General features: G+C 47.1%; 1 long non-coding RNA gene and 1 pseudogene across 3 annotated transcripts, besides 1 other annotated feature; one reads left to right on the top strand and one right to left on the bottom strand.

Annotated features, from left to right (window-relative positions):
* Gm12245 (predicted gene 12245) lies at nucleotides 23,109-23,858 on the top strand (annotated as a pseudogene).
* Nucleotides 41,025-44,771: an enhancer, noted in NCBI's record as "VISTA enhancer mm849". NCBI's record gives its function as "enhancer in: branchial arch[5/5] | heart[4/5]" and the evidence as "EXISTENCE:transgenic organism evidence [ECO:0001131][PMID:17130149]".
* On the bottom strand, nucleotides 49,063-60,621 carry Gm33078. 3 transcript variants are annotated; one of them, XR_388677.3, is made up of 4 exons: nucleotides 60,261-60,621; nucleotides 59,084-59,269; nucleotides 58,304-58,408; nucleotides 49,063-49,108 (listed from the first exon to the last, which is right to left on the bottom strand). It is a non-coding gene; the product is annotated as a predicted gene, 33078 (long non-coding RNA). The 3 variants fall into 3 exon arrangements; XR_388678.3 differs by having other exon boundaries at nucleotides 59,213-59,269; nucleotides 60,261-60,579; XR_388679.1 differs by lacking the exon at nucleotides 60,261-60,621 and adding an exon at nucleotides 60,114-60,252.
* Nucleotides 60,622-71,527: the final 10,906 nt, after the last annotated feature.

Genomic DNA, 71,527 nt, shown 5'->3' with positions numbered 1-71,527 from the left:
CCGAACACCACATACAGACACACAAACACCTACCTCCATACAAACACAAACACCCTGCCCACACACCACATACAAACATATCTCACCTCACAAACACACACAAAAACATAAAACATGTCCCCCACAATCACACACACACACACACACACACATGCACACCTATGCTTGCTACACAAACACGAGGACCTGAGGTCAGAACCCCAGAACGGGCATAAAAATCTACATGCCATGGCACATGTGTCTAACCCAGCCCAGGGGCACAGAGACTGTCTGATCCTGGGGACTTGCTGGCCAGTCAGCTCAGCTCAACCAGCAAGCTCCAGATCCAGTTTTAGACCTGCTTCTATCCGCAAGCCGGAGCAGTGGCTGGCTGAGGAGCTCCTGAGGCTAGCCTAGAGCCCTGCACTCGGACATGCACACCTCCCAAATATGCACGCACCTCTGACAGACAAATAAATACACAAATACAGTGAAGTCAAAACACAGTGGTAGGAGGCAAGGGGCCTTTTCCAGGACACTAAGGAGGAAGGCAAACGGTATATGGCAGAATATGGATATCGACCTGATCCCCCTGTCTTGGTCTTCTGATACAAACCACATCCCCTCACTGACTGTGAGGCCTTGCAACTCACTTCAGGGCTTCTCTATTGCTGGTCAAGCACACTACCAATGGATCTCTGTACCTGGTCCCTGGCGGTTTGTGTGGTGAGTGGGAGGGGTGTGAAGCTGTGGCCATATAACTGGGGCTCTGGGCTGGTGGTTTAAGTGAGCTCTGGGCTTCAGGGTCTCTCCCTAGCACAAAGATGAAGAAGGGAAGGAGGGAGCCCTGTACAAATCCAGTCACCTCTCAGAATCCTTTCCCTATGTATTAACCAAGGGAGGCTGAGCCCAGCGTGGTGGCGCACGCCTTTCATCCTAGCATTTGAGAGGCAGAGGCAGTCCTATCTCTGAATTCTAGGCCAGTCTGGTCTACTTTAGAGAATTTCAGAACAGTTAGGCCTACATAGCGATATCTCTCAAAACGCAAACAAAAGGAAAGGGGGTAGGGGGTGGAGAATGGGCAGGGGATTGTGTACTGGTCAAGTCATAAACCTGCTCCGTAGCTTACATCTTTAATTTTAGCACTTGGGAAGTAGAGTTTGGGCCAGCCAAGACTATATAGTAAGATCCTGGGGAAAGGAGAGGAGAGGAGGGAAGAGGAGGGTAGAGGAGGGGGGGAGGTGGGTCACAAGGTCAGCACTGGTGCATTCTAAGCTCTTCCTACTTTTGCTTTCAGAGGTCTGTTTGCCTTTAGCCAGGCGCTACTGGTGCACACCTTTAATGCCAGCGCTTGAGAGGCAGAGGCCTGCGTATCTCAAGTCTGAAGCCAGACTGGTCTGGGACAGCCAGGACAATACAGAGAAACTCTTGGGGTCGGGGGTTGGGGGGGGGGGTTGTTGGATTCCTTCACCAAGTTGGGCCCCGAGGCCTCCCCGCAGGCTAGGTAAATACTAGCTGGCTGAGCCACACCTGGGTCTCTGTACAGCTAAGCTTCCTTTTGCATTAGAAAGCAAAGCCCTAGCTAGCCAGATTCCAGCCTTGCAGGCCCTTTGGCGAGCAGTTAGCACCTCCCAGCACAGACTGTTAGCTCTAAGCACATTTTTTCCACTACAGAAGAATGCCTGGGAAGAAGGAAATTGCTGCTTCTGTATTTGCAGCAGAAAACTGCCATGTGTGATACAATCAAGGAAGCTGGAGTCCTCGCGTCAAGGAGACTCACTCATTGGTGAGTCAAGAGATCTGAGCACCAGCAAGGAAAGTTACTATGACTGGCTGGAAGACATCAGACACACCATTTGTCCCCAATTTTCTAAATAAACACAGCTTTATTCACTTTTCCAAGAATGCCATTGACCCTGAAAACAAAACAAAAACACCCAACAGTGAAAGACTATGATTTTCTCTTGAAAAGGTCTATCACGGCTAACTGCTAAAGACAGTTATCTTAGCTAAGGTGAATATGTCACAGGAAATGCCATTTAAACAGACGCTTTTTGTATGTGCTTGAGTAAGACATGAAAATATTTTTACTGGAATTTCTAGTTCTCTCATCTTAGAAAATAAATAAATAAAACGTGTCTTATATGTGTGGATGCTATGGCACCAATGTGGATAGAGTCTAAGGACAACCTGAAGGAGTTGATTCTCTCCTTCTACCACTCTTGGAGAATAAACTCAGGTTGCCAGGCTAGGCGATGGATATCTTTTTACCCATCTGAAAGGCTCAGGGTCTCCTTTTGTAGCCCTGACTATATTGGCACTCTCTATGTAGACTTGCTCAATCCCAAACTCACAGAGATCTGCCTGCTTCTGACTCCCAAGTGCCAGGACCAAAAGCATGTGTCACCGCACCTGGCAAGATTTATTTAGCTTTAATCAAAGCATAAGTGTGCAGGTGTGTACAGGTGCCCACAAAGTCCAAGGGCATCAGATCTCCTTGAGCCGAAGTTACAGGCAGTTGTGAGCTGCCTGATGTGGGCGTTAGAGGGTCTCCTGAAAAAGCAGTATGTGCTCTTAACCTCTGGGCCATCTCTCCAGCCCCCTTCATTCTAATTGTTATTATGAGTAGTTGGAATATATTTGTACCGTTTCATTCACACTTACTTAACTGCTAACATTTGCTAACTCTGACAAGTCTCAGATAGGGGAAGGGTGGGGGTGGGGTTCCCCAGCTGCTGAGAGAATAAATAACAACAACTTCTGAGTGTAATTTGGGTGTACCCTGGCACCCAAACCCTCAATATCTGGATTTTGTTAGATGAAACCTACTCAGGCTGCTCACTTGAAGGTACTAGCAGGGGAGCACAGCTACCTGTAGACTCTAGACCAAAGGCCATCCAGGGGAGCTTGGAGAATCTCATTTGCCTCATCTGCAGATGCAGGAGGGAGGATGGACCACAGGACTAGCCAAACAGATCAGCACAATCAACCCTGTGCTCAATGGGGTGGCACACATGAAAGCCAGATTGCCATCACATCCAAAGCCACTGTTTTGGACTAGCTGTTGTATCAGAACACCAGACTTAAAAATCAACATGGAGAGCTGGAGAGGTGTCTCAGCAGCTCAGGGTACTTGCTGCTCTTGTAGTGGACCAGAGTTTGGCTCCTAGCACCCAAGTTGAACAGCTCACAATCTCCGGTTTCTTCCTTCCAAGTTCTGGTATTACAGGTATGTAACACTATACTTGTTTTATGTAGCGGTGAAGATGCAACCCAAGGCTTTGTACATGGTAGGCAGACTTTGTGTGGTGGTTTGAATAGCATGCTCTCCAAAGGTCATATATTTAAATCTGTGATCATTAGGGAGCGGAGATACTTGAGAATATTAGTGGGTGTGGCCTTGTTGAAGAAAGTACATCTCTGGGGGTGGGCTTTGAGATTTTAAAAGCTCAAGCCAGGTCACGTGTCTTCCCTTCCTGCTGCCTGAAGACCTGGCAGTAGCTCCTTCTCTAGCACCATGTCTGCCTGCATGCTGCCATGCTTTCTGCCATGATGATAATGGACTAAATCTCTGAACTGTAAGTCAGCTCCAATGAAATGCTTTCATTTAGTATAGTTGCTTTGGTTGTGGTGTCTCTTAACAGCAATAGAACACTGACTAGGACATTTTGTTTTATAAGATGAAGAGTGAGCCAAGTCTGGAGGAAAAGAAGATAAAGCCATGTGTCACATCACTATGGGATCCCTCAGTACTTGTCTACTTGAAAGAATTCAAAGTCCAGCATTTAAGCATAAATTGGTTTAGTGAAGTTGAAAGAACCTAGTGGGGAAACCCCCAATCAACTCCTGATTTGGCATGCACCCAAGAATCACGAACAGACCGTCTTGATGTAAATGCATGAGGTAGTTTAATGGCGGAGCTCCAGGTCGAAACATATCTCAAGCAGAAGACAGTGGATTGGACCACGGGGTTTGGAAGCTAGGGGTTTTTACAAAAAAGGGGCTGGGGCTGGGGCTTGTGGAGGAATTGGCTCAGTTTCACATGATTGGTCCATTTAAACATCAGCAGACTGTACATGCAGATAACATTTAACTTAGGTCAGAAGGGCGGGAGATAGGGAGGCTCCGGCCAGTCCACACATTTCATTCTCTTTATCTTTATGGCCAAGCAGCCTCAGGAATGTCTTAACACGACAGGACTGCCCAGGCATGTCCTGGCCTGTTCTTCTATGTTCTCAGCCCCAGGTTTCAAAGCTCACAAACAACTCTTTGGGCTATTTGACATAAATTACATGAATCACAGGTCTCAAGTTTTATTTTCTTCAAATAGAGATTGGATTGAGCCTGGAGAGAGCTCTCGGTAGTTAAGCACTAGATAGTCTTCCAGAGGACCTGGGTCAGTTCCCAGTACCCACAAGTGGCACACACCATCTATAACTGTAGTTCCAGGCTTCCTGTTGCCCTCTTCTGGTCTCTGCATGCATGTGGTACACTTTCATACAAGCCAGTAGAATGTGTATATGCACATTATAAAAAACATTTTCTCAACTGGGCGTGGTGGCACACACCTTTAATCCCAGCACTTGGGAGGCAGAGGCAGGCAGATTTCTGAGTTTGAGGCCAGCCTGGTCTACAAAGTGAGTTCCAGGACAGCCAGGGCTACACAGAGAAACCCTGTCTTGAAAAAAAAAAAAAAAAAAAAAAGCAAAAAACCATTTTCTTTCTTTTCATTTCTCTTCTTTTCTTTCTTTTTGTTTTTTGTGTTTTTGAAACAGGGTTTTTCTGTGTAGCCCTGGCTGTCCTGGAACTCACTCTGTAGACCAGGCTGTCCTCAAACTCAGAGATCTTCCTACCTCTGCCTCCTGAGTGCTGGGATTAGAGAGAGAAAAAGATTGCAGTGGGCAGCCCCAAGATAGGCTACAGCCCAGTGGGTTCTACATTGTGGGTGATGATGATGATGAATTTTATGAGGTGAGAGGCCTATTTGTTGGGTGACTCTTTTCACTCTTTTTTCCTTTTTAAGATATTTATTTATTTAATGCATATAAGTACACCACCATTGCTCTCTTCAGATGCACCAAAGAGGGCTCCAGACCCCTTTACAGATGGTTGTGAGCCACCATGTGGTTGCTGGGACTTGAACTCAAGACCTCTGGAAGAGCAGTTGGTGCTCTTAACAACTGAGTCATCTCTCCAGCCCCTCTTTTCATTCTTCAATCATGGTAGACTTGACATTCCTTTTGGGCATTTCTTCCTGACATCAGCTAGAAAGCCCAAAATAGAGGTCAAATCTGCCATGTAAATGATATGCTAATGAGCCACTCTCTGGAGGTTGCAGACCCTTCATTAACTAAAATGTTCAGAAAACATCTTGGTGCTTTAGCTTTTCAAATACAGTGGGGGGAAAAAAACCCCAAAACCGCGCTTACTCACAGATGGTGTGACCAAGACACAGCTGCAGTTTTCCAGGAACCCCTTACGTCTAATTCCTCACCAATAGGTATCAAGAATGGTATCTCTGTTGTACTTTTGAGAGCTCACTTTAGCTGGGGCTGTGCCTCTGAAAACAAAGCCATATCTGTTAACATATCTGGCTTAACGTGTCGGTCACGCCAGGAGCAGCTGTGCACACCCTGAGAAGCTCCCAGCAAGAAGGAACACCATCAATGTGGTCAGCTCTGTGATCTCACAGCACACCGCCCTACCCAGCCCTGCTTTTATTCTCTGCCAGGGGAACATGAATGTGTTTCCCGTTCTTCTTTTTATTTTTATTTTTTTTTTAAGATTTATTTATTATTATATGTAAGTACACTGTAGCTGTCTTCAGACACACCAGAAGAGGGAGTCAGATCTTGTTACGGATGGTTGTGAGCCACCATGTGGTTGCTGGGATTTGAACTCTGGACCTTTGGAAGAGCAGTCAGGTGCTCTTACCCACTGAGCCATCTCACCAGCCCTCTTCTTTTTATTTTTATATTTATTTATTTATTTTTTTGTTTTGGTTTTTCGAGACAGGGTTTCTCTGTTTCTGCTGTCCTGGAACTCACTTTGTAGACCAGGCTGGCCTCGAACTCATAAATCCGCCTGCCTCTGCTTCCCGAGTGCTGGGATTAAAGGTGTGCACCATCACTGCCCGGCCTTCTTTATTTTTTCAAATTAATTAATTAATTAATTAATTAATTAATTAATTATTTTTGCAGCTACAAAGTGTTCTTATGTATAATAATAAATAAATCTTTGGGCTGGAGCAAGCAGGGACTGAGCAAGCAGGCTGACCAGAGCGAGCAGGGTTGATCAAAGCCCAACAACCACATGAAGGCTCACAACCATCCCATCGGTACAGCAACAGTGTTCTCATATACATAAATACATAAATCATAAAAAGAGAAAGAAAGAAAAAAAAGAAAGAAAGAGAGAGAGAGAGAAAAAGAAAAGAAGGGAAAAGTCACTGGTGGTGGTAGGAGGGGAAGTGTGCACCTTAACCCCAGCAATTGGGAGGCAGAGGCAGGCAGATCCCTGGTCTACAGAGCAAGTTCTAGGACAGCCAGGGCTACACAGAGAAACCCTGTCTCAAAAACCAACCAAGCAAGCAAATAAACAAACCAAGTCACAGTGCCCTTCTTTAGGACAGGCTCACACAGTAGAGCACCTGCTGCTAAGCTTGAGGACAACCTGGCACCATCCCCAGGATCCACACGGTGGGAGGCGAGAACCACATATCATGTGATACATAAATAAATGCATTTTTTTTTCAAAGTTGAAGATGAACCTAGGTCCCCATGCATACAGGGCAAATACTCTGCTATTGAGCTATATTTCTAGTCTCAGAATCAATACTTTATTTTTGTTTTTACTCATATGGGTGTTTTGCCTGTAGACTGTATACTTTTTTTCCCCTCCTCTGAGGCAGTGTTTCTCTGTGTAACCCTAGCTGTCCTGAAACTCACTCCGTAGACCAGGCTGTCCATGAACTCAGGGGGTCTGGGTATTTCTCGACTGCCTGTTTCCCTTGGAGGGCAGAGAGAGAATTGGATCCCCTGGGACTGGAGTTACAGACATTGTGTAACTGGAGTTACAAACACATTGTGTTTGCTGTGTGGGTGCTAGGAATTGAAGTCAGGCCTTCTAGAAGAGCAGAAGGTGCTCTTAACCACTGAGCAATCCTGCCTCCCACTCCAATCAGTATCTTGAACAAGTTCGTTCCTCTCTGACAACTTGTTGGCATCCACTGACTTGTTCTGCCAATGAGGTCATTCCCAAGGAGCCCCAGTGATTTGTTGTTGTTTGTCTTTCTTCTTTGAGCTAGGGTCTCATGTAGTCCAGGCTAGCCTCAAACTCACTATGCAGCCAATGACCACGAACTTCTAAGCCCCCTGCTTTTACCTCGCAAGAGCTAGGATGATAGGGACCACCACACCCCACTCTGGAGAGGAGCAGTCAGATGAACCCACTTAATGGGGAGACTCATATGGCAATGAGGTCTCCAGGGCCCTTTTCCAGACAGGCACCCTGGGTTCCTCCCTTCATTTTACAACCCTACACTTCTCTCCGGAAGAAATTGCCTGTGCAACTCTCTCCTTCCAGAGAGGGCCCAGCCAGCGAGCTCAGGAATTATTCATTGAATTCTCAGGTTTCTTATTAGTACAGTAATGGGTTCCTGGGACTGTGGAGTCAGCACGCCAGGGGAATTCACTCAGGCTTTGGAAGTGCAGCAGCAAAGCAGGTTTCTGTCAATTGCTTCTTTCTTTCTGAGCATTCTTCTCTCTCTCTCTCTCTCTCTCTTCAAAACAGGATTTCTCCTCTGTAGCCCTGGCTGTCCTGGTACTCTGTCTCTCTCTAGACCAGGCTGGTCTCAAACTCAGAGATTCGCCTACCTCTGCCTCCCAAATCCTGGGACTAAAGGTGTGTGCCACCACTGCTTCCCATAACTCTCTTGCTTAACCTGTATTGAAATATCTTTACCAACCCCAGCTCTCTGTAAAAAATTATTTCCCCCCATAAACAGGTGAGACCACTAAATGTCAGGTAAAATGTGTGTATGTGTGCACATTAGCTGATCCTTAGCACAGTGGCTAGATGAGTCAGGTTCATAGATGGTATATGTAAGCCAGCCTTGGTACATGCCTGTGGCTTGGCATTTGGGAGGTGGAGACAAGACCTTTGAAAGTTCTGAAACAGCCTGGCCTGTCTGTAGCTGGGGGTTCTAGGCTTGCTACATAGTAAGACCCCCATGTCTAATAAAACAACAAGAAGGTGGCGTGCGCCACCACCGCCCGGCAACAAATAATTGTAAAAGTAATAATAAATAAAATTAAAAATAAGGAACTCTCACTTAAAGATCCTACTAGATGCCGGACGTGGTGGCGCACGCCACCTTTAATCCCAGCACTTGGGAGGCAGAGGCAGGCGGATTTCTGAGTTCGAGGCCAGCCTGGTCTACAAAGTGAGTTCCAGGACAGCCAGGACTACACAGAGAAACCCTGTTTCGAAAAAACAAAACAAAAAAAGAAAAAAAAAAAAGATCCTACCAGGAGACACCTGTTCAGTCTTATTATTTCTCTGAAATAATTCACTTTGTTTCCAGTTGAATGGGTGAGAATAGGCAGAGGGTAGAGTTGGCTGGCTCTTCATGCCAGGACACACCCTCCACCTCCCCACCCCCCACCCCGGGCCAGCCACTCTGCACCAGAGTCCAGGAACCCAGGGCCTCACCACCCTAGTCTAAGGCCGCACTGCACAACTTCAGCATTTGGAGGCTGGAAACCACCCCACCCTACTACCTCAGCACCTGCTTCTTCCAAGATGAGAAGGGTTCCACATCCAATGCCAAGTAAAACAGCCATTGTCTGTGCAGCCCTGAGACCACAGTCTGGATCCGGAGATGATGATCATGAACCAGCCAGTGACGGCCACATCGATGGTCAGTTTACGCGCCCTTCTTTCGTCTTTCTCAGTCTTGTCTCCACTGCTACTGCAAGGAAAAGTGTGGGAAGCAGCTACCTCGTGCTGGCTCCCTACCCTCTTCTAGAAATACACCTGAAACTGTTCTGTCCTCTAGGTTAATTATGGAACCAAACTATTTCACAATTGGGGCTCACTGTAACTCCCCTCATCAATTTCTGCCACCCATTTTTGTCTTCAATTTATATAGGAAAGGAGGCAGCCCCGCGTGATGGCACAGTCCTGTAATCCCAGCACTTGGGAGGTGAACACGCCCCCCACTCCAGGGGGTGCGGAGCGAAACCGAAAACAGGCTACCTTTATTGGAATTGGGAATGTAATTTTCTCTACTAAATATATGTTAATACTGGCAACTGGTCACACTGTATGGAGCAAAGATGAGGTGCAGACCGTATGTGTCCATGAGCTTCCTAGGTGCAATGCCTGTCCTGGACAACCGCTCACGTTCCGTTTGCACTCTGGTAGATCCATCCTGCGTAGGAGATCTTCCAGAGAACATATTAAAGCAGCCTTAGCAGGGGCGAGTCGGGGCGATGGCCAGCCCCAGGACAATGCTGTGACTGAGCCCCCGCTGAATTTCCCGCTCTGCTAGCCGCTCTCTGGGGCTAGAGAGCGATGACTCAGCCCGAGCCGAGGATTGGGGATAGGGGTGGAGAACCGAAGGAACGAAAGCGAAACCAGAGGGCACGGGGAGTAGGGGAGGAAGGACAACAGGACTCCTAGATCAGGAAGCTAACCTAGGCAGGAAAACCTAGAGAGAGGGCACGAAGAGAGCTGCAGGGGTGCTGGGTACCACACCTCATCTACATTCATCTACATTCATCCGCATCCCCGCCGTGTGCACGCGCCGCCCGTGGCCACACCCCCCAGCCGCACTGCCTTTGTCAGGGTGGATTGGGCCTGCTTGGATAATCATCCGCTGCAGAGGCCTGGGGAATCTGGCCTGAGCCTGAGTCTAGAGAAGGGTAGACTCAGCCGGGTTCCCAGGGGCGGGCGGACAGGCCGAGACGGTTTACCCTGCGCACCACAGATGGGAACTGAAAGCCAAACAGATCTGCCTCCTGGCTGAATCTGGAAGGCACTGGCGAAGTTTTCACAGAAATTTTTTTGTAATGTAGATGAATGGGTTTGAGAACAGCCTGGTCTACACAGTTCCAGGTTAGCTAGAGACCCTGCCTCAAAATGAAATATAAAGTAGGAAAATTAAAAGCAAACAAACAAAATCCTTAAGGCCAGGTGTATGCCTTCAGTAGGGACAGTTTGGTCTACAGGGCAGAGGCAGGAAGATTGCTGGGAATTTGAGGCCAGGTTGGGCTACATTGTAATATGAGTTAAAAAAATAATAATAACAAAAAGATGAAAATGTATCTAGGAACCATAGCGTTTTGTGAATCTAGTTATTGATTTTTTTTTCCAGACAAGGTTTCTTTGTGTAGCCTTGGCTGACCTCGAACTCGCAGAGACCTTTTGTGAGTTCTGTCTCTCAAGTATTGGTATTAAATCATCACCATCATCACCATCATCATTATCATCGGTGTTTTGTTTGGATATATTTGTATGTGTCCCTTGCATGTGTGCATGTGTGGTGCCTGCAGAGATCAGAAAAAAGCACGGAATTCTGCTGAGCTGGAGTTAAAGATGGATGTGAACTACTTATATGGGTTCTGGGAACTGAACCCTGGTCCTCTGGAAGAGCAGCCAGCGCTCTTACCTGCTGAGTCATCTCTCCAGCCCCTTATTTATTTATTTATTTATTTATTTATTTATTTATTTAAGACAGGGTCTCATATTTTTATATCGGCTGGGGGCTTTCACCTTGTAGCTGAAGATGACCTTGAATTCTAACACTCTAGTCTCCTCTCCAGTGCTGGGATTACAGGTTTGTGTTTGTTTTTGAGTTTGTGTAGCCCTGGCTTTCCGGGAACTGGCTCTGTAGACCAGGCTGGCCTTGAACTGAGATCTGCTTGCTTCTGCCCCCCTGAGTGCTGGGAGTACAGGTGTGCACCAGCACCCATCAGGGATTACAGGCTTGATGCCAGTTTGCTGTTTTCTTGGCTCATTTTGGCAGTCTTCCGTGGAGGATGAGGACACAGGCCCTCCCAGCTTTGGAGGAGCAGGAAGGTACACATGTTTTGCCCAAAGCACTCAGCATGCATATGTCAGCCTCAGAGCCCTTACCTTACTAAGGGGAGGCAGGAGGCCGATGGATAACTGCGCCTACCCATGTGATACATCCAGTAACGAGCAGTCGGGTCCGTAGGCGCCTTGCCCTCTTCTCTGCTTTCGCAGTGGGCCCCATCATTGAACTGGGGATTGAACTCAGCCCCTCGTGCAATCTCCCTCCCTAGCCTTTGCGCTGAAGATCTACCTGCATTTGATGATGCTTGACTTCTCAGAGTGTTCCACCCAAGCTACTTCCCCAGTTCCTAACCCAGTTTCTCTGAGCCCCTCCTCATGCCAGGAAACTTCCTACACCGTTTTCACACTTTCACAATCACCCTCCGACTCACAGTGGATTCCTGAGGTCAGCATTTGAGCCTGCTGGCTGTCTCTGGCCCATAGCTGTGCACTGTGCTATAAATGGCTTTCTTGGCTCAGTGGGGGAAAAAAAAAATAAAAAGGGTTAGAGTGTTGGGCTAAAGTAATTCCATTTTTAAGCTGTAGGATTTGTGCTTATGTGATTATATATTTAAGATGGAGTCTCTCTCTCTCTCTCTCTCTGTCTGTCTGTCTCTCTCTCTCTCTCTCTAGCCCTGACTGTCCTGGAGTTTCTGAAGGAGACCAGGCTGGCCTCGAACTCAGAAATCCTCCTGCCTTTGCCTCCCAAGTGCAGGAATTCTAAAGAAGTTTGTCACCATGTCCAGCATGATATCATTTTTGTAAATAAAACATCCTGGATGGGTGTGGAGGTCCATGCCTTTAATTCCAACATTTAGGAGGCAGAGGCAGTCAGATCTCTTGGTTTGCATAGTGAGTTGGGGGCCAACATGGCTATCTGATGAGACACTGAGAAAGAAAGAGTGAATGCATGAATATAGTTGGTTGTGACACTGAAAGACCCCTGTGCTCCAGAGCCTAAGGCAAGAGAGTATTTGGTTAAAGGCCAACGTGGCCTGAGCACCAGGACTCTGCCTCAAAAACAAAACCAAAAAAACAAAAACAAAAAAACCCCATAAACCTGGGCAGTGGTGGCCCATGGCAGGACTACACAGCGAGACACTGTCTCCAAAAATAAACAAACAAACACAAAGCAAAATTTGGTGTGTGTGTGTTTATAGATAAGTTCTTGAAGCTTAATCTAAGGGCCCCTCAGCTGCCTCAGCCTTTTCAAGTCATGTGCACAAAGAGGCACACAGCCAGAAGACACATGGCCAAATCTCTGAGGGGTGTGTCAAGCAGTTGATGGACAGGAGTCATTTATTTGTCTAGATTTGGTGATTTTTATGGAGTTGGTAAGCTTGCTGGCTACCACAAAGTATTTCCACTCTATAAAAAAAGTCCTCACTCTACCAAATCCTTGCGACACTAGAGCTACCAGGCATTGTTTCTGCTCTATTTTGCTGACCCCGTGGGCTCCCATACTGAGAAGAGCAGGTAAGATGTGAAAGCCCAAAGCCACAGATACAGGGACCATGATGCACCTGGCTTGCGCTCTTTCCTGTGGCTCTCTTTGCCCAGCCTTTCGGAGTTGCTCCTAGGGACTGGATCCTGCCCACCCTGCTTTGCACAAGGCCTCAGGAAAAAGACTGGGAGAGATAGCTTCTACTTGGGAACTAAAGTATTGATGACTTTGTACAAGGGACCAGTGATTATTGTGTGTGTGTGCATGATGCATGTGTGTGGGTACATGTGCCAAGGTGCACAAGTGGAGGTCAGAGGTTAACTTTTTTTTTTTTTTCTTTTTGAGACAGGGTGTCTTAGTTACTGCTGTGAACAGACACCATGACCAAGGCAAGTCTTATAAAAAACATTTAATTGGGGCTGGCTTACAGGTTCAGAGGTCCAGTCCATTAACATCAAGGTGGAAGCATGGCAGCATCCAGGCAGGCGTGGCACAGGCAGAGCTGAGAGTTCTATGTCTTCATCCAAAGGCTGCTAGTGGAAGACTGATTCCAGGCAACTAAGGTGAGGGTCTTAAGCCCACACCCACAGTGACACACCTACTCCAACCAGGTCACACCTATTTCAACAAGGCCACACCTCCAAATGGTGCCACTCCCTGGTCCAAAAATATACAAACCATGACACAGGGTTTCTCTGTATAGCCCTGGCTGTCCTGGAACTCACACTGTAGACCAGGCTGGCCTCAAAGTTAGAAATTCACCTGCCTCTGCCTCCCAAGTGCTGGGTCAACGGTGTGTGCCACCACTGCCCAGCAGAGGTTAACTTTTATAGAGTTTGTTCTCTCCAAGTGTATGTGGGTCCTGGGGATCAAATTCAGATCACCAGACTGTGAGACAAGCATCTTTACCCTTTGAGCTGTCTCTCTGGCCCTTAGTCAGGGTTTTAATCCCGATGCCCATGCTGGTCTAGAACCGGTGACTCTCTTGCCAGCAGCCAGCAGATAGTGAACCACACCCATCAGCACTATCAGATCTTGATGCTGATCTGCTCCACCTCTTCCAGGAAGCCTCCCTGGAGTGCTGGGATGGGGGCCACCTTGGTCTCTTCCTATTTGAGTTCATTGAATTCATGCCCCAGTTCCAGTTTTTCGCCAGGGTGGGGGTGAGTTCAGGACCCTCTTTGGAATACGGTTCCCCCAAAACTGGAAAATGACCTCTGTGGTCACTGTCAGCTGTACAGTTCTGTGACTACCTTTTCAGACAGCTTTGAGTTCTTCTGGTGAAGGAGGAAGCCCTGTTCCTTTCACTCAGTCGCTAAGCTCTGTGCTTCCCCTGATCATAGCAGGCACTCACAGCTGTGGCCCTCTTAGGTGATTACAACAGCCTCCCTCTACTGTTTCCTGCTGCTTCCGGCACCTGCCTCCACAGCTCACCCTTCCCTAACCCTGAATGACCAGAAGAAAGAACGTGTGGTCACGCCCTGTGTAAGAGAACCGTGTAGTGGCTCTACCACATTCTTAAAATAAAGACAAAAAATCCCATCAGGTGTGGTTATGAACTCTTAAGAGTCATAGCATCTTGGAGGAGGCAGGAGAGTCGGTAGTTCAAAGTTTCCTTAGCAACGTAACAAGTTCAAGGCCAGCCTGGGTTACCTTGAGACTTTCCAGACCATCTATTTGTTCCTCCTCGGAGGATACTCTTTCTCATACTAAGGCTTGCTCATCCTTTTCCATCTTGAGACAGCATCTCTTCTTTGGAGAGGTCTTCTCGAAACACCCCACACCACCCATTTAAATGAAGGATCCAAGGATCACATGTTCTCTTCCTCTTATCGCAGGCTGAGTCCCAGAACCAGAAATGGTTTGATGAAAACTTACATTTTCAGGTGTGATTACATAAGACTGTTTTGGCCTCAGAGAACACCCTACATGCAGTCACGCCACTTCCTAGGCAGAGGCCAATGTGACACACGTGAGGGTGGGAGGGGGTGGGTGGGGGAGCCAAGAGAGACTTGGAGTCACCGGAGTGGAATACTGTACCGTGTGTCACCAGAAGAGAAGCATTTGGTTCAGGTCACCTCCGCATTCCTAGCCAGGTGGTCAGCTCGGCTCATGTGTAGTTTTTTTTTGTTGTTTGTTTGTTTTGTTTTTTTGAGACAGGGTTTCTCTGTATAGCCCTGGCTGTCCTGGAACTCACTCTGTAGACCAGGCTGGCCTCGAACTCAGAAATCTGCCTGTCTCTGCCTTCCGAGTGCAGGGATTAAAGGCGTGCGCCACCACGCCCAGCTCATCTGTAGTTTTGTATTTATTCATTCACTTATTCATTGTAGTGTGGGCCGGTTTGCGCCTGGGCAAATTGAGGTCAGAGAAAAGTGTGAGGAAGTTGGTTCTTTTCTACCATGCAGGTTCTAAGGATCAAATCCAGGTCATCGGGCTTGGCGGCAAGTGCCTTCACCTGCTGAATCGAGGCATCTCGCCACGATTATTTTAATCCCATCAGTAGTGAGGCAGAGGCAGGAGGATCTAAGGTGTGTGCCACCACTGCCCAGCACACTGAGTGCCCTTAAGATAGGTAGGTTTTATTGTATGTGACTTATACGGCAATAAAGCTAATTAGTAAAACAAAGGAAGGCTTACCCACATAGGAATAGTGAAGGTGTCGAAAGGAATGTGTTATCTGGACAAACCTACTGTTCTTTAACTAGGGAGACAGAGGCAGGAGGATCAGCAGTTCAAGGTCGCTCTTGGCTACACAGCAAACTGGAGTCCTGTCTGAACAAAAGAAACAAACAAATAGCCGGGCGTGGTGGCACACACCTTTAATCTCTGCACGGGAGGCAGAGGCAGGCAGATGTGTGAGTTCGAGGCCAGCCTGGTCTACAGAGTGAGTTCCAGGACAGCCAGGGCTGTACGGAGAAACCCTGTCTCGAAAAAAACAAACAAACAAACAAACAAAAAACCAAAAAAGAAAGAAAGAAAGAAAGAAAGAAAGAAAGAAAGAAAGAAAGAAAGAAAGGAAGAAAGAAAGAAAGAAGGAAAGAAAGAAAACAAACAAACAACAACAAGCAGGGGCTGGAAAGATGGCTCAGCAGTTCAGAGGACTGAAGGGTTTAGTCTCAGAACCCAACACATACACAGCAAATTTTTTTTTTTTTTTTTTTTTTTTGGTTTTTCGAGACAGGGTTTTTCTGTAGCCCTGGCTGTTCTGGAACTCACACTGTAGACCAGGCTGGCCTCCAACTAGGAAATCCTCCTGCCTCTGCCTCCCAAGTGCTGGGATTAAAGGTGTGCACCACCACGCCCGGCTAAATACAGCAAATCTTAAGAAAGAAAAAAAGAAAGAAAGAAAGAAAGAAAGAAAGAAAGAAAGAGAGAGAGAGAGAGAGGGAGGGAGGGAGGGAGGGAGGGAGGAAGGAAGGAAGGATAAGAGAGAGAAAAAAAACAGGAAGAGGCTAGGCTCCATTTCTAGGCCCAAATAAAGAGGAGAACCAGTAGCCAGTGTTAGGTCATTAGCTTTCCCCTCTGTTTGTTTTCTTGGCAAGGTTTCAAGGATGGCCATGACCCTGATCTCCTGATTCTCTTGCCTTTGCGTCCCAAGTGCTAGGATTATGGGAATGCCCCAGCATGCCCTGTTTACGCAATGTAGGTGATTGGTCCAGGGCCTCATGCATGCCAGGCAAACCCTCTACCAACTGACCTACATCCCCAGACTTGACTTTTTAATCTTAATAAATTACTACTAATATCAATTAATTAATATTAAATAATTTCAAGACAACAGCATCACAACATAGACCAATCTAGTCACGAGCTCACAAGTGATCGCCTGCTTCTGCCTTCCAGGGACTGTGAATAAGCATGTGCCACCATTTATTTATTTATTTATTATTATTATTATTATTATTATTATTATTATTATTATTTTATTTATTTATTTTTTGAAACAGGGTTTCTCTGTGTAGCCCTGGTTGTCCTGGAACTCACTCTGTAGACCAGGCTGGCCTCGAACTCAGAAATCCACTTGCCTCTGCCTCCCAAATGCTGGGATTAAAGGCGTGCACCTTCAAATTGTCAGAGGACAATTTATAGGCGTTCTCTCCTACCAAGGGTCTCAGGGATAGAATTCCGTTTATCAGCAGGCACCTTTACTCAGGGAATCATCTTCCTGCCCCCGCCCCCACTTGAGTCAAGGTCTCTCTAGTCCTGGCTGTCTGGAATCTCACTATGTAGATCAGGCTGGCCTTGAATTCACAGAGATCTTCCCGCTTCTGCTTTTATAGTGCTGGGATTAAGGGGTGCAGCACACCGCCACTCCCTTCCCCTGGGCCTGTTTTTAACTAAAACAAGTTTAAAAGTATTTTTGGTTTATGTGTTCAGGTTTTTCCTGTGCATGTATTTCTGTGTACCATTTGTATACCAGGTTCATGCTTGCCAGAAGAGGGTGCCCATCACCCTGGAAACAGAATTACAGACGGTTGAGAGCTGCTGCTATAGGTGTTGGGAATCTAACCTCGGACCTCTGGAAGGGCAGCCAGTGCTCCTAACTGCTGAGCCAACTTTTCTGCTTCTCTATTTTTAATTAAAAACAAACAACAAATGAACACATTACGTTGTTAAAAGTTAAGGTTAGTTGTCAAATGCCAGCAGCCGCATTGAAGTTTCCTGGGAACTGGCTGGGCAGTGGGTTCCTGCCCACCGAGGGCCTGGGGGCCATTATTGTGTTTATTTTTATCAGTGTCCTTGGCAGGAGCTGGAGGATCTGAGAGATAAGCAGTGTACCTCCTGCCACCTGAGGTGTCACATGGCTAACCGGGGCCCGCAGCATCCTGAGCCTCTCCACACTGTGTTGAACTGTATAGCCCCAGTTCAGTAAATATCTCACAATGTTAATCTGAGAGTAGAAAGAAGATCCAGGAAGTGGCATTTAGCTGGGCCACAGGCTCGTGTCTGGAAGGCAGCTCGAGAGGCTAATTCACGTTCTGTAGTGTGTGCATCTAGTTTGTCCTCAGAGAGCAGTTTAAAAAGTCTTGCATGTATGTGTGCCTGTGCCTGCGCTAGCAAAAGCTGTGCTCTGTCCAAGACTTATAGCCCTCTCTTCCTGATCTTCTAAGCAGTGCTGTTTGCCTTCCAGGAGCCCCAAGCCCATAGAGGCCTCCAGGCCAGCTGGTGCATATCAGACCACAGCAGCCCCTGCATCTTGTCCTTCCAGGTAGGGTGGGCCGGGTCCCAAGAGTCAGCAGGCTCCAAGGTTCCACAGATAACAGGAGGCGGAGGCAGAGAAGGGGAGCAGTGAAAGATCTAGAAGCTAGGGTCTGCAGTAGGGAGATGGGTAACGGGAGCTATTTGTCCTCACCCCACAAAAGGAAAACCTGGCTCTGTGAGCTCTCATTTGTGTGTTGTATGGTCTGGGCACAGGTCAGCCCCTCTCTGGTCCTCAGCTTCCTATTGGATTTCCTGCTTGTAGCCTGCTTCTGTGTCCCTTTTTAACACATATATTTACATATATAAACACATACATTTACATATACATGTAAATTCATTTTTTATTTTATGTTCATAAGTGTTTTGCCTGCATGTATATCTGTGTGAGGGTAGCAGAAGTCCTGGAACTGGAGTTACAAGTAGGTGTGAGCTGCCGTGTGGGTGCTGGGAACTGAACCTCTGTTCTCTGGAAGAACAACCAGTGCTCTCAATCTCTGAGCCACCTCTCCAGCCCCAATTGGTTCTCTTAAAGGAAGGAGGCTGGGTCCAGAAACCATTCTGACCATCTTTGATACCTAGATGTCCCTGGTTCCTGGCTTCACAGCAGATGTATTGAGACACCATGTTTGTACCCTCTGGACCCCACATGCTTCCACACACAACCGACTGGGCCCTGCAAGGTCTGAACAGAAGGCCACCTGGACTTGTTCACACATTCAAAAGTCAGAGGCCCCTGTCAGCGAGGGTCAGAGTAGGTGAGAACCTGCAGCTGGTTTCAGTCACAGGACTGTACGCTGAGGAGGGACAACAGCTCCAGGAAATGACGGGGTGTGGATGCTGCTTCAGGGGTCTTTGACGTCTACTTGGAATGTTTGAATCCCCCCAGAAGGAATAGAGGAGCCCCCCGGGGCCAGCGAGCTAGACTTCCTGACTGGGGAATGGGGAAACTCAGCACTACCCATAACTTTTATTTTTATTTTATTATTTTTTGAGACAGGGTTTCTCTGTATAGCCCTGGCTGTCCTGGAACTCATTCTGTAGACCAGGCTGGCCTTGAACTCAGAAATTTGCCTGCCCCTGCCTCCAGAGTGCTGGGATTAAAGGAATGTGCCACCACTGCAGGGCTACCCATAACTTTATCTTCTCTCCCTACCCCCATGCATCTTCTCTCCCTTTTCTTTCGAGACAGGGTCAAGGCCCAGGCTGGCCTTGAATTCACTATGTTGTCTCTGGCTGTCCTGGAATTAATTGGTTAGTTTATTCATTAAAAAAAAATCTTTTTGAGATAGGGTCTTTCCTTTGCTGTCCTGAACTGGCTCTGTAGATCAGGCTGGCCTCAAACTCAGAGACATCTGCCAGTTTCTGCCTCCCAAGTGCTAAGATTAAAGGTATGTGCCGCCGCCATCTGACATTAGGAATTTATTATGTAGAAAGTTTTGCCTGCTTCTGCCTCTGGAGTGCTGGGGATTATAGGTGCAGGCTACCATACCTCGTTCATGTTATGTGATGCTGGAATAGAACCCAGGGCCTTCTAGATGCTAGGCAGGCACGCTGTCAATTGAGCTATATCTCCAGCCATTGTTTTTGTAAGAGAGGGTCTTGCTATGTAGACCTAGCTAGCCTGGAACATACTATGTAGGCTCCATCCTCCAAGTGCTGGTGTGACAGGCTTGAGCCACCACACCCATCTGCCACTTCCTACACATTGGTAATTACCTCTCTGGTCTCCAGTTTCCTTATCTGTAGAATGGGAAAGCATAGCTCATGCCTGAGTGGGTGCCGCTGGGAGCTCTGACATCACTCAGTGTCAGGTGTGTGGTGGCCTCATTTCTAGGAATAGCTTCTGGTCTGGAAATCCCCCACTCTTGTACAAGGAGACTTCACACGCTCTCCTGTTGGGCTCCACCTATCCTCCCCTACCAGCTTTTTCTCAAAACATCTATACTTCTCACACGTTGGTGAAAGCCTAAAGCAACTTGGGGGGAGGGCATCTGCTCTGGCTGTGGTCATGGGGCCTGCACACCAGGACCTCCAACATGGAGACCTGCTCAGCATGTATACCCCAACAGGAGGCAGGGCAGCACGAGTCCTCCTTTCTCTGCTTGGCTTTGAGTGCTCACTTGCAGAGGTGCAGCCAAGCTTCATTTGATTGACAGCTCCAGCCAGGTGGAAGCCGCTCATGCTTGCAGTCCTAGCCCTTGTTTATTCTCTTCTTTAATCTCAATGATCTTACTTACCATTTTCTTTTCAGATTTTTTTTCTTCTTTTTTTATTGAGACAGGGTTTCTCTGTGTAGCCCTGGCTGTCCTGGAACTCACTCTGTAGACCAGGCTGGCCCTGAACTCAGAAATCTGCCTGCTTCTGCCTCCCAAGTGCTTAGTTTAAAGGTGTGCGCCACCTACCCTGCAAGTTGCTTTTTCTTATTGCCTACCTTTTAAAATTTTTGTTAAGATTTATGTAGTCTTTTATGTGCATGGCTGTTTATCTGCGTGTATGCATGTGCACTGTGACTGTGCCCGGTGCCCTGGAACTGGAGATACGGTTGGTAGTGAGCAGCCCTGTGGGTGCCAGGAACTGAATTCACCTTCTTATGCTTTCCCAGGGTCCTCTTGTAGCCTCGGAGCTATTTCTCTGGCCCCTTCCGCACGTCTCTATACGGGTCTCGTGTATCTCAAGCTGCTGACCCTTCCCCATTTTACCAAGAGTGACGCTGAACTCCACATTCGTACACACTCCCTCCAGAGAATTGCCATTACTGGCCTGTTTCACTGCCACGCCCCTACCCTACTTCCATCTCAATTTCATTTTTTATTTCCTCTTTTTACACTTCCTTTTCTTACACCTTTCAAAGATAGCTTTTAAAGTCGGAGTCTTGGTTCTGGAGATGACACAGCCGGAGTCCCCAATGGCGAGTGGTTTCTCTCTGCCTTGCTTCGTGGCAGGAAGTTCACATCATGTCTTGCCACAGGCTTCACACCGTGCACTCCACAGAAGTTGCAGTCTAGGGAGTCTGAAGCCTGCTCCCCTGACTTAACCTGTCGCTTGCTCAGCTTTCTCCTCCAGCCAGGAGCGAAAGCCAAACACAAGATTTCTGTGGGGTGCGTTGAAGCAAGGCTGTAAACCCAGCACAGGAAAGGTAGGAGGCTTGCCACAGGTTAGAGGCCAGTATGGGCCACACTGGGAGACTCTGTCCGGTCACACCAAATGTTTAACTCATCTATTACACTTTAAAGCTGTGACTTTAGGCAGTGACAACTTCTAGTCTTGGTGTCCTCCTTTATAAACTAGCAATGACACTTGGAGAGAGGAGATGAGAACACACATAATTGTTTATTGTCACTTGTCTGCTTCCTAACGTTTAGTCGCATAAATGCTTAGGGAAACAATGCAAGAATAAATTTTCACCTAAGCAAAAACAAATTTAGGTGTCAAAAAGGCTGGCTCATCTGCTTGTCTTTGCCGCCACCTACTGGTCATATATGATAAAGCACATATTTCAAGGCTTGCCAAGATGGCCTTTTGGTTTTTTGTTTTTGCTTTTTGGGTTTTTTTTTTTTTTGAGACAGGGTTTCTCTGTGTAGTCCTGGTGACTGTCCTGGAACTCACTCTGTAGACCAGGCTGGCCTCGAACTCAGAAATACACCTGCCTCTGCCTCCCAAGTGCTGGGATTAAAGGTGTGTGCCACCACTGCCTGGCTGTTTTTGTTTCATTGAGACAGGGTCTCACTTGGCAGCCCTAATTGTCCCAGAACTAACTCTAACTCTCTCTCTCTAACTCTGTCTCTCTCTCTCTGTCTCTCTGTCTCTGTCTGTCTCTGTCTGTCTCTCTGAGTGTGTGTGTGTGTGTGTGTGTGTGTGTGTGTCTGCCACATACTGAGGAGGCCAGAAGAGACTGTCAGATCCCTTGGGGTTACAGGTTGTGAGCTGCCCTGCTTAGAGAACTGAACTCTATCTAGTCCTGGCTGTCCTCCAGCCCGCTACGTAGACCAGACCAGTCTAGAACTTATAGGGATAAAGCGATCCTTCTGCCTCTGCTTCCTGAGTGCTAGGATAAAAGTCATGTGCCACCACTGCCCACTTCTGACTCTTCTCTCACACTTACACTCCAGCACTATGTATTTATACTCTCTTCTTAGCTCCCACCCCTTAGTTAGGCTTCTGATGCTGTGATAAAACCACAACTTAAGGAGGAAAGATTTATTTCAGCTTCCAACTCTTAGGTCACTCTTTACCACTGAGGGAAGCCAGGGCAGGAACTCAGGACAGGAACCTGGAGGCAGGAGCTGATGCAGAAGTCATGGAGAAATGCTGCTTACCGGCTTGCTCACCCATGGCTTGCTAAGCCTGCTTTCTTATATGACCCAGGAACAGCTGCCCAGGGTTGGCATTAGCACAGTGGGTGGGGCCCTCCCACATCAATCATTAAGTAAGAAAATGGCAGACGGACTTGTCTAGAAGCCAATCTTACAGAAGCAGTCTCTCACTTCTCCTCCCACATGATTCTAACGTGTGTCAAGTTGACAACAACTAAAAAAGAAATAAACTACCGGCTTACACCTGTAATAAGAATCTAAAATTTGTAAATATTTTAATAAACTCCAAGTTTTCTTTAAAAATATATAAATGAGAAATTAAAAAAAAATGCTGGACAGTGGTGATACACCTCTTAAATCCCAGCACTTGGGAGGAAGAGGCCAAGTGGATCTCTGTGAGCTTGAGACCAGTGTGGTCCACAGAGGGAGTTACGGGATGTGATGGTTTGTATGTGCTCAGCCCAGGGAGTGGCACTATTAGAAGGTGTGGCCCTGCTGGAGTAGGTGTGTTCTTGTTGGAGTGGGCTTGTCATTGTGAGTGTGGGCTATAAGACCCTCATTTTAGCTGCCTGAAAGTCAGTATTCTGTTAGCAGCCTTCAGGTAAGGATGTAGAACTCTCTGCTCCTCCTGCACCATGCCTATCTGGATGCTGCCATGTTCTTGCCTTGATGATAATGGACTGAACCTCTGAACCTGTAAGCCAGCCCCCAGTTAAATGTTGTCCTTATAAGAGTTGCCTTGGTCATGGTGTCTGTTCACAGCAGTAAAATCCTAACTAAGACACAGGACAGCCAGGGATACACAGAGAAATCCTCAAAAAAATAAAATAAAATAAAATAAAATAAAATAAAATAAAATAAAATAAAATAAAATAAAATAAAATAAAATCAGGACACAGCCAGGATATGCGTTATACTTATATTTCAGCATCTGAGAGGTGAGGCAGGAGGATTGCCTTACGTAAAAGTAGCCTGGTTTGGAACTTAATAGCTAAGTAGCAAGATCCTGCCTCAATAAAAAAAAAAAAACAAAAAACAAAAAAAATCAACCAGGGGCTGGAGAGATGACTCAGCAGTTAAGAGTACTGACTGCTGACTCTCTCTAGCCCGCCATCCCCAGGCACCTGTTCCTGGTGGCGCAGAGCACACGGCCCGGGCAGCACGGAAAGCAGCAGGAGGAGGAAGAGCTGAGCAGGTCGGCGCACCTGGTGGTGAGCATCTCTAGAAAGAGGAGAAGGCAAGGATAGGCCCAGGAGTGATGGCATCCAAATTTAAACAAGTCATACTGGATCTCACTGTGGAGAAAGACAAAAAAGACAAAAAAGGTGGGAAGGCCTCCAAACAAAGTGAAGAAGAATCCCACCATCTGGAAGAGGTTGAAAACAAGAAGCCTGGGGGAAATGTCCGAAGGAAAGTCAGGCGACTTGTGCCTAACTTTCTCTGGGCCATACCTAATAGGCATGTTGATCGCAATGAAGGGGGAGAGGATGTTGGGAGATTTGTAGTGCAGGGAACAGAAGTCAAGAGAAAGACTACGGAGCAGCAGGTGAGGCCTTACAGGCATTTCCGAACCCCGGAACCTGACAATCATTACGACTTTTGCCTCAGACCTTGAAATCTAAGATTTTCTCTGAGCTCATAAAATGGCTACTGTTTTACAAGCTCTTATCAAGTGGGGGTATTTTTTCTGTAAACTTTTGGTGTTTCCACTTAACGGTTTCTATGTAAAATTGTTTAATCGTTGCATTTAATTCAAACATTCCTGTTAGCATGGCAATTTAACCCATTTTAGAAAAAAAACTTTTTCATAATTTGAAATTAATAAAGCAATTTTAAAAGCATAAAAAAAAAAAGTACTGACTGCTTTTCCGAAGGTTCTGAGTTCAAATCCCAGCAATCACATGGTGACTCACAACCACCCTTAATGAGATCTGATGCCCTCTTCTGGTGCTGTCTGAAGACAACTACAGTGTACTTATGTATAATAATAATAATAAAAATAAATCTTAAAAAAAGACAATGAAGCAACCAACCAACCAGCCAAACAAACAAAAATCCCTAAATCAACCAACCAACCAACCAACCAACCAACCAAACAAACAAACAAACAAACAAAAAACCAAGCTGGGTATAGTGGCACATAATTGTAATCCCAGCACTGGAGAGGCAGAGACAGGAGGATGGCTGTGAGTTGAAGGTCAACTTGGTCTACACAGAATAGTCTTTTTTTTTTTTTTTTTCCTGAGACAGGGTTTCTCTGTGTAGCCCTGGCTGTCCTGGAACTCACTCTGTAGACCAGGCTGGCCTCCAACTCAGAAATTCACCTGTTTCTGCCTCCCGAGTGCTGGGATTAAAGAGAGTAGTCTTAAAAGAACCAAACAAATCAAACAGAACCTCCAGATCAGCCAACCGTGTAGACATTTCCAATTTCTTTGTAAAACAAGAATCTGCTCACCTTTGGCCTAACATCCTCTGTGCACGTGCGTTCGTGCGTGCATGCATGCGTGCGTGTGTGTGCGTGCGTGCGTGTGTGTGTGTGTGTGTGTGTGTGTGTGTGTGTGTGTGTGTTTGTTAGCCTCTGCTTTGTTGTGGGCTTTCGTGATGCTCTCTCTGTGAGCCTTTTAAGGCCATGTCTTCCTAGGTCCTGGAATTCAGAGATCATCAGCTGAGTAGTCATACAGTCCCTGGGCTGACCAGTGTGGTTTGAGCGTGGACTGTCCTTCAGGGGGTCATGTATCTGGACACTGAGTCTGTCCCCAGCTGGTGATGTTGTTTGGAAAGATTGTGGGACCTCTAGCCAGTGCAGCCTCCTGAGAGGAAGTGAGTCACTGTAGTATTATGTCTTTTGACCAGAGTGTCCTGTTTTCTGGACAGAGAAGACCTAAGAAGCCATTTTGCAAGCTCCTCTCATCACGGTGGAGGGCTGAGCCCTCTGAGATCACCAGCCAAAAGAAAACCTTCCTTCTTTAAAATTAAAAAAAAAAAAAAAAAAGCCGGGCGTGGTGGCGCACGCCTTTAATCCCAGCACTCGGGAGGCAGAGGCAGGTGGATCTCTGAGTTCGAGGCCAGCCTGGTCTACACAGTGAGTTCCAGGACAGCCAAGGCTATACGGAGAAACCCTGTCTTGAAAAACAAAAAACAAAAAAAAAAATAAAATAAATAAAATAAATTAAAAAAAATCTTTTAAAGATTATTTATGCCGGTCAGTGGTGGCACATGCCTTTAATCCCAGCACTTGGGAAGCAGAGGCAGGGAGATTTCTGAGTTCAAGGCCAGCCTGGTCTACAAAGTGAGTTCCAGGACAGCCAGGGTTACACAGAGAAACCCTGTTTCGAAAACCAAAAAAAAAAAAAAAAATGTATTTGCTGTTTATGAGTGCTTCGCTTGCATATATATATATATATATATATATATATATATACACACACACATACATACATACATACATATATATATATATATTTATATTTATATGTGTGTGTGTGTGTGTATGTGTGTACATATATATACACCATGAGTGTCCTTGGAGATCAGAAGAGGGTGTCAGGTCAGGTCCCCTGGAGTTGGAGTGACAGACACTTGTGAGCCACCATGTTGAGGCTAGAAACTGAATCCAGGACCTTTGCAAAAACAACAAGTACCGTTAACATCAGCCCACATATACATTTTAGTTGTGTGAGTGAGTGTGCATATACAAGTTAGTTGTCCACACAGGCTAGAAGAGAACCGTGGCTCCCCTGGGACTGGAGTTACAGGGTTTTGATGAGCTGTTTGATGTCGGTACAACTGGACATGAGTGATCTACAAGAGCAGCAAGACCCCCTTAACCATTAAACCATCTCTGTAGCACCTGGCAGTCCTGGAACTCGCTCTGTAGACCAGGCTGGCCTCAAACTCAGAGATCCTCCTGCCTCTGCCTCCGGAGTGAGTGCGCCACCCCCACCCCGTTTCACTTTCTCCTTAATATGCTTCTTCTTTTAGTATTCTATGAGAGCAATGGAAAAAATAAACAACACAGCAGCTTTCGGTGTAAGTTTACATCCCTCATCCTGGCATCCAAAGTCACTTTTATTCCCATGACGACACTGGCTAGAAAAGAACACATCACATGGCCCTGATAAGACATCCCGATTATTCCTGTCCACAGACAGGACATGGGTCTTTCCCGGTTGTACAACCAGGCAACCTGAGGCTTGGGCAGAAGAAGTGGTTTGCTATGGGTCCTGCAGTTCCTGCAGCAAGAAGACAACGTGTCTACTTGCTCTTGTCAAGTGCACACAGTGACTTTTAGTCCTGTCCTTTGCCCTTGCCTCCAGCAGCTTCAGTCAGCCCAGGACTACCTGTTCGTTTTACAAGCTTGGGCCAGGAAGCACACCATAGTAGAGATTCCGAGAAGGTTCTAGCCTTATATTCCAGGAGCCATTTCTCTCTGAGGTGTGGGAATTTTATCAGATGCAGAAATGGAACTTCTGTGCCTCAGGACCTCTCGCCCGGGGCCAAGAGAATGTCATGTTAGCAGCAATTCTTGGGGATGCTGGTAAGCCTCTGGCCTGTGATATAGGGCATTCTAAAGGACTGGGCAGGGGTCTCGGAGACTGCTCCATCCCACCAGACATTCAGGAGTCTTTGGGCAGAGGTGTTACTCACTTATCTCAAGGTACTGTCACGGACCCTCAGCCGTGAGCTGATCAAGTTATGTCCTGCCTTCAACTTGGCATCTCCCAGGGGACAGGAAGTCACCCTTCAGTAGTCCAGGAGGTGCCGGGAAGACACACAGGAGGGAGAGAACCAGGACCGTGGAAGGTTCAGATTCCATTTGGAGTGTCTCGTAGGCTCCCACCCTAGCTGTGGGAGGTCACATGGCTTGGTCTTCGATGGAATGCAAACAGGAACCAAATAGAGCAAATATTTATCTCTCACCAGCTTTTAGGCCACAACATTGTCCCTGCTGTGATAGACTGTGGGTGATGGTTGGGGTCATGGACAGTCCCAAAACAGTGCCAACGAATGTGGCCATTGGGGTGCTTAATTTAATTCCAGAAGAGGCAGAGGCAGAGGCAGAGGCAGAGGCAGAGGCAGAGGCAGAGGCAGAGGCAGAGGCAGAGGCAGAGGCAGAGGCAGAGGCAGAGGCAGAGGCAGAGGCAGAGGCAGAGGCAGAGAGGCAGAGGCAGATGGATCTCTCTGAGTTCAGGGCTAGCCTTGTTTACAAAACTTAATTCCAGGATAGCCAGGGCTACACAGAGAAACCCTGTCTTGAAAAACAACAAACCAAACCAAACCAAAACATAATAATTCAGAGAAGGACATAGAAATTGAGGTGAGTGCGCCACAAGCTCAGGTGGGTGGACAGGACATTCAGAAGAAAGAGGAAGTAGAAGAGATATTGTTTAATTGTTTTTATTTAAAATTTAAAATTACATCTATCTATCTATCTATCTATCATCTATCTATCTATCTATCTATCTATCTATCTATCTATCTATCTATCTATCTATCTATCTCTCCATCTATCTATGTGTGTATGTATGAGTTTATGTGTGTATGTGTATAGGTACATGTGAGCTAAATCATGCATGCATAGATGTCAGAGAATAGCTTTTGAGAGTCAGTTCCATCCTTCCACCATGTTGGTCTTGGGAATCAAGTTCAGATGCCAGGCTTGGCAGTAAGGGTCTTTCTTTACCTTATGAGTCATCTCAATGACCCTTGTCTATTTTTTATTTTTATTATTTTTAAAGATTTATTTATTATTATACATAAGTGCACTGTAACTGACTTCAGAAACACCAGAAGAGGGCATCAAATCTCATTACAGGTGGTTGTGAGCCATCATGTGGTTGCTGGGATTTGAACTCAGGACCTTTGGAAGAGCAGTCAGTGCTCTTTCCCACGAAGCCATCTGGCCAGCCCCCTTGTCTATTTTTTTAAAAAAAGATTTATTTATTTATCTATTTTATTTACATGAGTATACTGTAGCTGTCTTCAGACCTACTAGAAGAGGGCTTCAGACCCCACTACAGATGGTGAGCCACCATATGGTTGCTGTGAATTGAATTCAGGACTTCTGGAAGAGCAGTCAGTACTCTTAACTCCTGAGTCATCCCTCCAGCCCTTGTCTATGTTCTTTTTTTTTTTTTTAAGAGTTATTTATTTGTTATATGTAAGTACACTGTAGCTGTCTTCAGACACTCCAGAAGAGGGAGTTAGATTTCATTATGGGTGGTTGTGAGCCACCATGTGGTTGCTGGAATTTGAACTTCAGACCTTTGGAAGAGCAGTCGGGTGCTCTTGCCCACTGAGCCATCCCTCCAGCCCTTGTCTATGTTTTGAGACAGAATCTCACTATGTAGCCTTGGCTAGTCTGGAAGTCTTTATGTAGCCCAGGCTGGCCTTGACTGTGTAGCAATCCTCTTCTTGTCTCACTTGAGTCTTGCCATCACAGGTGTGAGTCACCACACCTAAATCTTAGACATTGTCTTAGGGTTTTCTGTTAGCGTGGGGGATTTATGAAAAATAAAAATGGAATTTTATTTGACTCTTGGTTCTGGGTAGGTTTCAGAACTCAGTGCCAATATCTGGCAAGCATCTGGTGAGACCTGGCCTGTGTTGCCACCAGGTAGGCAAAACAAGTTTTCCTATCTGACAAAGCCACTCCCACACAATCTCTCATCAACCCAAGAAAGGATGCGGCCCTTTGTGAAGCCAGTCACCTCCCAGGGACCTCACCAGCAGATAATCAATGAAGTTAGGCTTTGAGTTTTTTTTTTTTTTTAAAGATTTATTTATTTATTATATGTAACTACACTGTAGCTGTCTTCAGACACTCCAGAAGAGGGCATCAGATCTTGTTACAGATGGTTGTGAGCCACTATGTGGTTGCTGGGACTTGAACTCCTGACCTTCGGAAGAGCAGTCGGGTGCTCTTACCCACTGAGCCATTTTACCAGCCCATGGCTTTGAGGTTTTAATCTCCACACATGCTCGGAGGAGGCATACACTCAGATCTAGAAAGAGACTTCCCATGAGGAATTGTCTCAAAAGGTGGAAGCAGCTCATCCATGACTGCAGTTGACATCCTGAGGAACAGATGAGGTCCTGATGTGGCTCAGATCTGAGTCTGTGGGTCCAAGAGTCAGGAGTTCTGAAGTTTTGATAGTGAAAATTCTAGTGTGCACATGTGTATGTGTGTGTGTGTGTGTGTGTGTGTGTGTGTGTGTGTGTGTGTGTGTGCGTGTGTGCGTGTGTGTAATGTCAGCAGGAAAAGAGTTTAGAAGAAAGAATTTGTGGTGTTTTGAATAGGTTTGGCCCCATAGAGTCATGTGCTTGAATGCTTGGCTATAGGGAATGTCACTGTTAGGAGGTGTGGCCTTATTGGAGGAGGTGTGGCCTTGTTGGAGGAAGTATATCACTGTGTAGGCAGGCTTTAAGGGTTCCTGTGCTCAAGCTCAGCCCAGCCCAGTGTGGAATGAGACCCTCCTCTTGACTGCCTGCAGAAGACAGTTTCCTTCTGGCTACCTTTGGATCAGGATGTAGGACTCTCAGCTTCTTCAGCACCATGGTGGCCTCCTGCATGCTGCCATGCTTCCTGCCATGATGATAATGGACTTGAACCTCTGAAATTGTAAGCCTGCCCCAATGAAATGTTTTCCTTTATAAGGGTTGCCTTGACCATGGTGTCTCTTCACAGCAATGAAACCTAAACTGAGACAGAAGTCGGTACCAGATACTGGGGTATTTCTATAATAGGCCTGACAATGTTTTTGTCTGGAGGAATGTGGATTTTGGGACTTTTTTTTAAAAAAGTAGTGAAATGTTTTAAGTGGGGCTTAATGGAACATTCTAGTAGGAATATAAAAGATATTGGTGCTGGGGTAAATTCTGGGGTCCTTGCCCAAGAAGTTTCAGTTGAGAAGAATTTCAGTATGTGGCCTAGAGACTGTTTTTGTAGTATTTTGGTGAAGAATGTGTCTGCTTTTTTGTCCTTGTCTGAAGTCTGCCTGAGGCTAAAGTGAAGAGATTTAGATTGATTATATTAGCAAAGGAAATCTCAGAACAGCCGGGTATAAATTCTGTTGTGTGGTTACTAAAGTTCACTCTTATGAAGAACATTTTGATGCAAAGGAGCAAGCTGAGAAAGGAAAAATACAAAATGTATGGTTCAAATACAAAAGGGGCACCAGGAAGTGGAATGGACCTGAATTAGTGTTCAAGAAGATAAACAGTTTAAGAGAGTGGTGACTTCAGGGCAAGGTTCCAATGGGGTTAAGCTTATTGTTTATGTGTTTGCAATTGAACAAAGGATAGTTATATCTAGATGTTATTGTGACCTGGTTATTGCTTTCATTTGGATATAAGGAATACGATTGTGTGTCAAACTGACAAGGGATGGATTTGATTATAACTGGAATGAACTACAATCCAGAAATGGAGGGCATACCTGTGATCCAGATCTTGAGGCTGGAAGACACAGGCTTCATGAGGGATAATGGTCACAACAAGCTTAGGTCCAGGTGTGTAGTATACCCCTCAAATCTCAGGGGACAGATGCGAGCAGATCTCTGAGTTCAAAGACAGCGTGGTATAGAGCAAGTTCCTGGTAAAGAAAGGCTTAGATCTAGGTGTGATGGTTAGTTTACAGGTTCAAGACAGGAACATGACAGCGTCCAGGCAGGCATTATGTAGGAAGAGCTGAGAGTTCTACATCCTGTGCCAAAGGCAAACAGGAGAAGACTGGCTTCTAGGGAGCTAGGATGAGGGTCTTAAAGTCCACTCCCACAATGACACCCTTCCTCCAACAAGGCCACACCTCCTAATAGTGCCCCCCTCCCCCCTGCAACCTTCTCCTTCCTGCCCTTGGACCAAGCATATTCAAACCATCACAGGCAGTAAACAGGCATTGGAAAACAGAAAGGGGTGATGAGGGAGCCATGTTCTAGCCCCAGCAAACAGCAGGACTTGGCATCTTCTGCCATGTGGCTCTGGTTTTAGAGTCAAGAAGAGAAGGAGACTACTGGGACAATTGATGCTGGTTAGCTGTAGCTAAGAAATTGGTGGTGATTAAGAGACCAGCATCACTGAGGTGAAATCTTCTGGGAAGTGCTTTCTGAGAGCAGAAGAAGCTGTGTTCCAGAGATAGTCAAGTCTGTACCTTGTGCTGCAGCTGGACTTAGTAATGTGTAAGAGTCACCCAGGTGGTACTGGTTTTGAAGGCAGGAAGGGGTCATGAAGAGCAGCTGAGGCTGGGCACTGTAAGAGGCCATGGAAGGCCATTGATGAAGGTGCAGCCTCAATTGCAGTTGATGGCCCAGGAATGAAGGGATCGTGCAAAGAAGCTGAGGGTTGGCACCATGAAGAGAGCCTATGAGAGGCTATTGGTGAAGCCTAGTTGCTGCAGAAGGCTCCAGCATACTGGAGATGCTGGTACCATGGGATGACTACCAAGAGCAGCAGCAGTGGAGTAGAGTCAACCAGAGCCTAGAGTGAAGTGGAAGTTTCTGGATATGTCATGTGATGCAGACACACATGGTGTTTTGCTAAGGCAAGATCCATGGGAGAACATGTGATGTTTGGCGAAAGTATAAATAGGACTCAGTGGACAGTGACCGGGAGCTTGTATAGCTAGCCTTGCAACGTTTTTGTGTTTCGCATCTTTGCTGATCTTCACTTTGTTGAGAGAGGCACAGCAGAGAACTTCTTCTGGCATCCCAGATGGTTCTTGTCACTCCTGCTCACTGGTGCCAATTGGGAGGCCTGGTTGTTTCTGCTGGATCATGCTGCCACTGCTGATTAGTGTTTGGTATCCTGACAAATGGAGATGGGAATTTCCCCCAAAGAACTACTTCTAAACAAGTCCACATCCCCTTGTCCTATTTACCATCTTTTCTCCTTTACCTTTGGACAGTGGGCTAGACTGGGTTGGGGTGGGGTCAAAGCATTTGTGAACTCTTATTAAAAGTAGGCTTAGCTGGGCAGTGGTGGTGCACACCTTTAATCCCAGCACTTGGGAGGCAGAGGCAGGTGCATTTCTGAGTTTGAGGCCATCCTGGTCTACAGAGTGAGTTCCAGGACAGCCACCAGGGCTACACAGAGAAACCCTGTCTCGAAAAACCAAAAAAAAAAAAAAAATCAAAGCCGGGGGCTGGAGAGATGGCTCAGCGGTTAAGAGCACCAACTGCTCTTCTAGAGGTCCTGAGTTCAATTCCCAGAAACCACATGGTGGCTCACAACCATCTGTAATGGGATCCAATGCCCTCTTCTGGTGCGTCTGAAGACAGCTACAGTGTACTTACATATAATAAATAAATAAATCTAATAAATAAATAAATAAATCTAAAAAAAAAAAAGGAACACAGCAAGGGATGGAAGCAGGTGAGTTTACAGTTATTAGAGAGTACTCCTGTGCATCTGTACCCACATACATGAAATAAATAAATAATCTTAAAAAAAAAGAACAAAAAATATCAAAGCCTTCACTTGAGTGCTACAGAGGGCAGAGCTGTAGAAGTGACCCAAACTCTTTGGAGGAGCTCAGAAGATAATATATGGATCCCAGACATTGGAACAAGAAATTGTGAAGTTGAAGTTGCCTTGGACACCCTAAGATTTTAGAGATGCCAGAGTCGTAGGATCCCTGCGGAGGAAAGCTGCTAACCGAGTGGAACCAGCCCAAGAGAAAGAATTGCGTTGCAGTCGACAAAGCTGAAAGGAGTTGGACATCAGACATGGAGATGCAGGGTTTGGAGTTTGCCCAGCTGTTTTCTGGTTTTGCTTTGGTCCCGTATTTCCTCACTATGACGTTTTTGGAATGGTAATGCATATCCTGTGACATATGCTGGAAATATGTGATCTGCTCTTTGATTTTGATTTTATAGGGAACGACAGAGATTGCATGAATCTCAGAAGAGACTTTGAACCTTGGACTTTTAAATATTGTGGAGGCTGTGGTAGACTATAGGGAATTTTGAAGTTGGACTAAATGCATTTTGTATTATGTTATGGCTACAAGTCTATGGGGGCCAGAGGGTAGAATGTGGTATTTGAATAGTTTTGGCCCCATAGAGTCATGTGCTTGAATGCTTGGCTATAGGGAATGTCACTGTTAGGAGGTGTGGCCTTATTGGAGGAGGTATGGCTTTATTGGAGGAGGTGTGGCCTTGTTGGAAGAAGTATATCACTGTGTAGGCAGGCATTAAGGGTTCCTGTGCTCAAGCTCAGCCCAGCCCAGTGTGGAATGAGACCCTCCTCTTGACTGCCTGCAGAAGACAATTTCCTTCTGGCTACCTTTGGATCAGGATGTAGGACTCTCAGCTTCTTCAGCACCATGGTGGCCTCCTGCATGCTGCCATGCTTCCTGCCATGATAATGGACTTGAACCTCTGAAACTGTAAGCCAGGCCCAATAAAATGTTTTCCTTTATAAGAGTTGCCTTGGCCATGGTGTCTCTTCACAGCAGTGAAACCCCAACTAAGAGATTTTTTTTATTGACCTTATGCTCTACTTAGGCTTCTCCTGGGTTGGAGAAGCCCATCACCGAGGGAGGTGGTCGCTTTTCTTAGCCACCAATTCAAACATTAGTCTCACCTCAGAGACTCAGCAGAAATGATGTCTAACTAAGTTCCTGGTCACCAGGAGGCTGCCAGGCCTACTACACATACTCCATCCACACAATGCAGTTGGGCCTTGTGGGAAAGAAGAAAGCTTCGTCATCTCTTGTCTACATGCTAGACTAGGCCTTCTTTACCAGGAAGGAAAAATACCGTCCATTTTGAAAAACCTTTCAGCCTCCAGTGAACACTGCAAGTCTCTCTGGAACCCATAGAACTCTTGTTCTAATATTCTCACTGGAGTCCTGTTAGCCTCTGGAAGCTGGGGTGCCTGCCTGAGTCAGGCCACAGGAGTTGGGGTCCCTCCCAACCACCTCCTGACATTTATGAGGTGCTACTGAAGGGAGCAGACCCAAACCCTGAAGGAATGTTAATTGGCTAAAGCTGTCGCTCATGCCCAGGTGTCATCAGAGCCAGTGACACTGGTTTTTCATTCGTTGACTCTACAGGAGCCTGGGCTGGCTGAGTGGGCCAGAGATGGGGAGGTGTAATGGATGGGACAGGGATTTCACAGGTGGGCAGGTAGCACCCTCCTCTCAGGGCTGAGCTGAGGAGAATCTGGACAGGGGATAATGCACAGACGTCATGAGCAAGGTTAGGCGTGGGTTATGTTTATCGAAGGGCACACACCTTTCTGGGCTGTTCTGAGAGAAAAGGGAGACACCAGGCTTACTCAGGATTTGGGATGAAGTGATCTCAGAAAAGGTGGGGACCAGGTCAAGTCTGAAGACATGTTAGGGGTTAGCTGTGTCTGGCCAGGCCCTTTCAGAGAGTCTGTCTTGACACTTATGCAAAGAAGCCAGACCAGGGGCCAGCAGAGAGCACAGGATCCCCAGGGTAGCAGAATCTAGCTTGAGGCCGGTGGGGTTCTTGGGGCAAGCTCTGCCTGAAACACTGGAGTCTGAGAGAGTGCGCTCTGAGACCTGAGGGAGGGGCATGGGGATGGAGAGGTAGGAGAGAGAGCCGTTAGGGAAGTGGGAGGTGTGTGGGGTCCTCTCACCCGCTGAGAACAGGATTACACACTGAAACCAGAACTCACTCAGGTGTTGTGCAGCACACCACTCAACTTGGGAGCAACTTGGGAGGCAGAGGCAGGTGCATGGCTCTGAGTTCTAGGCCAGTGAAATCCTGTCTTAAAAAAAAAAAATGAGGGCTGGCGAGATGGCTCAGCGGTTAAGACTGCTCTTCCGAAGGTCTTGAGTTCAAATATCAGAAGCCACATGGTGGCTCACCACCATCCGTAATGAGATCTGATGTTCTTTTCTGGTGTGTCTGAAGATACCTACAGTGTACTTACATATAACAATAAATAAATCTTAAAAAAAAAAAAAACAAAACCCCCAAAACAAAATGAAAAACAAAGAAACTCAGTTGGTAGAGTGCTTGCCCAGGACGAACGAAACCCTGGATGAGATGCCCAGCTCCAGAGAGAGGTAGCTCGATGATCCACACCCGTGATCTGAGCAATCTGAGCAGTGAGGCGGTACAGACAGGAGCATCTGAAGTTCAAGTCATTCTTGGCTACATTCCCGGCTAGCCTTGGATACCTGAGACCTCTCTGTCTCTCTCTGTCTCTGTGCCTCTCTGTATCTCTGTCTCTCTCTCATTTTATTTAATGTACATGACTACACTGTAGCTGTCTTCAGACACACCAGAAGAGGGCATCGGATACCATTACAGATGGTTGTGAGCCACCATCACCAGGTGGTTGCTGGGAATTGAACTCATGATGTCTGGAAGAGCAGTCAGTGCTCTTAACCTCTGAGCCATCTCTCCAGCCCCGAGACCTCTTAAAAAAAAAAAACCCAAAAAACAAAAAACAACAACAAAAAAAACCCTTACTTCAAACTCTCTAGATCAGAAAAACATTCTCAAAGCACCATCGGTCTTCCATGTGTGGGCATTTTGCTTGTGTGTATGTCTATGCAGCGCATGAGTACTTAGTGTCCAAGGAGGCCACAGAGGGGATCAGCTCCCATGGAACTAGAGTTACAGATGATGTAAGTTACCATGTGGGTGCTGGGAACCAAACCCAAGTCCCCTGGAAAAGCAGCCAGTGATTTTAACTGCTGAGCCATCTCTTGGCTCTAACCACTGAGCCACCTTGCTGTTTGTTTGGAACAGAGGTTTGCTACGTATCACCAATGAGTCTTGAGCACAAGATGCAGCCTTGGATGGACTCGAACTCGAGGCCATCCTACTACAACTTCCTTGAGCTTACAGGCATGCGCCATCACACGTAGGTAAGAACTGAATTCCCAGCAGTCTTCCCTCTGACGGGGGGCGTGGCTTTAAGCAAATAACTTTCCCTCTCGGTGCTTCACCTGTGGCTTACGGTAACCAGGATAGACCAGGGTCCCTGATAGCCCCTCAGCTCTCTTACGTTCAGTACAAACATCCTCAAAATGCTCATGGAGGAGACTTACGGTGAGAATTTCTCTGGTCCCTTCCCTGAGCACTTTCAGGTCCCAGATTGCCTGGCTCACATAGTCCCTTATTGCTTGCTGTCTTCTCAGGGGCATTAAGTACTGTTATTTGAAGTACACACTTCAAAGAGGGAGACCCAGAGAGGTCAAGACACTGTGCTAGGAGTCACACCGTGGAGGGTGGCAGAGTGTGGGATCTTAGGTAGACATCCATTTGAACTGGCTGCCTAGTTGAGGAGGACTGTGGGTGAACAGAGAGGGGACCCCGAGAGTGTACAGAAAGGAAGGTGAGTGTTAGTTAGAAGAAACTCACAGTCAAAAAAAAATTAATCAAATTTTTGCTCCAGAGGGCTGGGGGTGTGGCTCAGTGGGTTAAGGTGTTTGCTAAGCATGCAGGAAACTCTAGGTCCTGTCCCCAGGACTACATACGCTCGTCTCCTATGAGTGAGGCTCAAGGTTCGATCCTCACAATAATGATGATGACAACAACAGTAAGAAAATAAAAGGTAGAGATCATCTTTGAACAGAGTGAATTTGAGGTCAGCCTGGGATGCGTTAGACCTGGAATCAAACTTGCAAGCGAGCAAGCAACCAGCAATCTTAAAATCCAAGTGCTAGCTTATCCACCTGGTTGTCTCTGTGCACCTCTTCACAGTGACCATAGAACACAGCAAGGGGGTTGGAGAGATGGCTCAGCAGTTAAGAGCACTGACTGCTCTTCCGAAGACCCTGAGTTCAAATCCCAGCAACCACATGGTGGCTCACAACCATCCGTAACGAGATCTGGCGCCCTCTTCTGGAGTGTCTGAAGACAGCTACAGTGTACTTATATATAATAAATAAATAAATAAATCTAAAAAAAAAAAAAAGGAACACAGCAAGGGATGGAAGCAGGTGAGTTTACAGTTATTAGAGTACTCCCGTGCATCTGGAGAAAGCTGTCATGAGGAACACGCCCACCTGAGTGCGCATGGCTGACCTCAGTGTCCCAGTTCCCCCAGTTATGTAGTGCTGTGAGTGGCAGAAAGGGTAGCTCTGAGCCTGCAGGCAGGCACCTGTGCCAGCCAGCACAGGTGAGAGCTGAGTGCTGCCAGGTTTATCAGTTCAGTAATTGAGGGGTCACCAGACAGCTCAGTGGGTAGGGGCGATTGCCGCCAAGCCTGGTTGGTGATCTGAGCTCGATTCCCGGGATCTACATGATGCAAGGAGAGAATCAACTCCTTCAAGCTGTCCATATGTGTGCCGGGAGGTATGTGTCCACACACATATTATGCACACACCAAACAAATAAACAAACAAACACAACAAACAAACAAAGCCTCACCCCAAACCAGAACAGTAGTAGCTCAGGGGACCTTGTCCTTTCTCCAGGCGTTGCCGCAGGAAGATGGAGAAACAATAAACAGAGAGAGAGAAGGAAATGTCAATCTAGGTTCAGAGGTGCAGGAGTGTGCATACCTGAGTGCGTCTGTGTGGGGGTGTGATACAGCTGTCTCCACCTTCTGAGCTCCTAGGGCATCTGGCATGGGGAAGATGAGATTGAGCATCGAGCCCATCCTGACTCGGAATACAGAGTCCTGGGCCCATGGCGGACTACTCACATTTGGGAACAGGGTGTAGCCCGCTCTCTGCAGGACACTTTTCCACGGTGGCAGCAGCCTGACTTAGCCAAGGTCCCTCTTGATGGATGGCACGGGTCTCCTGCCCGGGGATGTCCTGAAAGCCCAGCAGGATGCAGACTCCAGGGCTGAGCGAGACTTTGGTGGCTTCCTGTACCTTGTGGAGGAACCTCGGGCTGGAGTCCCGCAGATGATGGCCGACCTGGTGTCATTCCACACCCAGCCAGCAGGTGGCGATAAAGACCAGGGTTAGACAGGCCAGGGTTTGGAATCTGAGGAAATGAAGAGTTTTCTGCCTCTGTTCCTCATGCCCTCAGCTTCTACCAGAGGGGACACTTAAATAGTCCCTTCGGCCTCCAGGACAACCTTGGGGCTCATCCTGGCTCCTCTGAATACCCGTCTTCTCTCCCAGTGGGTACTGGCTCAGTATTCTCCCTATTGGTACCCTGAGCCCAGCCTGGAACCCAGGCTAACTGGACACTTGTACTGCCCTCATCCTTGAACTCCACGGATCATCATGGAGTCCCATCCTGAGTTCCACCCTAGCCTTGGGTGTAATGATCTCCGCTCATGGTAAAGTGGTAAAGGCAGATAGAAAAGCCAACCAGGGTTCAGGTGATGAGCGATGACTTTAATCCCAGAACTTGGGAGGCAGAAGCATGAGGATCTCTGTGAGTCTGAGACCAGCCTGGTCTACAGAGCGAGTTCCAAGACAGCAAAGGCTAGACAGAGGGAATCTGTCTTGAAAAACAAAACAAAGCAAAAAACAAGAAGAGGAGGAAGAGGAAGAAGAGAAAGGAGGAGGAGGAGGAAGAGGACAAAGAAGAAGAAAAGAAGGAGAAAGAGGAGGAGGAGGAGGAGAAGAAGGAGAAGAAGGAGAAGGAGAAGAAGAAGAAGAAGAAGAAGAAGAAGAAGAAGAAGAAGAAGAAGAAGAAGAAGAAGAAGAAGAAGAAGAAGAAGAAGAAAGCTAAACCTAACAGGGGAAATAGGGTGATTGTGACAGAAGGGAGTGGAGGGGACTGCAGGGGTGTGTGTGTGTGTGTGTGTGTGTGTGTGTGTGTGTGTGTGTGTGTGTGTGTGTGTGTGAAGCTAAAGAAGATTCAGCATAGGACATCTTAGAAGGCCTGGAAAGAAGGGCTTAGATTTAGGAGGAGCCAAGTCAGAGAACAAGAGTGGAGGGGAGAACGTTAAGAGGGAGGGGGAGGGTCACCCGAGTGGCAGGACCTGTCAGAGAGGCCTGGGGCAGGCAGGGTCTGGATTCTATTCCCCGATCAGGGGAAGCCCCTGCAGGGCTCTAAGTGGAGACTGAGAGGCTCCCGTTGGCTCCAGTCTGTAGTTGAGCCCCCATCCTGGCCCCCCTTCTACAGCTAAGACCATGGGGCTTGACTGGTAGCCAGGGCTGCTGACCCTGGCCCCAGGTCTGCAAGGTTAATCCTGGGCCTGGAGCTCAGGCGATTAGCAGGGGGCCACTCCTTGCTGATAAGCTCCCCGCCAGCAGAGGGCTGGGGGAGGAGATGAGTGGAAGGGGAGAGAGTGGAAGAAGGTGAGAGTGAAAGAATTCAAGCCTTCCAGGGCACCCCTGGGGGCCCACACCCTCGTGAGGTGGCAGTGGCTTCCTATGTAACAGCTTGGCAATTTTACACTTCCTCTTGCTGTGTGGATTTTGTTTGTTTGTTTGTTTTTTGTTTTGTTTTTCGAGACAGGGTTTCTCTGTATAGCCCTGGCTGTCCTGGAACTCACTTTGTAGACCAGGCTGGCCTCGAACTCAGAAACCACCTGCCTCTGCCTCCCGAATGCTGGGATTAAAGGCATGCACCATTCATGCCCGGTGCTGTGTGGATTTTTATGGATCCATATTTAAGAAAGAAGGCGGGGATCAGGGGGAGGGAGGGAGGGTTCCAGAAGGAGCTCTGGTCAGGCCAGGGACTAAGGCTTTATCACCTGTCTGCTAAGCTTTGACCTTGATCTTCTACCTAAGAGAAACCCCAGGGCAGTCAAGGCTCCCAGAATGTGAGCAGAGGTCTCAATGCTGTTTTGAGTTGAGGTTTTTATTCCTGCCTCAGGTTCCTCATCCTCTTAGCTTTTCTTCATACCTGGTTTGGGCCTCAGGCCAGGGGCAGGAGAAGCCACGGGAGCCTTTGGATGTTGGCAGCAAGGGGAAACCATTGAGGAGGAAGGGCCCCTTGTGGGGTAGACTCACTACAAGGCCAGGCTCCTGGTGTCAGGGTACCATCTGTATACGACATCGTGGGGCCTTAGGATCTGGCTGAGTATAGAATTTCCCCAGAACTTGTTCAAATGCAGAGCTGGGACCTCACTTCAGAAGCATAGACCCTTTATGGCCCTAGATCCCAGGCGCCTTGGCAGTCAACACATTGACCAGGTTTCTCAGAACAACTGGGATCTGGGGCTCCCTTCTTCCTACCACAAAAGACTGTATGTTTGAGGACCTGGAGTAGCAGGTGGGAGGGATTTGGTACCCATGGTTACAGCACATGGCAGGCACTGGGAAGCATGGAACAAGGCCCGGGCTTGGGAACAGATATGGTTCCTTCTTGAGTCTGGCTAGAATCTAGCATTAGAGTGGGGCTCTTGGGTCTCCTTGTCTCCCTTCCAGCAACGAGGACTGGGGCATTCTAGCCAGGGTCTCGTTCTGCCGAATGGTCTCTGGCCACCTGGACTTTGAACATGGGCCTACCCTTCCAGGCTTACGGAGACACTGTCAACTGATTTGTCTGCCTTCATTTCACAAAGAGGCATTGTTGAAGCTCCTGCTATACTCTTCCTTGAAGAGGGTCCGTGCAGTGGGGCAGAGAGGAGTGTTTCAATCTACTCCTTCTCTGTGCCTCCTACATGGCCTACTGGCCTGGGAGGCTACCTCAGCACAGAGGGTCTCCAAGTTGGAGAGCATTAGGGTGGACTGGCTAAAATGCAGACTACCTCAAGCTACCCCCACAGATACTATTTGCCTGTGTACTTTCCCTCCTGCCCTCCTTTCTTCCCTCCCTCCTTCTCTTCCTTCCATAATTTCCACAGAATTTCACTCTCTAGCTCTAGCAGGCCTGGAGTTCAAAGGCTTTCCCCTGCTTCTGTCTCCCAGGTGCTGGTATTAAAGCCATGTACCATGGTTCCCGTGCATTTTCTGTTTAGTTTTGGAGACAGGTTCTCCTGCAGCCCAGCTTGGCCTTGAACTTCTGATTCTCCTGCCTTCACCTCTCAAGCCCTGAGATTACTGGCAGGAACCACTATGCTTGGCTGGTACTGCACTTTGGGTATATGCCCAGGCTGTCTGCAGCAGGCAGTCTTAGCATGCCATGCTAAGATGTATTTAACACAAATTTCCAAGCAGGAGAGACATTGAGAGCATCTGGTGGCCTAACAATGACTGTTTTGTTTGTTTGTTTGTTTGTTTGTTTGTTTGTTTGTTTTTGGAAAGACATGCAGTTCTCTCTTTCGTAGAAAGCTTTGAAGTTTCAGCGCCAGTCAGTGCTGGTGCGCGCCTTTAATCCCAACACTCAGGAGGTAGAGACAGGTGGATCTCTGGGTTCCAGGCCAGCCTGGTCTATAGATGGAGGGATAGCTAGGACTACACACACACACACACACACACACACACACACACACACACACACACACACACACACACACACTGTCTTAAAAACCAAAAAGAAAAAAGAAACAAAGGAAAAAGAAAAAGAAAGGAATAGGAACATGATAGAAGGAAAGAAAAGATTTTGAAGTTCTAGAGAGCCTCTGGGAGCACAGCTCAGCAGTAAAGTTGGCCTAGCATGCATGAAGCCTTGAGTCTGATCCACAGCACCACGGGAACACCTGTTACCCCAACGCCCCAGTGGATATAGAAGGGTCAGGAATCCAAGCTCAGCAAGAGGGCTGGAGAGATGGCTCAGTGGTTAAGAGCACTGAGTGCTCTTCCAGAGGTCCTGAGTTCAAGTCCCAGCAACCACATGGTGGCTTACTCTCATCTGTAATGGGATCCAGTGCCCTCTTCTTCTGGTGTGTCTGAAAAACAGCTACAGTGTACTCATACACATAAAATAATGAAATTAAACTTTAAGGTCAGCATGAGTTACTTAGTGAGTCTGAGGTCAGCCTGTGCTGTTTTACAGAGTACATTGTTTTCTCGATGATGCTTAGAGCCAGAGAGATGGTGGAGTGGGTAAAGGCACTCACTCTCAAGCCTGATAATCTTGAGTTTGGTCCAAGTGTCGGCCGGTGGCGATGGGTCAGCGTTGTGGAGCGCCCACCTGCCTAGGATTTTCCTCATGTGGCCCCTCGGCTTCATGTTTGTTTTGGATGAACCCACCAATGGGAAAGAGCTGGGTGACAGAAGCTGTCAGCTGTCTGGGGACAGGGCCTCCACTATGTTTATGCTGATGTGGAAGTCATGTTCTACCTGGCAGTTCATGGAGCTGGCCAGGATATACACAGGGCATTTGACTCCATCTTCACCTAGCCATGGGAGGGCAGTGCTGGTAATCGCTCCTGTTACAAACTTAGGGAAACAGGTTCAGGGCATGAAAGTTCTTTCTTTCCCTAAAGCTCACTGAGAGAAGGGGCATATTTGGGGGGCCGGGGTACAGTTTGGAATGTGGACCTCTTCATGCTCTCCCTTCTGCAGGGGACAATCCCTTCCCTGAAGGACAAGGAGGGAGGCTTGCCTTCAGTCTGGATGCCTGTCCAAGGCTGTTCCTCTCCTACTGTCTTTTCCCTGCTGTTGGCAAAGGTGTGAAGCCGTAGGCACACCCCAGGAAGGGAGGGAAAGCTCAGGGGCCCCTTGGTGGCTGCAGGCGGCCAGCCCGGGTGCCAGGGCAGACTCAGTGTCACCACCGTGATTGGTAGACTAAACAGCTGAGCGGAGCCGGCCTCCTCCTTGCCGCTGCTTTTCGCCAGGGCGGCCGGCAGGCTGGGGGCCTTTCAAAGCCGGGTTCCCTGGCTGCTATCTCCCCATCAGGCCGAAGCATTTAGCCACTTTCTTCAAACACCCGACCAGGGCGTGATGGTTAACGTCAAATCTGGCAGCGCGTCATAACCTATAGGGCTGGGACATTTATCATGGCCTGGGCCTCAGGGGACTTCAAAGGAGCCAGGGATGGGGGTGGGAAGAGACTGTGGTGGGACCCGCCCTCTGCAGGGAGCAGCAGATGGCTTCGGAGTTGCAGGGAGTTGCTGGCCGGCTCAAATCCTGAAGCAGATAATAACAGATACGAAGTTATAACAATGGCTTTTATGTACTATGAACCCCGCTTCAGGGTGCTGTGTGTTTTTTACTTCATTTAATGCCTACCGATAAGCGCCCATTTATTGTTATTGCATCCCCCAAAATTAAAATATTAATTTTCATTTTAATTATGTATCTGTGCATGAAACTGTGCACATGAGTGCAGGTGTCCTCAGATGGTGGAGGTGTCAGATGCCCCTGGAGCTGGAGTTAAGGGTGACTGTGAGCTGCCTGATGTGGGTCCTGGGACCTGAACTCAGGCCTCCAGCAAGAGCAGTGTGAGCTCTTACAGGGAGCCATCTCTCCAGCCCTGATCCTATATTTTTTGTTTGTTTTTTGAGACAGGGTTTCTCTATGTAGCCCTGGCTGTCCTGGAACCCACTCTGTAGACCAGGCTGGCCTTGAACTCAGAGATCCGCCTGCCTCTGCCTTTTGGATGCTGGGATTAAAGATTTATGTCCCCACACCCTGCTTCTGTTCCTCCATTTTTATGATGCACTCAGGTATCACGGAGTGGGGCCAGGAGAGGTTAAGTTGTACTTCAAGTCACACAGCTGGTAATGGGAACCTTGTGAACAGTAACTATTACAAGCGGTCACTCCCAGCGTGATCTCTGTGCATTAAGTATTTTACATATTATCCCACCGCTCCCCCAGGTACTACAGGAGACAAGCATTATATTTATTTATTGAGGGTTTTTTGTTTGTTTGTTTTTGAGATGGGGTTTCATACTTTCCAACTGGGCCCCAAACTTGCTGTGTACCTGAGGATGGACCTTGAACTCTGACTATCCTTCTTCTGCATTGAAAGTGCTGGGTCCACCATGTTTGGCTAACATTCTCAAGTTTTATTTTATTCTTAAATTTTTTTATTATACTTGTGGGGGTGGGCACAGGTATGCCACAGTGTGTGTGTGTGTTGTGTGTGTGTATGTGTGTAAAGAAGCAACTTGCAGGGCCTGGAGAGATGGCTCAGTGTTGTCATTTATAATAGAGTGTGCTTTCAGCCTCTGCAAAGATACTCCGGGGAGTTACAAAACTGGACTGTACCCTTTGTTCCTAGCTGCTTGTTATAGCCTTCAACGCATCCAACAAATGTTTACTGAAGGCCTACTGTGGGCTAAGCCCTGTCCAAGGTGCTGTGACAGGAAAGGGAAAGAGTAGAGGTAGTGTGGAGCTAGCCTCTGAGAGGGGAGGATGGACAAGCAGGGCACAGTAGACACTGCATGAAAAATCCAAGCTGACAGAGGGACAAAGGGAAAAGCTATGTCAGCTTGGATGGTTAGGGACAACTTCCGAGGAAGTGGCCTGAAATCAGAGCCTTAAATCAACTAAAAGAGAGAGGCCAAGGGTGTGTCTCAGAGAACAATCCAGGCAGAAGAAACTACAAGGACAAAACCCCTGGGTTTTTAACTTACTAGACAGCTGCCATTCACTCATTCACTAGAACTGTGCACCATCAAGCCTGGCTCCCCCCCCCCCAAAATTTATTTATTTATTTAATGTATGTGAGTACACTGTAGCTGTACAGATGGTTGTGAGCCTTCATCTGGTTGTTGGGAATTGAATTTAGGACCTCTGCTCACTCTGGTCAATCCTGCTCGCTCAGCCCTGCTGGCTCTGGCCCAAAGATTTTTTTTTTTTATTATTATAAATAAGTACACTGTAGCTGTCTTCAGATGCACCAGAAAGGGGTGTCAGATCTCATTATGGGTGGTTGTGAGCCACCATGTTGTTGCTGGGATTTGAACTCAGGACCTTCAGAAGAGCAGTCAGTGCTCTTACCTGCTGAGTCATCTCGCCAGCTCTCCCAAACCCATTCCTTCTCATGATCATTCACCCATCTGCTCATCTACCCACCCATTCATCTACTTACCCACCCACACATTCATCCATCCACCCACCTACCCACCCATCCACCCACCCATTCACCCACCCACCTACCCATCCATCTACCTACCCACCCACACATTCATTCATCCATCCACCCACCTACCCACCCATCCACCCACCCATCCACCCACCCACCTACCCATCCATCTACCTACCCACCCACACATTCATTCATCCATCCACCCACCTACCCACCCATCCACCCACCCATCCACCCACCCACCTACCCATCCATCTACCTACCCACCCACACATTCATTCATCCATCCACCCACCTACCCACCCATCCACCCACCCATCCACCCACCCACCTACCCATCCATCTACCTACCCACCCACACATTCATTCATCCATCCACCCACCTACCCACCCATCCACCCACCCATCCACCCACCCACCTACCCATCCATCTACCTACCCACCCACACATTCATCCATCCATCCATCCATCCATCCATCCATCCATCCACCCACCTACCCACCCATCCACCTACCCATCTATCCATCCACTCATCTATTCATTCCACTCACCCCCACCCACTCATTGATCATTTATCCACTCATTAACACACCAACTCATTAAACATGTTCTGGGAACCTGTAATAATTCAGTCATGAGAGCCAATGGAGATGCCTTGAACGGTTAGTGGCCAGACCTATTCTTCTGAATAGTGGTCAGGTGCAGGCAGTGGGGTACAGAATGCCAGGCTGTAGTGAACCACCACCATTCACCAAGTCTCTTTTCTGGGCAAGATGCCCCCAGACACCATAAAGCAGTAAATGAAACCCCAATGCATGGATGAGGTACCTACTAACAAGATGGTCAAGGAGTTCCCTGAGGTGCCAAAACAATGCAGGCTATCACCATGGCTCATGGTAAGAAATTACCGCCTGGTTGCTGGAGTCACCTCCGGTTTTAGTTGTAGGACTTAGAAAAAAAAATCAAGCTGAAACTGACTTGGAAACTTCTTTCTGCTGGCTAGCTTTCATGGTGCCAGAGGATGCTATGCAGCCCAGGGGAACTGTCAGCAGTAATCTTAAGTCAGCTATGGATACTGTGTGCTACAGTACCAACCTGCCAGGTAAGATGTGCCGTCTGGTGTTATGGTGGCATGACTGGTTAGGTTGTAACCAGCTGCATTCTGATTGGATTTGCAACCTACGTCATAGGATGGAATTTATGCTTAGTACTGTCAACTTGGTCAAAAGGCTATGGCTGGGGAGGTCAAAGGTACTACTGTTTTTCTGGGTGGACGTGATCCGCCTGTCAAATCACCGTCTGAACACGCATGCTTATGTCCTGTCTATAGATAGTGCTCCTGTCAGAATGGCTTCCTAGTGGTGGTTACACTCATTTCTACTCAAAGTGCTGCTGAGCCCTCAGCCCTAAATGGGGCATCTGTATCCCCCCTCTGATCTTGAAGAGACACAGAGGAAGAAGAGGCAGAGAGAATGTACGAGTCAGAGGGAGAGGGCGAGTGTTGGGCGCGACACAGTTCCTGCTTGTATGGATTCACATCAAAGATGTGATTATCTATACAGGACTGATCTCTTCAGGCCCCTCATTGTCTTGGAAGAGTGGGGAGAGAGGTTCCACCCTGCCCCGGGGATTTATAGGCAGGCAGTGGATGCTGGGGGTTAGTGGGGAGAGACATTTTATTCAGTAAAATAGCAATCTAGGATTCTGTAAGCAATGCTAGTGAAACTTACTGTGTCTTGAAAAAGACAACCGGGCCAGATGTGATGGCGCATGCCTTTAATCCCAGCACTCGGGAGGCAGAGGCAGGCAGATTTCTGAGTTCAAGGTCAGCCTGGTCTACAGAGTGAGTTCCAGGACAGCCAGGGCTACACAGAGAAACTCTGTCTAGAAAACCCAAAAAAAAAAAAAAAAAAAAAGAAAGGAAGGAAGGAAGGAAGGAAGGAAGGAAGAAAGAAAGAAGGAAAAAGACAACCAGAAAGAAAGAAAGACATGAAAGTAGAAGAGGGGGGAGAAAGACAGTAGTGGGAGGGCGGGAGATGGGAGAGCAATGGGGATAGGATGGGACTATATTATGTCCCTGTGTGAAAATGCACATGAAATTCTTTACTGTGTATAATTTGTGTATGCTAACAAAACTTAATACAAAATAATATTATTTTATTATTATTATTATTATTTTATTTTTGGTTTTTCGAGACAAGGTTTCTCAGTGTAAGTTTCTGGCTGTCCTGGAACTTACTCTGTAGATCAGGCTGGCCTTGAACTCAGAGAGATTCACCAGCTTCTGCCTCCCTGGGGTGCTGGGATTAAAGGAGTGCACCACCATGCCTGGCTCTCAAAAATGTTTTAAAAAGAAAGAAAAAATTTACTTCCTCCTCTAGCTTCAACTCCCATTCTTCAACCCCATCGTGTGTGCATGTGTGTGTGTGTGTGTGTGTGTGTGTGTGTGTGTGTGTGTGTACACAGGTATATATTCTTGTGTCCACACATGTGGAGGCCTGAGGAGGACAACGGATATCCTGCTCCGTCATGCCCCACCTTACTCCCTTGGACAGTCTCTCTCTCTGAACCTGAAACTAGGGTAGTGTCCAGCAAGCCCCGGGGATTTCCCTGTTCGCCTCCCCCCCCCTGCAAGCAGCAACCTTGCAGATATACATGGATTTGCTTTGGGATGGATATATCTGGCTCTTTTGTGGTTGTCGGAGATTTGAACTCAGGTCCTCATGCTTGCATAGCAAGTACTCTTACTTACTGATCCATCTCCCCAACTGGATTTCTCGTGTAGAGTTGTGCCCGCATCTCTGCCGTCAGCTCCCAAGCTCCCTAAGGTCAGTGTGAGGCACTAGGCTTCTGAGAGCACTACATGGCTTTTCTGTACTAGCAGCTAGTGGGCGTCAGAACTGGAACTTGAGTCTTGGCCTTTGAATGGCAAAGGTCACCCTGTGTAAGCACAACCTCACTTACTGCCTTGGACTTCTGCCCCATGTTCAGTTTGTGTGTTTGCGTGGAAGAAGGAAGGCTGTGTACAGGAATAACCAAGGTCGTGAGTTCTTGGCCCTGGTGTGGACACGTGTTTGAATCTCACCTTTAAATCTTATAACCTTTGCTTTCATCAAGTCGGTTTCTGCTTAGAGCTCCAGTGGTCTGGTCTGCAAAACAGGAGTGACCATCTTACCTATCTCATAAGTGTGCTATGAAGTTTAAGGATTATTTGTGTATTAAAAGGTAGATGGATGCCTGGTCCGGTGTCAGCAGTCCACAGAAGCTGGCTATTCATTCACTGGAACAAAGATGGCGGCCTTAGGCTCGGGATGTAGCTGAGTGTTGAGTCTGTGTTTAGTATGTATGACATCCTCAGCCAGGCGCATGCACACACACACACACACACACACACACACACACACACACACACACACACACACACAAACACACATGCACACACACACACAAACACACATGCACACACACACACGCGCGCGCGCGCGTACACACGCACACACGCACACATGCTCACACGCACACACATGAGTTCTGGAGACAAGATTCTAGGCTCTCATTCTTGAGAATTTCTCTCCAAAAAAAATTAAAAAAAAAGATTTATTTATTTATTTTATGCATGTGTGTCCCCTGTCACTCTTGTCAGACACACCAGAAGAGGACATAAGATCACATTACAGATGGTTGTGAGCCACCATGGGGTTGCTGGGAATTGAACTCAGGACCTCTGGAAGAGCAGTCAGTGCTCTTATCCGCTGAGCCATCGCTCCAGCCCCCTAAGTTTTTTTTTCTTTTGCCACAGAAATAGAAATGAAAATTAGACTTTAGACTGATGGTGGCTGTCCCTGAAAGTGCCCCAGTGTTCACCTGCAAAGTGTTTAAACTGTGCTACAAGCCTGCAGAAAGCTCATCAGGGTCAGATGTGAGTGTAGAGTGACCCACTCCTGGAGGGGCAGAGCTAGACAGCCATGGGATGAGTGGCATATTCACTTGTCTCCCCCTTGGGCCTCCAGCCTTTGTGGGGTTTCTTGGCAAAGTCCCCCAAGTGATTTGGGTGCAGACACTGAGTCCACTAATGTGTGACCAGGATGGGCAGGGCTCAGCTGGATTGAGAGCCTTTCACCTGAGGACATGGGCATAGTGCGACCCTCGCCCTGACTGCTGTACAGGTCCTTCTCGTTCCTTCAGCTGCTCCAGGACTCCTTGAGAAGAGGGCATTGGATCCCATTACAGATGGTTGTGAGTCACCATGTGGTTGCTGGGAATTGAACCCACGACCTCTGGAAGAGGAGTCAGTGCTCTTAACCGTTGAGCCATCTCTTCAGTTCCCTAAACTGTTTTTGTCATAGAAATAGAAATGAAAATTAGACACCATTCAAAAGCATTTCTTTACATAGAAAAGGCTACTTTAAAATTTATACTAAATTTTATTCCTCTTATCTCCACCCACCCTCCTGTGCTATAGTGCTGTTTTAGTTAGGGTTTTACTTCTGTGAACAAACACCATGATCAAGGCAAGTCTTTTTTTTTTTTTTTTAAGATTTATTTATTATTATATGTAAGTACACTGTAGCTGTCTTCAGACACACCAGAAGAGGGAGTCAGATCTTGTTACGGATGGTTGTGAGCCACCATGTGGTTGCTGGGATTTGAACTCTGGACCTTCGGAAGAGCAGTCAGGTGCTCTTACCCACTGAGCCATCTCACCAGCCCAAGGCAAGTCTTATAAAGGACAACACTTAATTGGGGCTGGCTTATAGGTTCAGAGGTTTATCATCCATTATCATCAAGGTGGGAACATGGCAGCATCCAGACAGGCATGGTGCAGGAGGAGCTGAGAGTTCTATATCTTCATCTGAAGGCTGCAAGCAGAAGACTGGCTTCCAGGCAGCTAAGATGAAGACCTTAAAGCCCACACCCACAGTGACACACCATTCCAACAAGGCCACACCTCAAAACAGCACCAGTCCGCGGGCCAAGCATATTCCAACCATGGCCAGTGCATATGTGGAAGATGGAGGACTATCTGCAGGAGTCAGTTCTCTCCTACCACATAGGTCCTGGGGATCCAACTCAGGTCATGGGGCTTGATGGCAGGCATCTTTACCCACTGAGCAATCTTATTGGTTCATTATTATCATCAGCTGGGATCACACTCCCTAGGCGGTCAAGGATGACCTTGAGCTTTTGGTCCTCCTGTCCCTTTGGAACTCCGAGGAAAAGCTACAGGTGTGGGCCTTCACACCTGGCTAATTCTAGACAAACATTCTGCCAAGAGGACTGTATCCCCCACATCTATAGGATTTCAAAAGTCAAAACAGACTTGAAAAAGAACAAAATTAGAGATCTCAAATTTCTACATCTTCAAAACACTACAAAGCCACAGTGACTGGCATCTGTCAGTTACTGTGTCAGAGCACCCGACCAGAAGCAACTTCAGGGAGGAAGGAGTTGCTTTGGCTTAAAGCAACTCAGTTTCCCTGTTAGTACCACAAGAGCTGTTATAGTGGGAGGCATGGCAGCAGAAGAAGGAGGTGTCTGGTCACATAGCATCCACCGTCAGGAAGCAGAGCCAGGGTATAAAAGTTTTAATATCAGCAAGGGACAGTGGCACATGTGTTTCATCCCAGCACTTGGGTGGCAGAGGTAGGCAGACCTTTGAGTTCAAGGCCAGCCTGGTCTACAGAGGGAGTATCAGGACAGCCAGGGCTACACAGAGAAACCTTGTCATGAAAAACAAACAAACAAACAAACAAACAAACAAACAAAGAAACAAAGAAACAAAGAAACAAACAAGCTGTAGTATTTGATGCTCTACTCCTGAAAGCTTCTACCACCTTCGTAAAAGTGCATGGGCTCGTGACACACACACACACACACACACACACACACACACAGAGAGAGAGAGAGAGGGGCACAGTGTATTTTGTGTTTTCTCCTACAGAGACTGTCTGGCAGCCCACTTGGAAGAGTCTATCGTGAATGGTGGGCATAGGATGTATATAGTAAGGGCTTAGGCTGTCTGGAGGAGCCCATCTTGCCGGTCCTCTCTGAGCTGAGTCCTTGGCCTTGAAAGCATCTGGAAGAGGACAGGTAGGCATGGTGATGCAGGGAGGAGGGAGGAGCCTGGCGCCTGAGGGACATCCCTGGCTAAGAGGAGGCCAAGGAGGAGGACAGAGAAGGGTCTGTTTACACTGGTCCTCTACACTCCTACTTCCTTTGAGCATTCTTATTGTCACTGTGCTGGGCACTAGAGAGACAGACAGCTTCCTGTCTTCAGTGGAAACGGACCATCGAGGTGAAATGGAGGGTCTTTGATGGTGGTGGCAGTGTGTGTGTGTGTGTGTGGGGAAGTTGAGTGTGAAACACTGGGAAGGGAGCCTATATGGGTGTGTGTGCTTGAAAAATCACCTGGCTCATTGTGCAAATAGAGAAACTGAGTCCCAGGGAGGACCTTTTCATGGGATAGTTCTGTTGTCCTGACCCTAAGCCTGTGTTCTTGGCATTTCTTTCTTAGAGATGGGAATTTTTCTCACATGGACATTTTGTTGATAAAACCAGGTAAGAGGAAGATAGGACCAGCATCAAGAAGACACTGTTCTTAACATAGCATATATAACTGTATGAAGCACCCCTGTGCAATACAGTACACAAATACATGCATCGAAGCTTAAAATAACTTTAATAGGATTTGTGTGTGTGTGTGTGTGTGTGTGTGTGTGTGTGTGTGTGTAGCTCTGGGTGTTCTTAAACTCTCTAGACCAGGCTTGCCTGATACTCACAGAAATACAGCTGTCTCTGTCTCCAGAAGTGCTAGGATGTAAGGGGTTTGTCACCATGCCTGGTCTAGGACTTATTTTAAAAGTTTGTTTGCAAGTGGGTACATACCCGTGAATACAGGAGCCCGAGGAAGCCAGAATCATCAGAATTACAGATGATGCTGAACCTCATGATAGGCACCCTTGGCACTAAACTGGGGTCCTGTCTAAAAGCATCAACATCTCTCAACCTTTGAGCCATCTCACTAGCCCTGATACGTATTTTGGTTTTAATTATGTGTGTGGGTGTGAGGATATGTGCACATTAATGCAGTGCCTGGAGAGGCCAGAAGAGGGGGCTGGAGTTACAAGCAGTTGTGAACTCCCTGACATAGGTGCTGAGAAACATGGGTTTGGGTCCTTGACAAGCACAATAGGTGTTCTTAACTGCTGAGCCATCACTCCACTTCTTCTTTAAAACAAACAAACAGGGCTGGAGAGATGGCCAAGCGGTAAAGAGCTGTGGTAAAGACTGTTCTTCCAGAGGTTCTGAGTTCAATTCCCAGCAACCACATGGTGGCTGATAACCATCTGTAATGTGCATCTGATGCCACCTTCTGGTGTGTCTGAAGGCAGTGACAATATACCCACACACATGAAATAAATAAGTAAATTTTTTTTTTTTTAAATTTTTTTCGAGACAGGGTTTCTCTGTATAGCCCTGGCTGTCCTGGAACTCACTTTGTAGACCAGGCTGGCCTCAAACTCAGAAATCTGCCTGCCTCTGCCTCCCGAGTGCTGGGACTAAAGGCGTGTGCCACCACACCTGGCTAATAAGTAAATCTTTAACAAACAAACAAACAACTTTGCATGTGTTTGGGGGCATATGAAACCCCTCCCTCCAGCTACAAGACTGAAAAATTGGGAACAACTTGGGATAAGTTTTTACCAGATGAAAATGCAGACATCACCACTTCCTGGGAGTTTGTGCCATAACAAGGGATAATTTTCTTCTTGGTCCCAAGCAGGCTTGGAGTTGGTGACATTGGGTAGGAAGCTGTTTTTACAGAACTCAACAGCTGCCCCAGTCTACAGTCTTGAGCGATGGATAAAGGTCACCATGGGACCACGTGTGAGGAAGACAGGCTGTGGTCCAAGCCCAGGGTGGGTCTTCTCACTCCTCACTGTGTTGGACGGCTTCAGGATGGTGGATGACCATCTTCAGGGAGATGCTGGGCCAGTTGGGAAGACAAACTCCTCAGGTGTTTGCCTCTAGTCAAGGACTCCACAGCTTTGTGGCTTAGAATCTAATGCTAAGATTCTCAGCACAACCACGTGCTACACTCAGCCATTTGTGACTAGTAAGAGCCCTCATTTCTCTCTATTTCTTCCACCTCTCGTTTCTAGGGTTCCTGTAGAACCCTGACAGGGTGGGAGCTTATGATGGAACAAAACCTCTCACCTTATTGCCAAGAAACCTAGAGACTGTGGAGAGGGCTGGGGTCGTATAGCTCCTTTCAAGGATGCATAACCCAGACAAAGATCTCACTCTAGGGTCCACATAAAGGTCTCACCACCTCCCAATAGTGCCTCCTTGGGACCATGCCTTTAACAACACAAGGCTTTGGGGACCACTTTTCTAAACCGCAGCAGGCCATTGCTGGTCTTCCTTTTCCCGCCATGATGTATTTAATCAAACATTTGCTAAGTATGGCCTGTGTTCTGGGCCCAGCAACAGGCACTCAACTGTGGCTCTCATAGTCGCGCTGTAAGGAGGTTCTGGGAGAGCCTCGCTCCAGGGAGCTTGAGCTCTTTTCTGTTTTCCTGTCAGCGTGGAGGGGCCTCTTTCTCTCTGGGATTGCGGTGGGATTCGATTTGCACGTGTAATTCTGATGTGAAGCCAGTGTAATCAGATCCTGCTGAGAGGGTCCTGCCTTCGGGCTGAGTGGATGTGTGAGCGCACAGGCGCGTGCTCGCTGGCCATGCAAGAGTATCATGTAATTCAATGACACAGTCTCTGTTTCCAGAAATGGATTCCAGGCCACGGCATCCACATCCAGAAGTGATCCTGGTACTTGTCCTAAGATTAAGTGAAAGTGACAAGTGGCGGGGAGAACTGAGTAAAGATGGCGGGTGGGGTTCGCCTTTCCCTTTCCAGACACTGGCAGCTTCTTGAAGCACTTCCGGTCCCAGTGCTGGTTGGATGCTTCTCTCCCACCTCCTCAGGGCTGAGACCGTGTGCAGCAACCCACAGCTGCAGGCAGAAGTCCTGGGTATCACAGCCGCTTGCTCTTAAGTTTTAGGTGTGGGCTGGAGAAATGGCTCAGCGGGTAAGAACACTGACTGCTCTTCCAGAGGTCCTGAGTTCAATTCCCAGCAACCACATGGTGGCTCACAACCATCTGGAATGGAATCCCATGTCCTCTTCTGGTGTGTCTGAAGACAGCCACAGTGTGCTCATATGCATAAAATAAATAAATATTAAAAAATAAAAAAGCTTTAGGTGTGAACGGAGCTTCAGCAATCTTTTGCCTGCTGCTTTCTTTTTTTAAAGGACATTTTAATTTTATCTTTGTGCGCATGTGTGTCTGTGGGTACGCTCACAGGTGTTTGGATATCCCTGAGATGCCAGAAGAGGGCACTAGAACCCTGGAACTGGAGCTTCAAGTGGCTGTGAGTCACCCAACAAGCGTGGTGGTCCTCTGCAGGAGCAGTAAGGACTCTTAACTACTGAGTCATCTCTCCAACCCCTTTTACCTTTTTTGACCACATATTTAAAATTAAAGATAAAGCAAAACCAACAAACAGACGAGCTGTGATGACTCACACCTGTAGTCCAGCAGCTGGAAGGTGAAGCAGCTGACTTAGCATGTTCAGGGCTAGCCTGGGCTAGAGCTTAAGACCCTGTCTCAAAAAACTAAAAATTAAGGCCAGAGAGATGGCTCAGTGGGTAAAAGTGCTGTGGTACAGGCCTGATAACCTGAGTTTGAATCTCAGAATTCTGTGTGGAAAGGGAGAACGGCCTCCTAGGAGTCCTCTGACACATGCCCTAGAGTGTACATGCCCACTTTCACACACGTACACCATATGACATAAACAAATAAGTAAGAAAAATGTAAAAAGCAAAACTACCCAAAACCAACAACTTGCCCCATCAAAAAGTAAAGCAAAACAAAACACCAAACCAGAAGGGCATGGTGGTGTACACAGGCAATCTCAGGCCTTGAGCAATGGAGGCGGGGGACTCAGGAGTTCCAGGACAGCCTGGACTACATAAGATCCTGTCTCAAAGAACCAAATGTGGGGCCTTGGTGATGGCTTAGCAAGAGTGCTTTCTGCTCTCTCTCTCAGGACCTGAGTTCGGTTGGTTCCCAGCTCCCATGTCAAAAGGATCCAGGGATCTGACATCCTTTTTTGGACTTCTTGGGCACCTGCACTCACACGTACATATTAATACATACATCAATAATTACAGATTTCAAAAAGGCTGGATGGTGGTAGCATATGCCTTTAATCCCAGCACTTGGGAGAGAGAGGCAAGTGGATCTCCATAAGTTCAAAGCCAGCCTAGTCTGTAGAGTGAGTTCCAGGCCAGCCAAGGCTACACAGAGAAACCCTGTCTTCAGAAACCAATAAATAAGTAAATAAATGAAATAAAACATGAAAGAGCCAGGCATGGTAGCACATGCCCTTAATTCTAGCATTTAAGAGGCAGAGGTGGGTGGGTCTCTTAAGGTTGAGACCAGCCTGGTCTACATAGTGAGTTCTAGGCTAGCCAGAGTTACACAAGAAAGTCTTAAAAAAAAACAACAACAACCCACTAAACCCCTCAAAACCTTAAAAACCAAACACAAACCAAGACCAAGGCTGGCAGCTGGCACTGTGTCTCAGGCATAGGGCCGCTCTGACTGTACACTGTCCTGGGTTCCATGACTAACGCTAGAGACAAAGTGCTGTCTGTTTTTGTTTTCTTTTTGTTTGTTTGTTTTTGTTTTTTCCCCCCAAGACATGGTTTTACTGTGTAGTTTTGGCTGTCCTGGACCTCACTCTGTATAGCAGGCGTGTCTGGAACTCACAGTAGAGATCTGCCTGCCTCTGCCTTCTGAGTGCTGAGGTTAAAGGCGTATATCACCCCCTTGAGGTGGAAAGTGTTTTATTTTAGGCTTAATCTTATGCTCTGTGCTATTTTTCTGAGATTTGGCTCCACCCAAAGCAGAACAAAACAAATATCTACTTATAGCAAAGGGGGTCTCTAATGAGTTTCCCCTGTGTCTTTCTATTCAATCTAAACCACTTCTCTCCACGTGGAATGTCACAGCATCCTTGCCGTGGTCGGGACCAGCTGTTAATTCCTGCTGCACATGATGGTGAGCCACAGAAGAATCCTGTGGGCTCAGGAGGCACGTCCCCAGAGCTCATGAAAGGACCACTGTTGGAGAAGTCTTTTTGTGGAGGGCAGAGATGTCCCTTCAGTAAGAAAATAAGGGGTGTGCCCGATGGGACTCTCGAGGCCTGAGGCCTCTGCAGCTTTGACATGGTCTGGCAGACATCCAAGACTCAGGAGCGAAGGAATCCAGGGCTGCATTCTTCTGACCCAACATCCACTGGATGTTTATTTGCCCCTGGGAGAGGTTATCTCATTTGACAGGCAGGCTCAGAGTCAGGCCTCCATGGGTGAACCCTGGCTGGGGTGGGCTGAGAAAAGCTGTCAGCGTGTGTGTGTCCACACGTGCATCTGTGCACACAGATGGTGTATGAGGTTTGTCGGGGGAGGATTCTTGACATCCAGAGGTTGTAGTTTCTTTGCTTGTGGGCATCTCTCTAGCCACACCCTGCCAATGAGTGATGGGGAGGGGCATTGCTCCAAGTTAAGATGCTGAGCACTGAAGAAGCCAGCCTTTGCCTTAGCCTGCTTGCACAGCCTGGCAACTCGTTTCCGTGTTCTGGGCCTCAGTTTCCCCATTTGGGATAAGCTTATTGGACAATGGGCTCCTCCTAGCACACCTTGCCGTTCTAGGGACACTCAGTCCTCTGTCATTTTTAAGAAAGCACACAGTTCATCTACCAAGTCCAATTTTACATATTTTCTTTCTTTTTTTTTTACCCTCTAACACTTGGGAGGACATACAGAGGTAGATAGATCTCTGTGAGTTTGAAGCCAACCTGATTCTCTACAAAGTGAGTCCCAGGACAATCAAGGCTGTTATATAGAGAAAGCCTGTCTCAAAAACAAACAAACCATCAAACAAACAAAAAACAAAACAAAAACAAAACCCAAAACACAAGTAAACAACAGAAAATAACTTTAATTTTGTATTTTATATTTTATTTCATTTCAGACAAGGTGTCACTATGAAACCCTTGCTGTCCTGGAACTAAGAGAACTGTGTGCTTCTGTCTCTCCAGTGCCAGGATTAAAGGTGTGTGCTACTACTCCTGGCTTATTTTTAACTATGCGTGTATGTCTGTGTTGTGTGTGGGTGTGCACACGGGAGTGCAGGCAGTGCGGAGAGGGTGCTGGATCCCCTGGATCTGGAGTTACAGGCAGTTTTGAGGTTTCTGGGGATGGAAGTCAGGATGTGTGGAAGTGAGCTCTAGTCCACAGGGTTATCTACCTACCCCATCTTTCCTTTTTCTCTTCTTTCTTCCTTTTTCAATAGGTCTTTTATATTCCAGCCTGACTTTGACTTTTCTAGGTCGCTGAGGGTAACCTTGAACTTCTGATTCTCTGCTGGGATTCTAGTCACACACCACCACACCCAGGATATGAGTTGTGGGTAGAACTCAGGAAGTCAGGCAAGCTAGGCAATAGGCTGACTTGTTTGTTTGGTTTTTGTTTGTTTGTTTGTTTTTCAAGATAGGGTTTCTCTGTGTAGCCCTGGCTGTTCTGGAACTCACTTTGTAGACCAGGCTGGCCTTGAACTCAGAAATCTGCCTGCCTCTGCCTCCCAAGGTGCTGGGATTAAAGGCGTGCACCACCACTGCCCGGCAATAGGCTGATTTATATTTTCAGGCTGTTCAGAGGTTAGTGTGTGTGTGTGTGTGTGTGTGTGTTGTACAAATGTGTACATGTTCTTGTGTGCAAAGAGGTTAACAGTGTCTTCCTCTAGTAACTTCCATTTTATTATTATTATTATTTTACATATTTTGGGACAGGTTTCTCTGTGTAGCCCTGGCTGTCCTGGAACTTACTCTGTAGTCTAAGTTGGCCTTGAAGTCACAGAGCTCTGTCTTCTGAGTGCCGGGATTAAAGTCATGCATTACCATGCCTATGCCTGGTTCTCCCACTTCTGATTCTCCCTCTTTTTTTTTTTTTTTTTGCCAGGGTTTTTCACTGAGTCTGGGACCCAGTGATTCAGCTTAAATGTGGCCAGCAAGCAAGCATCCTGGGTCCTCCAGTCCTGCCTCTCAGTTAGGGAATAAAAGGTATTTATAGCTGTGCTTGGCTTCCTGCATGGGCTCTGAGTATCTGAGCTCAGGGCTTCATGCTTGCTCAACAAATACCTTACCCACTGAGTCATCTCCCCAACCCCTTATACATGTTTCAACAAAACAAAACAAAACAAAACAAAACAAAACAAAACAAAACAAAACAAAACAACCCCTTCCCCTCCCTATATAGAAGCCAGAAGAGAATGCTTTCTGAGTCTGAGGACTCAAAATATGTTATGTGCAAGTTTGAAAACATCATAATGAAGCTCTTTATAATGTATAATTAATATACACTAAAAAAAAAATCCTTAAAACAGTAGGGCTCAGTGGTTACCAAACCTGTTTCAGAAAGAGGCTGTCCTGTAGGAAGGGGCGAGGTCAGTAGTTGTCAATCCAGCTTGGAGCACGCACAGACCTGAACTGTAAGGAGCTGAGGCTTCCTGCCTGGGGACAGCGGAGGGGAAAGGACATTAGGAACAGAAGTGGCCAGAGTCCAGCATCCCCTCTAAAACAGCACCTATCTATGTACCCCACTGTATCAGCCCCACTTGTAGAACCTCAAATGGTGTGTGCACTGGAGGAGCACCCTTGGAGAGCCACTGCAACCAGGCCTGTGACAGACACACTTTCTCATCTCTAGAGGAGAAAAGAGAGACCTGAACACCTAGCAAGAAGCAGAGCTGGGTTCCTGGACAGGATTGTCTGAGCTGAGCTATCCAGTTAGGGGCAAACAGAAAACCCAAGGGCGAGGGAGGAGAGGAGCTTGGCTCCACAGCACAGGGGTGTGGTGAAGGTGCAGAGTGGACCACAGAGAAGCACGGCTTCCACTCTTAAAGCCCTGCGCATTCTCAGTGCCCCTTAGGGACCCCATGGCACCCCCAGGTTCCCATGGAGACTCTGCTGTGGGCAGTGCAGACCGTTCCTTCCTCTTATCGCTTGCCTCTCTGCCACGGACCTGAAAAGCTAGTGATTGTAGCAGTCCAGGCACTCCTATCTCAAAAGGTGGCTTTTGGGGAGCGGAGGGGCCTTTCTTGTTGACATTCTCCCATCTCCCCCTCTCCCAGCCCAGGGGAAGGCTCCCCTGCGTCCCAAACCCTCCCACTCCAGTGTTGGCCTCACCTGCGCCCCTAGCTGGAGGAGGTGTACAGATGCTATCTCGGGCATGAGCTGACTCATCATAGTGACATCCCACCCTGCTGGGCAGGAAAGTGGTTTGAGGGTCACAGTTTTCCCGGGGCAGGGACATACCACAGCGTTCCAGGGCAGGGCTGCAGGAAGATGAGGACCTCTACAGCAGCACGTTTCCTAGGGAGAGGAGGTGCCGCTGTGAGCTTAGGGCTAGGAGCTGCAGAGACTGTCACTAAATGTTGAGAACACACCTAGTGCAAGAAAAATGATGCAGGCGTGTGTGTGTGTGTGTGTGTGTGTGTGTGTGTGTGTGTTCATGGACAACATTCAAACTATTGGGCAGGAGTGACCTGTAGCAGTTCCCTTAACAGAGGAGCCTCTGGATGTTTGAGCTATCCTCCCATGGTTGAGCAGAGATAGGAGGGGAGGCCTAAGGCCAAGCAGGATTCAGGACTTCATGGAAAGGTGGAAACCACAGCCTTGCTATGCTCAGTTTTTAGGGCTAAGATGTACTTGAATGGAAAAACTACTCTGAACAAAAACAAAAACAAAACAAAACAAAACAAAAAGCATTGAAGTCCTTGACTCTCTGTTTATTTATTTTTGAGACAAGGTCTCTTGTGACCCAGGGTGGCCTCAAAGTCACCTTGCAATGAATGAAAGACAATTTTAATCCTTCTTCTTCCAGTACCAAGTTCGAGCATTGAGGATGTGAACCACCATGCAGTTAGGGTCAGTTTATGTGGTTCTGGGAATTAAACCCAAGGCCTCATGCATGCTGGAGGATTACCCTACCCACTGAACTCCCCGGTCCAATATCTGGTTTCTGCTACTTGCTAGCTCAAGGATCCTTCGGCACCCCGGTCCTCCTTCAGCACCCCGTCCTCTTCTGAAATATAGGACACTAAAGACTCCAAAGCTGTTTTGAGAGTTGAAACTTTGTTTAAACACGTCCCGGTAAAAAAGTCTTAAAGTTTCCTTCCCCTGTTCCAAGGAGGGTGGGTGAAAGTGAGCCAGTTACCCAAGGTCATCTGTCTGATTGTAGGGGTCATCAAGATCGGATGCAGCAGGGCTGATTCCCAGGGACCGAGTAATCGAGCACCTGCCACAGGCCTGTGCAGTGTGGTAACCCAGGGAGCAGCTGCTGGCTGGCCAGGTGTGATCTCACCTTCCTTCCAGATGAGGTTCACACAATGCCATCTGCTGTGGAGGCTGCACAGATGCGGAAGCAGGGAGCTGGGATTCCAGGAAGCCTGACTCCTAAACAGGAGTATGGGGGAGGTCGGGGGAGGGGGTGGGAGATGACACGTCTATTCCTGGTCTGTTGCTGAGGGCAAGGTTACCACGGGGACGTGCCTTGGCTTGTGGTTTTGCCTGTGGGTGCCGTTTAGCCACAGAGATGGAGCTGAATCACTGTGTATGGTCTGTGTGAGTCACAAGGTCACAGCAGCTATGGCCTGCTTACGTGGAAAGGCCCTCTCTTTACAGCCCTAGTAGGGAATGCAGGAGTGTCTGCTTCATGTCCAGATAGATGCTCAGGCAGGACATAGGCTTGAGTTCAAGCCTCCCTGGAGTACCTTCCTCCTAAGATCCCTCCCCAAAACAGGTCAACGGGATTGCTCAGCCTGAAATAAGAACAAACCTCCTCTCTTGCACTGTATAGTATAACAGAACCACTTTTTATCATTTTAATGTGTGTTTGGACATTTGAAGATGGAGGGAGGGCAGAGGAGGAGGTAGGGAATCCTGCTCTATCCTTCCATGTCTAACTTCCTTGAGGCAGGGCCTTTCACTGTACCTGGAACTAGACTTGAAAGCCCCAGTGACCCTCCTATCTCTACCCCTCAGCTCTGGCATTGATTCGAACCCAGGTCCCTAACTGTAAACAACAAGAACTCTTTTTTTTTTTTTTTAAAGATTTAGTTATTTTATGTATATGAGTACACTGTAGCTGGCACCAGAAGAGGACATTAGATCCCATCATAGATGGTTTTGAAACCACCACGTGGTTGCTAGGACCTCTGGAAGAGCAGTCAGTGTTCTGAACTGTTGAGCCAATCCCTCTAGCCCCAAAGAGCAAGAACTCTTACCTGCCAGATTAACTGCCCAGCCCCTAGAGTGATCTATAACTCAATTACTTATATACTGACTGGCATTTACTATGGCTTAGTATACTGTACATTGCTAATTCTTTTATTATTACTTATCAGAAATGTTGCCGACCCCCTCATCCTGTTTTTGGAGACAGAGTCTCATGTAGCCCATGTTGGCCTCAAACTTTATGTAGCTAAGGATGACTCTGAACTTGTGATCCTCTAACCTTCACTTCCCCAGTGCAGAAAGTCCAGGCACATGCCACCGTGCCCAGTTTATGGAGTCGTGGGGATTAAACCAGGGTTTTATGTATGTTAGGCAAACACTCTACTAAGCTCCATCTCTAGACACCTGTGCTGTTGTGTTTTCTCCTTTTAAATGTTCTATGTACACTGAACAAACAAACAAACAAACAACAAACAAACACCTAAGGGTTACTTCCTTCCTCAAGACAAGTTAGGCCACTGGCCATCCCCAGGGAGGTAATGAAGTCTGGTAGATTACAGGGATGGAAGATACAAGTCTGGTCCACAGGAAGTGTGGCCACAGTGAGAAAAAGAGAAAAAGCACTGGACTCCGAGTCAAGAGACCTTGCTCACTGCGCCATCTAACTGGTCAGGTGATCGGGTTTTGTCACATTCCTTCTGAGCCGTGGTTTCTGGTGAGATCAAATAAGGTTATTGATCCAGATATGACCGCTGATGGCTTTCCCCAGTGTAATGTTGTATTGCACAAGAAACCCTACTAAAATAAATCCTCAGGGCTGATAAGATGACCTCTGACCCCACAATAGGGTTCTCAAGTCTGAGTCCCGCAATTCCTTCAGGATGGGGGTGGGGGGTTGGGGTGGGGGATGGGAGTGGGGACAGTCCCAATACATTAGACACCTTACCAAAATATTTTCTGTTTTTGTCACAGGCTCCAGGATTCTTTCATCGAAAGTGGGATTTAGATCTGAGGAGGGTAGAGGGTGTCTGGTGAGGGGGACAGTAGCTGTCAAGACTCCAGGGGGGCCGGGAGAAGGGAAAAGCGAGCACACAGTGACCTGTCATCCTGGCCTGGCTGGGGACAGCGCTATCAGAGAGGGGGCATAGGGCAGGATGGAGTTGTCATCACTGGAGATGCACATGTCCCCACTTTCCCACTAATCCCTGCCGTGCTGTGGCAGCCAAGGCTGAGGGAAGGCCTTTGGATTGTGGCTTGATGTCACTGCCGACCTTGTTATAGTCAGGGAAAGAAACACTTTGCTCTTTCAGTTTGTAGCAAGCTTTTTCCTCATTTCATTATTTGTAGTTTTAGAAATGGATTGCTCGTGATTTTTGCTGCTGCTGCTGCTTCTTAACTGTCCTTTATCATTTTTTTTAAAAAAACACTTATTTGTTTGTTTGCTTGCTTATTTTTGTGGTTTTGAGACAGAGTTTCTCCCTGTGGGCCAGGCTGGCCTCCAACTCATAGAGATCTGCCTGCCTCTGCCTCCCAAGTGCTCAGACTGAAGGTGTGCATCACCACTGTCCCGACATATTTTTATTTAGTTTTAAGTACATTTATTCTCTCTCTCTGTCTCTCTCTGTCTCTCTGTCTCTCTCCCTCTCCCTCTCTTGCTCTCCCTCTCTCTCAGCACATGTGTGTATAGTGTGTTGTGGAGGTCAGAGGACATTTTCAGGAGTCGGTCCTCTCCTTTCTCTGTGGGGCTCCAGGGATTGAGTTCTGGTTGTCAGGCGTGGCAGCAAGCGCCTTCTCTTGCCAAGCTGTCTTGCTAGGCTCTACTTTTTACTTTTAGAAGTGAGATATTTAGTAAGTTAATATCTTTTGTTTGGTTAAGGTTTTACCAAGTTAAACAAGACTTAAGGTAGCAAGAGATGTTGTTAGCCAACACCCACACCTTCTGTAACTCTGAAACCCCATGAGCTGCCTGCTCTGTCCTCAGATAACCTTAGCATGTGAGACAGATGGGCTGTCCTTCCTTCCTTCCTTCCTTCCTTCCTTCCTTCCTTCCTTCCTTCCTTCCTTCCTTCCTTCCTTCCCTCTCTCCTTCTCTTTCTCTCCTCCTCCTCCTCCTCCTCCTCCTCCTCCTCCTCCTCCTCTTCCTCCTCCTCCTTCTCTCTCTCTCTCTCTCTCTCTCTCTCTCTCTCTCTCTCTCTCTCTCATGTGGCTGTGAGTATGTATAAGTGCACATGTGTATGTGTACACAAAGCTCATGTGGAAGTCAGAGGACAGCTTGCCAGAATGAGTTCTTTCCTTCTATCATGTGAGTTCTGGGGATTAAACATGAGGTAATTAAGCTTGACCACAAACACCTTTACCCGCTGAGCCATTTAGTTGGCCCCAAAATCTGTATCTCAGTTTTAATTGGTCTTTTTCCAGACTCCTGGTTAACTTCTCCATTTATAAACTCTTGTTATTATTGGTAAGAAGCACGAGCTAGGTTCCACAGGCCAGGGAAACTGAGGCTTAGGGAAGAAAGAGGACTCGCTTTAGTCTTTCCAATTAGTACTAGCCAGGCCGAGGGACTCAGGTCTGCACTTAGGGAGGTAGAGGCAAGAGGATCAGGAGTTCAAGACCAGCCTGAGCTTTGAAGAAAGTCTAAACAAAACAACAAAACTTAGTTGGAACTTAAAAAACTCAGCCTCCTGGAGCTAGAGAGATAGATCAGCTATTAGGGCACTGACTGCCTTTCCAAAAGACCCAGGTTCAATTCCCAGCACCCGTGTGAAGGCTCACAACTATTTGTAACTGCTGTTCTAGAAGAACACCTGATACTGACACAAAGACTTACATGCAGGCAAAACACCAATGCATATAAAATTTAAAAAATATATTAACCCCCCCGCCCCCCATCCATGTCTTCAGGACCTTCCTTCTTGGTAGTGAGTCAGAACTTGTGCTGGTTGAGGTTCTTTGGCTGGAGGTGACAAAGCGTGTGGAGGGTCACTGAAGGAGAGACATTAAAACCATCCTGTCCTGTCGCAGACAGTCCCAAGGGGGGTTGATGACCTTGGAGAGCTGTTTGACCCACCTGTGATTTCAAATGGGACCCCAAGGGGAGTCTGTTAGTATTTCTGAACTGAGAGACATTGTCAGGAATGCTCATCTGGCTCGAACTGAGGACAAGCTGGACACAAACGACAAAGGTGAAGGAGGATGGGGTGGAGTTCAAAGCAGCATTCATTCATTCATTCATTCATTCACCTCTTCAGGCATTCCTCAACTTCCTACCTCTGAGTAGCTGTTGTCAGGCCTCACTTGAGACCGAATCAGTGGTGAACAGGGCAGGCTGGGTATTCTGGTAGCTCCCCCTGTAAGGTAAATCACCCTGCTGCACTCCGGATCCACTCATACCGGTCTTCTATCAGCCACAAGGCAGAGCAGAGCAACAGCGAGGGTGTCGCCTCTGCTGGAAACGGCAGCCTGTCTGGGTGAAGAAGGTTGTGGAAAAATACTGAAGATTCCCTGAATGATGGCCCTGATTCCCAACTCAGGAGGCACAGGGCTGGGGATTTGCCTCAGGTGGTGGAGTGCTTGTCTGGGCTTGATTCCTAGCACCCCATAAACCAGGCAGGGTGGCCCACACTTGCAATTCTAGCACTGAGGAGGTAAACGCGGGAGGATCAGAAGTTCAAGGATGTTCTTGGCTACTTTGAGGCCAGCTGCCGTTTTATAAGACCCTGTTTCAAAATCCAAAAACCAGGGTGTAGAGAAGAGGCCCGAGAGGGTCTGAGTCCTGGACTGCTGTAACTTTGCTTTTTTTTTTTAAACAAGAAAGACATATTCAAGTATTATTTGCAGTTAGAAGTTTATTTTGTATTTCAAATAGACTTAAATCCAGAGAGAAGATCAAAATAAATTTCCAAAGTTAAATGTTTCCGAGTCCTGCAAAACCTAACACGGCCTGTCTTCACGGTCTACCTAGTGTTAGAAAGCAGCTCTATGATTTGTTTGCTTTTTAATTCTTGTCTTTATTTTAAAAAGTCTTTATTTCAAATATAATAAAAACAATTCACACCTTAAATGATGATACAATAGAATAATTTGATACAGATTTAAGCAGAAGACAAAAGTGAAAATCTTTAGGTTACAAACTCTTCCCACCAGAACAAACAGAAAACGACCCTTTTTCTAAGTGGGTCAACGGGTAAATGTTTTCAGTGACGAGTCCTGGTGTGTAATTCCTATCATGTTAACGGTCATAAAAAGGAATTAAAAAGGAAGATCACCTTTTATAGCCACTGCCTCAGAGGAATGACACATGTTGGATTCTATCTTGATGCAAAAAACGCTTCATGTTACGTCAATACCCAGAGTGCAGATTTACCACCGGAAAAGAAAAAAAAACTATGACGGAGTCGAAACTGGGAAAACCCAATAGCTTTCTATCCTCATCCATGAGTCATGCGTCCTTTAGCCTGGATTAGGTCTCTCCTCTAGGTCTCCTTCACAAATGTTAAGTGGTAGCCACTTCCCTTTATTTAGTTACACGTTGTATCTATTATATTGTGGGATCTGCATAGGAGGGAGACCATGCTTTTGTTTTTCCTTTCTGAGTTTGAGTTTGGGTCCTCTTGCTTAATTTTTCGTTTTGTGTTTTTTGAGACAGGGTTTCTCTGTGTAGCCCTGGCTGTCCTGGATTCAATCTGTAGATGAGGCCAGCCTCAAACTCACAAAGATCCGCCTGCCTTTTTCCAGTGAATTTATTTATTTATTTATTTATTTATTTATTTATTTGTTTGTTTGTTTTGTTTTGTTTTTCGAGACAGGGTTTCTCTGTGTAGCCCTGGCTGTCCTGGAACTCACTCTGTAGACCAGGCTGGCCTCGAACTCAGAAATCCAGGCTGTCTCTGCCTCCCGAGTGCTGGTATTAAAGGCGTGAGCCCCCACCGCAGGGGCTAGGATTATTTTATTTTATGCGATAGGTGTTTTGTGTGCAAGTGTGTGCACTATGTGAATGCCTGAAGCCCACGGTGGCCAGAAGACAACACCCGATCCTTTGCAACTGGAACTGCATTTGTGAGCTGCCATGTGGGGGTTGGGAATCAAACCTGGATCCCCTGGAACTGCAGCCAGTTTCCTTAGCTGCTGACCCTCCCTCCAGACCTTTATTTTTCTTTTAAAATCTATCTATCTATCTATCTATCTATCTATCTATCTATCTATCTATCTATCTATCCATCCATCCATCCATCCTTCCTTCCTTCCTTCCTTCCTTCCTTCCTTCCTTCCTTCCTTCCTTCCTTCCTCTCTCTCTCTCTCCCCCACCCTTCTTTCTATTTTATGTGGATGAGTACTGAATGCCTGCAAGTGCTCTGTTTGTGTCTGGTCCCCACAAAGGCCAAAAGAGGGTGCTGGATCTCCTGGAACTGAAGTAACAGACAGATGTGAGTCTCCACACTGGTGCTGGGAACCAAACCTGGGTCCTTGGCAAGAACACCTTAGTACTTTTAAACACTGAGACATCTCCCATGTCTCTATTTAATTTTTCTCTACTGCTGAATAATATTTCATCTTGTGTACTTACAACATTATCATTAGCCACTCATTAGTCAGAATAGGTATCAAGAAATCTGACAACAAATGTTGGAAGATTGGTAAAAAAAAAATAGGAACCCTTATTCACTGCCAGTGGGGGTGCAAATTAATGTGGCCATTATGGAAATCAATGTGGAGGTTCTATACAAACTTAAAAACAGATCTAGGCAGTGGTGGTGCACGCCTTTAATCCCAGCACTCAGGAGGCAGAGGCCGGTGAATCTCTGGGAGTTTGAGAGTAGCCTGGTCTACAAAGTGAGTTCCAGACTAGCCAGGGCTAAACAGAGAAACCCTGTCTCAAAAATAATAAACAAATAAATAATTAAATAATAAAATAAATAAAGGCGGAAATAAAAACACTTAGCATACAACCCAGCTATATATACCATTCCTAGACATTTGCCCAGAGAACTTCATATCACAGTTTATGAAGTTCACAGTATCATATCCATGTTTATTACCATCCTATTTACAATAACCAGGAAGTGGAGCCAGCTGGAGAGTTCAACAGATGAGTGGGTAATCTTGACTTTCAGTTCAGAGATTTGATATGAAATGAAAAAGTCAGCTGTGGTGGTGTACGTGGGTAATCCCAGCAGGTATGAGGCAAGAGGATCAGGAGTTCAAGGCTAACCTTAGTCACCAGTGAACTTGAGACCAGCCAAGGCTGAGACCCTGTCTCCATCTACTTAACCAAACAAGGAAAGTGACACTTAATTGTGCCTGAGCCTAAGAAGGGTTCTGCCCTCATCTAGGCTCTGCCCTTGGTTCAGCCAGAGTCTGTTTTCTCTCAGGTCCCTCAAATACCATCTCAGTGGAGGCTGGAGGGAACATCTCTCTCTGACTTATTTTACAAACAGGGAAACTGAGGCCCAGCCACTGTGACATCTTCATTAGTCCAGGACTTACTTCACTGTAGAGACCGAATTACTCGAGCCTGCCTTGAGACCCTAAACTGGGGTGAAAGATCCCGGTCTCCTATCTCTCACTGGATTCTGGGACAGGCCCTGGTGTCTAGTAAATGCTGAAAAGATGCCTTGTCAACATGGAAAGAGATCAAGGCATCCACTGGGTGCTGAAACCTCTTGCTGGGACCAGCATCTCAGAGGAGATAGGGAGATGGCAGACAGGACAATGCCCCACCCTTCCTCAGCTCCAGCTGCTTGGAATCCGAGGAGCTTTGGATTCATTGACTGGTTCTCACTCCCAGGAAACGCCAGGCTTCAGTGGAGCCAGGCCAACTGGCCATCCATCACTCTTATCTCTTGGCTCTGGCGGCCTCAGGTCCCTGGCCTGGATGGGCCCAGGGGGCCAGGAGGGGCTTGAGGGCCGAGGGCATCGATAACAAGAAAGCAGCTGTCCCCTCGGGGAACTTCAAAGTGCCTGGAGCTGAAATTTATGTGCCAAACCGCTTGTCTCAGCGACCAGAGGGCCGTTCACCCTACAGATGCGTCTCCAGCACCTACCTACAGGGTGCCAGGCGCTGCATTGGGGTGGTGGTGGTGGTGGTGGTGGGGTCTTGAAGCCCTGTTGAGCTCTCGGTTGTTAGCCGCCAAGCCCACCTCACTGGGTAAGGCTTGACACAAGATCAGTGCATTGATTCACACAGTGGTCAAGGACCCACCATGGGCTGAGGCCCTGAGAGGTTTCGGGAATGGTTCGAGGAGTATGGAAAGGTTGATGTCTGCCAACCTAAGGGATGAGAGCTTCCACATCAGCTGGGATGCACCTCAGTCTTCATACCTGTGGCACAGGGATGATAATGGCTCTACTCATGGGGCAGATAACAAATAATCAAGAAATCTTGGGGCTGGAGAGATGGCTCAGCGGTTAAGGGCACTGACTGCTCTTCCAAAGGTCGTGAGTTCAAATCCCAGTAACCACATGGTGGCTCAAAACCATCTGTAATGAGATCTGGCACTCTCTTCTGGTGTGTCTGAAGACTGCTACAGTGTACTTAGATATACTAATAAATAAATCTTTAACAACAACAACAATAACAAAAAGAGAGATCTTACAGGTTAAATGCTGAGCCCATGCCTGGTCAGTGGCCTTACAGTGGAAGTAGCTCTTTGGGAATCTGTTGTTCATCGACTCCCTACTATGTGCTGGCAGTTGCTGCAGGGGCTACTAGGTTGGTCTGAGAGGCTTTTCAGGAGTCCCTTCCTCTCCCATAGGTCTCTTCTTGCTCATGGTTTTGAGGTGAAGGAAGTCACGGGCCCCAAGAATCCTGGTAAAAGGGATTTGGGAAATCAGTGTACTTAGTGTCTCCCTGAGCCTGCATAGAAAACTTCCTAGCCTCTAACTCAGCTCTTCTCCCCTCTGCTTCCTGGCTCCCTCTCTGTCACCCAACAAGGAAGGTCTTCCACTTAGGTAAGGGTTGTAGCCTGAACCTAGCCTTCCTCAGTCTCCCAGAGCCTCTGTTTATCCGTTTGTAGGAGGATCAGATGTCATATGCCACAGTCTGTCCTCTAACTCACCAGATAGTCAAGGAATGACATCAAACCCTTGCTTCTCCTGTCTGCACTTCCTGGGTATCGGTTGAGATTACAGGCGCTTACCACCCTGTCCAGTTTATTCCATGTTGATCATCCAACCTAGGTCCTCTTAGATCTAGATCAGGCAATCACTCTACCAATGAAACTACATCCCTAGTCCTATGATGAAAATAGTAAAAGTTATACTGTGTAAGATTATTCTAAGGGTAAAATGAAATAGATTGAGTCAGGTGTGATGGTGCACGCCTTTAATCTCAGTATTCAGGGAGGCAGATCTTTGAGTTCAAGGCCAGCCTGATTTACAGAGTGAGTTCCAGGACAACCAGGGTTACACAGAGAAACTCCTGTCTTGAAAAAAATAACCAACCAACCAACCAACCAACCAACCAATCAACAAAAACAGAAAGAAAGAAAGAAAGAAAGAAAGAAAGAAAGAAAGAAAGAAAGAAAGAAAGAAAGAAAGAAAGAAAGAAAGAAAGAAAGAAAGGGGGAGAGAGAAAGAAAGAAAGAAAGAAAGAAAAAAGAAAGAAAGGAAGAAAGGAAGGAAAGAAGGAAGGAAGGAAGGAAGAAAGAAAGAAAGAAAGAAAGAAAGAAAGAAAGAAAGAAAGAAAGAAAGAAAGAGGAGAAAAGAGATAGATTGTATGGCTCGGGTCTGGCCTAGTGGTAAAACACTTGCCTGACAAACACAAAGCCCCAGTGCTGCAAATTAAGTAAATAAATAAAATAATAAAAATTAGAAAAGATTTTGTAAAATGCTTAGTACAGTGTCTGCATAACAAAATCTTAAATAATCAATAGCTAGTACTGCGAACAGTGGTAAACAAGGGAGGCTCTTGGGAATCAACCAAACAGAAAGAAGGAGGAGGAGGAGGGGGAAGGGGAGGAGGAGGAAGAGGAAGAGGAAAAAGAGAAGGAAGAGGAGGAGGAGGAAGAGAAGGAGGAGGAGGAAGATGACTGTCTCCCAGACAGGATTTCCAGGTAACTGAAGTATGGTAAGATTTCCAAGAATGCTGTTCAGAGTCCATGTTCAGCTCTGCACTTCAGGGGAACATGAAAGAGAAGCGACAGATGGGAGCGATGGCACCCCTTTCCTGCCTGGTTTTGGTGGTGTTATTATAGTGTCTCATAACATGGATGGCTAAGACCTGGTTCTAACTGATCTGCTCCAGGCTGGGAGACTTGGCTCTACTGTCTCTCTAACCACTGTCCCCCTGTCCCCAAGGCTGCAGAGGAAGTGTCCTGGGTCAGTGTTATGAGTTGAACCCTCCATCCCCAAATTTCATATGCTAAAGTCCCTACTTCAACTTTTTTTTTCAAGACAAGGTTTCTCTGTATAGCCCTGCCTGTCCTGGAACTCACTCTGTAGACCAGGCTGGCCTCGAACTCACAAATCTGCCTGCCTCTGCCTCCCGAGTGCTGGGATTAAAGGCATGCGCCACCACTGCCAGGCTCTACTTCAACTTTCGAGGTCCCAAAGAATACATCGAAACGCCTAGCATGTGTGAAGCCCTGGGTTCTATGGCTCATGGCTGTAATCCTGCGACTAGGTGGATAGAGTCTGTATGTTTAAAAGTTCATGGTTATCCTTGGCTACATATAATGCTCCATTTTAGCCTGGGCTACCTGACACCATACCCCCAAACTCCCAAATTGCCATTATGCTGGATTGATTGCTTAAATAACAAAAAGTAAAAAAACAAAAACAAAAACAAAACAAACAAACAAAAAAAACCCTTTTAAAATTTTTAAATGAGTATTTGTATGGGTATTTTGCCTGCATGCTTTGTTCACTGGGAGAGAGCTATGGATTACTTAGTAGTGGAGTCACAGATGGTTGTCAGCTGCCATGTAGGTGCTGAGAATCTAAACTGCGTCTTTAGAAAGGCAGACGACTAAACTGCTAAGCCAGACCTCTACCCTGGGCAGCTGATGTGAAAACGTTTCTCACAGTTCTGGATACTTTGTAGTTCCAGGTCACTGGTTATCTGGGAACCTCTACTTCCTGATTTGTGGGTGACTGTCTTTTTTTGCTCACACTGTGGGAAGGGTGCAGAGTTCTTGGGATTTCTCTTGTAAGACCCTTTGCTCTTGTCTTGATCACCTCCCAGTACCCCAGCTCCTCCCACCATCATATCAGGGACCAGGAGAGGCAGACAGCACAACCATCAGTCCACAACCCGGCCTGACTTTCCCCAGTACCTCAGAATGACACCTTGCTTTCAAACAGAGTCATCTCAGGGGTAATAATGAGATCATTACACTGGGGCCTGATGCAACACCGGGCAGTATCTTTCCAAGAAGGGAATGTCTGGATACAGAT

Source organism: Mus musculus, chromosome 11 (assembly GCF_000001635.26).
Source record: "Mus musculus strain C57BL/6J chromosome 11, GRCm38.p6 C57BL/6J".
Taxonomy (NCBI): domain Eukaryota; kingdom Metazoa; phylum Chordata; class Mammalia; order Rodentia; family Muridae; genus Mus; species Mus musculus.
This window is presented reverse-complemented; position numbering and strand designations above follow the sequence as displayed.